This window comes from Rhinatrema bivittatum, chromosome 2, assembly GCF_901001135.1.
Source record: "Rhinatrema bivittatum chromosome 2, aRhiBiv1.1, whole genome shotgun sequence".
Classification (NCBI taxonomy): domain Eukaryota; kingdom Metazoa; phylum Chordata; class Amphibia; order Gymnophiona; family Rhinatrematidae; genus Rhinatrema; species Rhinatrema bivittatum.
The window spans coordinates 303507217-303579305 of NC_042616.1; positions in this window are offsets into that span (position 1 = coordinate 303507217).

The following is a 72089-nucleotide window of genomic DNA, read 5'->3' on the forward strand; positions in this document are numbered from 1 at the left end:
ACAATTGATCATACAATTCACATCCCTAGTCTTAATCTCTCTTGCACCTGCTTCTGCAAAAGGTCCAGACAATGCAGCACCTCTGCTGTCATTCTCTCTTCCTGTTTAAAAGCCTCCAAACCTTCATCCAGTAAATTAACTATAGGGATGATGTCAGCCAAGGTGGCACTTCTGGAACTCAGCTCCTCCATGGCATCCTTGAAGGGCTGCAGGGTTTTTACCAGCTGATTCATGACTAACCATTCATGATGCCCTAGGGGACTATGCACACCTATCTCTATTTCCAGAGAAAGGTCATGAAGGGGTATCTGCTGCTCCACTAACCTCTGCAGCATCATATAGGTGGAATTAAACCAGGTGGCAATGTCTTGAATGAGACACTTGTGAGGCATCTCCAAATCAGTCTGCTTTTGTTGGAGAACCTGCCCCACTTCACACGTCCTTGGAAGTGTGCTGCTATGTTCCTTCACTTGTGTATTAAGTCCTGCAGGTATTCATTCTCTTGGTGACTGGACTCCATCCCCAGAGCTGATTTCACTACCAGGTGTAGAGTGTGTGCAAAACATCGGATCTTCTGAAAGCCCACGTTGCATATTGCCTTTACCATGTTTGCACCATGGTCTGTGACAAAGAACCCTACCTGAAGATTCCTGTCTCGCTGGTGTAGCTGCCAGCCTGCCAGCATCTGTCTGATGCATGCTAGAATATTGGCTGAGGTATGGGCCTCGTCCATCAGGTGGGTGTGCAGTAAAGCCCACCTCCACCCTGATACTTATTCACTAATAGAGCTGCTGCCTGCCCCTGCCTCAGCCAGGTCCCACTGAATGCCGCACTGAATGTGCGGCATTCAGTGCGGTTCAGATATCGCAGGTAAAATGCACATTCTCCTCTGCCTTAGCTAGCAGCTCTTGGATGCGACTGTGACACTGGTTGTATAGGCTGGGGATTAACTTTCTGCTAAATGTGGTTCTGGTGGGGAATTTGTAATTTGGAACTAAGACCTTCAGCAAATGTTTGAAACCCGCATTCTGCATTATCTGCAAGGGCTAGTCATCAAGGGCAATCATTTCCCCAATACTCCTGGTTACAACTTTTAAGGTTGCCTGCCTCCTTCCCTGGGATAGCATTACCAAACACCACCCCATTTCCTCCATGGTGGGTTATCGCTTCTGACACATGGCAGGGGACTGCTGGCCTGCCACTGACTGCTAGAAGCTACTGAGGGCGTGGGGTGACTCTGCTCCTTTTCAACCACTTTATGCTAACTGAAAAAAGGGGTTCCCTGACTGGTACTGCCACCATCCCCAGATGGCAGTACTGTTGGGTGTTGCTTCTGCATATGATGCATCATGCCAAAATTAGTTAGATGTCCCTTTTGGTTGCCTATGCTAATAGCCCTGGCACAGCAATTACACTGAACAAACTGCAGGTCCTCCGTCACTTTAAAGTGGCTCCAGAGCACAGATTACTTTCATGATCTCTTCTCTATAGCCTTTTGGGTGGATGATGGCACTGGAGCTGAAGTAGTGGGTGCACCCTGAGAAACAATGCCAGGGGCATCAATCATACTCTGTGCCTGCTCTGACTGCTGTTCCTCTTCCTTCTCATCATCATCAGTTTCATCTCTCCCCTGCAGCCCTGAAGTTGAGGCTAAGACAGAACTAACTAATCCTCAAAAATCTTCTTCAGCTATTATTTCTTCCATTTCTGATGATGAGAATCCCACTCAAGATGATTCTTCATCGGAATCAGAAGCAAATAGTGCCTGTGCTACATTTTCAATGTTAAGTTGAATCCGCTGTCGTAGTGCTGCTTTCGGGTCTCACCCTTTTGTCAGCCTCCCCTTCCCTCATCTCCAAAACTACAGGGTCAGAAACAGGTGGTGGCGATGCATCATCTTTAAATTTTAGTTTTTTCTGGATGGAACTGCCTACCTCTCCAGAGATTTTAGATTGGAACAGGTCTCTTTTTAACTTTAATGGGGGACTGACACTGCCTTTTGAAGTGCCTCATCTGCCAGTGCCAATCACCCAACCACGTCTAGCTTTCCCTGACATCATGGATTTAATGTCACTGCCTACTAGGGATTTCAATTAAAATAATTATTTCCAAAAGAGGCCTACTGGGAATTTGGTTTCAAAGAGCACCATTGTCCCAATATATGTGAGTCTGCAAAACTGCCCACAGATGCAGTGCCTTGATGTACACTACAACTGGGACTGCTGTATGTGCACACACCAAACTTGTAACTACAAAAGAGGCCTACTGGGGATTTGGATTAAAAGAGCACTACTGCCCCAATATACATGAGTCTGGAAAACTGCTCACAGACGCACGGTGCAGTGCCTTGATGTACACTACAACTGAGACCGCTGTATGTGCACGTACCAAACTTGTAATTAGAAAAGAGGCCTACTGGGGATTTGGCTTCAAAGAGCACCGCTCTCCCAATATATTTGAGTCTGCAAAACTACCCACAGATGCAGTGCCTTGATTTACACTACAACTGGGACCGCTGTATGTGCACACAACAAACTTGTAACTACAAAAGAGGCCTACTGGGGATTTGGCTTCAAAGAACACTGCTTTCCCAATTTATGTGAGTCTGCAAAACTGCCCACAGGCGCATGATGCAGTGCCTTGATGTGCAGTATAACTGGGACCGCTGTATGTGCACACAACAAAATTGTAACTACAAAAGAGGCCTTCTGGGGATTTGGATTAAAAGAGCATTGCTGTCCCAATATATGTGAGTCTGAAAAACTGCCCACAGGTGCAGTGCAGTGCCTTGATGTACAGTAAACTACAACTGAGACTTCTCTGTGTGTACAATTCCTAGTGATGCTGTTTCTTGTTTGAAAATACCAACGCACACTATCTCCCACCCACACCCTGCCTATGCTTGCAACTACCTACACCAGGGGGGTAAGATAAGCAGCAAAATGCCACTGCTAGCAGCTTGTCTCAGTGGGAGAGACAGAGAGACCATCTGAGATCAATAAAAAAAAGTGCAGTCAAAAATAGCCTAGCTGGCTGGCACTGCAGCAAAAACAAACAAATATCTTTTTCAATGGAATATTCTATCAAATTAGCTAGCAATTGAATACAGATTTGAAACACTCACACTAGCTCTGAGTAAAGCCACCATCCCCAGACTACCCCCGCAAAGAAAGAGCGTGGCACGCCACGTGCTTAAGGTATAAATAGTTCAGCATCATCAGGAACAGCATCACAGAGCACTGAGTGAGAGCGGCGATTGGCTGCATTAGAAAAATGCTTAGCTCTGATAGGTTGCATTCTCGTCTCCTTGCCAACTTGTCTGACCCACTCTATGACAGGGCTGTGAGGTCACTTATGACTCACAGGAAAGGGCAGTTTTTTCTTATGGATACTCCCACATGGCCTTCTCCACTAAGAAATCACTGCAAACCAAAAGAATGAAACTAATATGATATGTTTTATTTGTGGGGGATCACCATGCATTTTGCGAACCCATGAATAAAACGAATAAAACATTATTCTTCAAAATGTGTTATGGCTTTGTGTTTTGGGCGGGAATTATTTAAATCAGGGGACATATCGCACCATGTGATAGCATGCATTAATGCCAGAAATAACTACACCTTTTTCCCTGGCATTAAGCTGTGCGATATGCCCGAAATGGCCATAACGCAAATTGCGATAAATTGTTGGAAATGCATTTTGCCCATTTCTGGATTTGGGGAGAGAAGAGTGGAAAGAGGAGTGGAAAGAGAGACGCTGGGGTGGGTCTTACTGTGTGTACCTATTTAAATCTCTATAGGAGGGTCTCCTAATAGGTCGAGGTGAGTTATTAGGGGTGGTTTCGGGTTTAGGGGCCAGTTTCACACGTAGTATTAGATGTATGAACAGTAGGGATGTGAATCGTTTTTTGACGATTTAAAATATCGTCCGATATATTTTAAATAGTCAAAAATCGTTAGAGCCACGATACAATAACAATTCCCCTGATTTATCGTCAAAAAATCGTAAATTGGGGGAAGGGGGAGGGGAAGGGGGAGGGCGGGAAAACCGGCACACTAAAACACCCTAAAACCCACCCCGACCCTTTAAAATAAATCCCCCCCCTCCCGAACCCCCCCAAAATGCCTTAAATTACCTGGGGGTCCAGCGGGGGTCCGGAACGATCTCCTGCAATCGAATCGTGTTGTCTTCAGCCGGCGCCATTTTGCGCCGCCATTTTGCAAAATGGCGGCGCAAAATGGCGCCGGCCGTAGACAACACGATTCGACTGCAGGAGGTCGTTCCGGATCCCCGCTGGACTTTTGGCAAGTCTTGTGGGGTCAGGAGGCCCCCCAAGCTGGCCAAAAGTCCCTGGGGTCCAGCGGGGGTCCGGGAGCGATCTCCTGCCGCGAATCGTTTTTCCGTACGGAAAATGGCGCCGGCAGGAGATCGACTGCAGAAGGTCGTTCCGGACCCCCGCTGGACTTTTGGCAAGTCTTATGGGGGTCAGGAGGCCCCCCCACCCAAGCTGGCCAAAAGTCCCTGGGGTCCGGGAGCGATCTGCTGCCGCGAATCACGGAAAAACGATTTGCGGCAGCAGATCGCTCCCGGACCCCAGGGACTTTTGGCCAGCTTGGGGGGGGCCTCCTGACCCCCATAAGACTTGCCAAAAGTCCAGCGGGGGTCCGGAACGACCTCCTGCAATCGATCTCCTGCCGGCGCCATTTTCCGTACGGAAAAACGATTCGCGGCAGGAGATCGCTCCTGGACCCCGCTGGACCCCCAGGAACTTTTGGCCAGCTTGGGGGGGCCTCCTGACCCCCACAAGACTTGCCAAAAGTCCAGCGGGGGTCCGGAACGACCTCCTGCAATCGAATCATGTTGTCTTCAGCCGGCACCATTTTGCGCCGCCATTTTGCAAAATGGCAGCGCAAAATGGCAGCGCAAAATGGCGCCGGCCGTAGACAACACGATTCGACTGCAGGAGGTCGTTCCGGACCCCCGCTGGACTTTTGGCAAGTCTTGTGGGGGTCAGGAGGCCCCCCCAAGCTGGCCAAAAGTTCCTGGGGGTCCAGCGGGGTCCAGGAGCGATCTCCTGCCGCGAATCGTTTTTCCGTACGGAAAATGGCGCCGGCAGGAGATCGATTGCAGGAGGTTGTTCCGGACCCCCGCTGGACTTTTGGCAAGTCTTATGGGGGTCAGGAGGCCCCCCCCAAGCTGGCCAAAAGTCCCTGGGGTCCGGGAGCGATCTGCTGCCGCAAATCGTTTTTCCGCGATTCGCGGCAGCAGATCGCTCCCGGACCCCAGGGACTTTTGGCCAGCTTGGGGGGGGGGCCTCCTGACCCCCATAAGACTTGCCAAAAGTCCAGCGGGGGTCCGGAACGACCTTCTGCAGTCGATCTCCTGCCGGCGCCATTTTCCGTACGGAAAAACAATTCGCGGCAGGAGATCGCTCCCGGACCCCCGCTGGACCCCCAGGGACTTTTGGCCAGCTTGGGGGGGCCTCCTGACCCCCACAAGACTTGCCAAAAGTCCAGCGGGGATCCGGAACGACCTCCTGCAGTCGAATCGTGTTGTCTACGGCCGGCGCCATTTTGCGCCGCCATTTTGCAAAATGGCGGCGCAAAATGGTGCCGGCTGAAGACAACACGATTCGATTGCAGGAGATCGTTCCGGACCCCCGCTGGACCCCCAGGTAATTTAAGGCATTTTGGGGGGGTTCGGGAGGGTGGGGGATTTATTTTAAAGGGTCGGGGTGGGTTTTAGGGTGTTTTAGTGTGCCGGTTCACGATTTTAACAATTTTAACGATATTTTAAAAACCCAAACGGCGACGATACGATTCCCTCCCCCTCCCAGCCGAAATCGATCATTAAGACGATCGAGGACACGATTCACATCTCTAATGAACAGCACAGTCCATCTTGGTGAAGATTTGACATCATTTGGAGTGAGCTAAGTCTAACAAAGCTTAGTACAAAATGTCATTTTTGTTAGACTTTCCTCACTCCAAACAATGTCAAATCTTCACCAAGGTGTACTGTGCTGTTCATACATCTCATGCTATGTGTGAAACTGGCTCCTAAACCCTGAAGCACCCCTAATACCTCACCTCGACTTATTAGGCAGCCCTCCTCTAATACTTAACTACTATGAGAGCCTTGTAGATAGTCTCAGTTTCTTAGTCTCTCTCAGTCTCTCTCTCTCTCAGTAGGGTTTATCACACTGCATGGTAAACTTACTGCACAGTGCAATAAAACTGATGCAAAGCAGTAAGTTACTGTGTGGTGTGGTAACTCCAAAATTTCCCTAAACATGCCCCTTTTTGTTACTGTGTTATTAAGACTTTTTGATTCATCTAGGGGTGAGTGATGTGCTGCAAGAGTGGTGGGGTTGTAATACAGTTGTGTAGTTCGGTGGTTTGGCTTTAAAACCTGGAAAGTGAAGATGTGTACACCCTAGGGAACCTGGACTAGAAGGGAGGAGGGAAAGGGTAGAGAACAAAAGAAATGAAATAAAAACTTGTGGGAGTACTTGTATGTTTAAATATTGAATAGTAGTTTGTATTGAATTGTATTCCTCAATAAAGATATTTTGGAAAAAAAAGAAATCTGGTCATGTCATTTTTCTGCTATATTTACTCAAAAACACATTGAGATTGAGGACTCTGTGACTGAATACAGAAAGACATCTGCATCATTTGAAGGTATGATGCCATATATTTATTACAGAGGTCAAAGATGTGTATAATTTGGTTTGAATCATATTTGACATTTTTAAGATAATTGTGTATAGTTTACAGTGAAGCACTGTTATGTTTAAATTGTAGAGGTAACATGCACTATAATCTCTGACCACTCCGAGCGAATACAAAAATCATCAGATAGCATTGGAGTATGCTGCAGTGTGAATTCACAATATGAAATCTACTAATGCCAGAAAGAAATTAGAATCATCATAGCAGAAGGAATTGCCGGGATTGCTTAAATTCATCTCAATGCAAGCAAGTCAAGTTGGACATGTTTCCTTTTAAGCATGCAAAGCTGGGTTAAGGCTTAAAAGACATAAGCATATTAGATCCGCATAAGAACTTATGATGTTGTCAGTTAATGTGCATCATATGACTGTTTGACCACAGAAAACTAGGCTTCTATAATGTTCCTCAGATTAAGCCTTTCATTAGGTGAAATTGAGGCCTACGTTGCGAATGAAAATGAGAGCATTACAATTATGACTTGAAAGAGAGTGTTAAAAATGTATTATTTGTGTTCAATTTATTGATATGGACTATTAGTACTATTATGAATTGTTAATTGTGGTGCATCAGCAGAATCAGGTTTATTGGTGTTATACTGAGGTGGGGTTGCATGTTTTAAAATGTTTGGGGAAGTATGATTGGTATGGGTGTAGTGTGAATGGTTTTTAAATAAAGGGAGTACAATATATATACATTTAAAAGTAACTAATAAAATTATTCAAGGTTTGAAAATGTGTTTGAATGTTTTTTACATGATTCAGGGTTGAGCAATATAATTACTTTTATATTATATATATATATATTAGAGATGTGAATCATGTGCCAGATCGTCTTAACAATCAGGTTCGGCTGGGGGGGGGGAATCTGATCAATAAGATATGTGAATTGGAATCGTTTCCGATTCCAATTCACATCGCTAATTTTGTTTTTAGGGAGGCCTGCGCCGCTAAAAAAAAACCCCACCCGACCCATTAAATTGACCCCCCACCCTCCCGAACCCCTCCCAAAAAAACTTTTTAAAATTACCTGGTGGTCCAGGGGGGCCTCGGGGAGCGATTTCCCATTCCCAGGCATCAGCTGCGCTAAAAAAAATTGGTAGGAGCACTGGATGGCCGGCGCCATCTTTAAAGATGGCGCCGGCCATCTTTACTCATCAGCCCCTATTATAGAGTATAGTATAATAGGGGCTGATGAGTAAAGATGGCCGGCGCCATCTTTAAAGATGGTGCCGGCCATCAGCCCCTATTATAGAGTATAGTATAATAGGGGCTGATGAGTAAAGATGGCGCCGGCCATCTTTACTCATAGGGGCTGATGGGGCTGATGAGTAAAGATGGGGCTGATGGGGCTGATGAGTAAAGATGGCCGGCGCCATCTTTAAAGAATGCGCCGGCCATCAGCCCCTATTATAGAGTATATTATAATAGGGGCTGATGAGTAAAGATGGCCGGCGCCATCTTTAAAGATGGCGCCGGCCATCCAGTGCTCCTACCATGTGACAGGGGCCGGCCAATGGCACGGATACCCTGTTACATGGTAAGGGCAAAGGGGCATCGGCACCATTTTTTTTAGTGCAGCTGATGCCTGGGAACAGGAAATCGCTCCCCGAGGCCCCCCGGACCACCAGGTTTTTTTGGAGGGGGGGTCGGGAGGGTGAGGGAGGCTAAGGGGGGTCGATTTAAAGGGTCGGGTGTTTTTTTTTTATCGGGCCATCGGCGCCATTTTAATTAGTGGCAGCCAAAATGGCGCAGATGGCCTGAAAGTGGGAGATCGCGCCGGGACCCCTCCACTGGACCACCAGGTAATTTAACATTTTGGGGGGATTTGGGAGGGTGGGGGAGGGTAAGGAATTGGTTTTAAAGGGTCGGGGTGGGTTTAGGGGTTGTTTTGGTGTGCCGGTTTTCCCGCCCTCCCCCAAATAATTCCCGTGCCCTATTTAACGATTTAGGACGATTTATGACGATAAATCGGGGGCATTTGTATTGTATCGTGCACTCTGACGATTTAGGATGATTTTAAAATTATCTGACGATAATTTTAGTCGTTCAAAAATGATTCACATCCCTAATATATATATATAGTACCAGTACAGAGGGAAATGAGTAGAACAGATGATGTAGATTATGAATAAAGTTACTTATGTTGAGGGAGCGCTCCCGGTTCCGGGGAGATGTGTGCCCTTGGACCACGACGCAACTGTAGAGAGGTGCTCCATAGAAGTGTCGCAGCAGCAAGACGTGTCCTAGCTTGGGAGGAATGGATTGGCCACCGAGCCCTAACCTCTGCCGAACCTGTACGCACCAGTAGAGACCCAGCATCGCAATACTGGTCTCTGGGGTAGCCCTCTGGCCAATCTTCGGACCTGCCACTGGGGAGCGGCAGATACGGCAGGATGGACAGAGTTCGAGGACAGGCAATGGTACTGAAGCTTGGAACACTAGGGAACTCAGGAGACAAAGACACGGAACTTGGAAGGACTCAGATGAGGACTTGGAACTTGGAAGGGCTCAGATGAGGATTTGGAACTTGGAAGGACTCAGACGAGGACTAAGGCCCAGGAACTAGGAAGAATTCAGGCAGTGCTCGAAGACAGAGCCTGCTGGAAGAGGGCTCCAGCCACCAGGAAAGCAGACACCGGATAGGACGGATTTACTCCCAGGAAACGGTCAGCTGGAGGCGAGATCCGGGGCAAGTGAGCAGAACCCATAACTCTAGGACTCAAGGAACCTCAGGATTGGAACTTGACAGAGAACATCAGAGGTGAGAAATGGAACATCAGCGTTGGAATGTGGGACATTGGATAGGAACAAACACCGGTACCTCGAGACATTAGGACATCAATGAAATCTGGAGATCAGAACATCAGGTCATCGGGGCAACATGAACGGGGGGGGGGGGGGGGCATCTGAAGAGTAGCGATGGGACATCTGAAGATGAAGAGATATCAGGACAACCAGAGATGTGGACATCAGGATATTCGGAGATGTGGATATCAGGGCAACCAGAAGATGACTGGATGGGATCCATCGAGAGACCAGGACATGGAACAAAGATCAAGACAAGGATCAGGAACCAAAGACAAGGACAATGAGGAATGGAATGCCTTGAAGAAGAGGAGGAGGACATCATCGGAGACTCCTGGACTGAAGAGCTGTAACAGGGGGATCCAGGAGCAGTCCAACTTGTGAAATGACTCCTTGCAAAGGCAAAGCTGGAATGAAGGAAGGCCCTCTTTATAGAGCTGAAGAGGAAATGCCTTGGATCATCAGCAGGAGGAGCCTGGAGGGACAGCCCACTGCTAGCCCTTTAAGTCCTGCAATTAGGGCGGCCCCATGCCTAAAGGAGAAGGAAGTGGGCAGGACCCTAGACAGCGGCGTCCCTGCTGCTGAGTGAAGCAGCAGCCGGGTCAGGCCACGACCAGGCCCGAAGCGGAGGCGGCTCCTGCCACTGAAGAAGGAAGCTGCAAGAAGAGCTGGGAGCGGCTCCCAGCCACAGGAGAACAGCGTGGTTTGGCGGCGGCCCCCTGGCCGGGAAGAGGAGTTCCAGAGCCTCCAGATAGCAAGAAGTGGATGGAGGAGTTGGCTCTAGCCGCGAAGAGGAAGGCTTCGGTGGCAGCCTCCTGGCCGCGTGGGGGCACGGCGGCAAGGAGCAGGAAGTGGGCTTTCTCCTGACTGCGGAGACCGCATCAGGGAGCTGGCTGGCGGAGGTAAGAGATTGCTCGCGGCTAGGCCCACGGGCAGCATCGAAACAACATAGCTTCCTCCATCTTGACCTCGAATTCCCACTCAAACTCCACACTTCCAACAGACCAATGAGAGAAACCTACAAAGGAGCACTACAACCCCCACCTTCTAAAGCTACACGACTCATCTCTACCAGAGACCGAGCTTTTTCCACAGCAGGTCCAGCCATCTGGAACAACCTACCTGCAGAACTCAGAATGGAACCGTGCCTACCAACATTTAAAAAAAAACTCAAAACTTGGCTCTTCTTACAAGCCTTCCCTGATCCTTCAAACTTTCACTAGACAACTACAACTACTCAGCATTGAATTTGGAACTTCGCCCCTTCAATATTCTCTTCAGTTACTAGTCTCCTAGTATTTTAATTTAATACATTCTTAAGGTTTCTCTTTTTTCCAGCTGAATTCAGCTTCCTAGTTCATGGTCCTTGTTATTATGTAACTTTCTTACTTTTCTGCTTTACCTCCACTAATTATAAAAAGTTGTTCCTTTGTTATGTTATGTTACACTGATCTACCCCTGTTCGATGTAAACCGACCTGATATGGTATTTAACCTTGAAGGTCGGTATAGAAAAAATGTTAAATAAATAATATAGTAATAGATACGGAGAAATAGCTGAAATAGATGGTGGAATAATTAGGAATGGAAGGGGAGAGATACAATAGAGTAGATAAAGCATAAGAAAGAGAAACAGCTCTTATAGTTGAGGACAAAGATAGATGGGATGGAAAGAGAGAAAATCATCAAATATACTGTCAGGTAATCATAGTAGAAAGACAAATGTAGGTAATTTTTAGAAAGAGACAAAAGAACAGGAAAAAAATAGATGGTACCAGGGACGATGGGAGGGAAAAGAAAGGAGGCAGAGATAGCATGCAGGGACATGGGTAGAAAAAGTCAATAACAAGAATAAAAGCAGAAAAAGAATAAAATAAGGAAGTGAAAGGATAAACATATGGACAGGCAATTCAGAAACAGAGTTATAAATCAGAAACTGAGAATAGAAAGGTAAAGAAATTCAGAAAAGAAATCCAGCACCAGATGAAAAGCTTGAAAAAACAAATAATTTCTAGTTAGGACTAGAGCCATAGCTACCCTATGGTAAATATGGCCACAGCTATAGATGCAAGTACATGGACACCAGCCACCAGGTCACGTTATTGGGGCCAGTAGTGCAGAATGAGTTACCCGACCTATCACAGTGCTGTAAACAACCCATGATACTCTGCTGCTTTGGAGATGATGAAGCATTCTCTCTTCAGCTTCCCCTTCTGGCTTTTCTCCCTCCCACTGTGATGCTTACAAATGTGCAGCCAGGCAGGTGCAATGCCTGATGCAAGCAGCAACCATGTGCAGACTGAAAACGCATTGGAAAAAGGTGGGAGGAGGCCAGCACAATGCTGCTAAAAGAGAAATCAGGATGCAAGAGAGCATGTGTCTGGGAGGTAGGAGAAACAGGCCTTGATGAAAAGTCCAGCAGGATCCACCTGCACATGGAAGGGGGAGGGACATGTTGCTGGTTGTTGATGACTGGGGGGTTGGACAGAGGATGTAGGTGCTGTCCTGGGGAGGAGGAAGGGCAGAGGAAGATAATGATCCTGGCTGGGGGGGAGGGGGGGAGAGTGGCTGGAATAGAGAGGGAGACACTAATAGGGGGAGGAAGAGAGATGTGGATATTGGATTTTGATTTGGAGGGGAAGGAGGGGCAGAAAAGGGGATGATGGTGCTGGCCTGAGAGGGGAATTAACAGAGAGTTGGACACTCAGAAGGGGTGGGAGGAACAGAGAGGGGAATGCTTATGATGGTCCATTGGGGACGGATGATAGTGGGATGTTGCTGGTGTTCCGGGGTTGAGGAGAGTAGAGGGACATAGGGGAATGTTGGTGGTCAGGGAGAAGGGAGAGAGAGATAGTGATGCCTGTAGCAGTCCGGGAGCAGAGAGGAGAACACTGGGAGAGGGAAGAAGAGAGAAGAGGATGTTTGTGGTGCTCTGGAGGGGAAGAGAGGACAGATAGAGTGATGCCGCTATTGGTCTGGGGGAAAGAGGGGGAGATAATGGTGCTGGTTGTGGGAGGAGGGAACAGAGAAAGGGACGCCAGAATGGACACAGAGGAAGATGCAGGCGATGGACCATTGGTATGGGGAGGAAAACAGACAAATACTGGGCAAATGAGAAATAGAGAAAGAGGGGGGGGGGGTGCTGAACAAGAAGAAGAGAAAAAGAGGGATACTTGCAGAGGGTGTCGGGGAGACCAAGAGAGAGAGATACAGCTGCTGGGATGGGGGAAGTAAAGAAAAGGCAGCCAGTCCATACTGTCGCATGTTGTGTATATGGTGAGGGCACACTTTTTCACTTGGCCATGGGTGCCCATTTGCCTGTCTACGACTCTGGTTAGGACTGTAATTATTATTATTAGTTCTGTAATTTGGATATTCATAAAATCTTTAGATTTGCAGATTTTCTGTGATCTATTTAAAACATATTTAATTTCCAAATTTATATTCTGCATTTTTCAAATAATTGTACAAAGCAGGTCACAACATTGCATAAAATGAAGCTTCAATCAAACCACATCTAGCAAAATTTCCAGAGCCTACACTAACATCTCTCATCCCAATGAAACACTGGCATCACTTAAATACATGAAACTATACTACAACTATAATAAAATCCCCAATTAAAAAGTCTCTGCCCAGTGCCCCATAATCCCACCTAATTATTCAAACTCAAAGTTCATAGCTCCTATCCAACCCACTACAGGCCCCAAGAGTAGCCCAGCAGCAGGGCCCAAAACTTTACCTGCTCTATACTATATGGCCAAAGAGCCATGTTTTTAATGCCTTGCAAAACATCCCTTACTACACAAACTCCATGTGTGAAATATGTTCATTTAACTGTAGTCATGATTGTTTGTATATAAACGCTTAATCAGGCATAAGGATTGTTTTTATTGACATTTTACATAATCCCATGACTAAAAAGTAAGGGAAGGAGGGGCATTCAGTTTCTTCCTGGCTCATATCACAGCTTGGATCCTTGATTTGTTGCCAATCCTTGGCAAAGTTAAAGAAAAATCTTTTTTTTTACCGGATTTGGCCCAACTGCAACCTTCTTTTGATGTTTAATAGGGTACAAGGTCACACTCCAATAAAAGTCACCGAGGTTTGCAAAACTTCCTGCAAATTTCTATCTGGATTTCCACATCAATACAAAGTCCCCACCTCTCTCCCCTAACTGTTGAGAGAAAAAGGACAAACCAATTCTGAGTCAGTTCACTCATCTGTAGTGATCAGATTCTTTACAAATTCTAAGTAGAAAGAAAATAACTCTTTAACATTTTGCAAGGGTCTGAAAGCCTGGAAATTATCAAGACGTTTGGAGATTGTTAGGCCTTTGAATTGCTTAAAATTGTAAAAGTTCTTAAAATATGGCAAGTAACTAGATTCAATTTCAGCTAATTTACTGTAATTTATATTACTCTATTGTTGCTATTGCTTACATTTTAAGATTGTTTATTTTTAAAATCAGATGTAGTTATGTTTTTAACATTTTTTTTAGCTTTGTTCTATACAAGTAATGGTCATTTTGGATGCAGAACTATCTATGACTCATAACCTATCCTCAGTCGTCAAATCCTCATTTTACAAGATTCATCTACTGAAATGGTTAAAGCCTCCTTATATCTTGTATAATAGCACAATCTTTCGATATTAGGATGCAAGAGATCAAGTTCATTCTAAGGTGAGGGTCCTAGATTTCAGAAAAACTAACTTTCTTAAAATGGGGGAGTATCTTAAGGAGTCATCAGCTGGATGGGAAAATTTGGGGGAAGTAGAAGGGCAGTGGGCAAAGCTAAAAGTGTTGCGCGCCCCGTCCGCATCTGGCCCATGCATAGGCCTGCTCACCTCTCTGGCATCTCTCTAGGTCCTGGGTCGGCCTCCCCAGCAGCAGCCACGATCACCTCCAGGTTTCTGTGTCCCGTGGCGGCAGTCGCGGGCCTTCCATTGTGCATCAGGCCTCACGCCGGAGTTCGGCGCCTCCTGTGGCGTTGGCCATGCCCCTATGCAAGCACGTGTGGACTGCCCGGCCTCTTGTAGGGTCAGGGGTGGGTCCTAGCTCCACTGTGCACCCTGATTGAAGGAACTACTTAAGGAAGTCCCTGCCTGCACTTCCTTGCCTTGGCATGTGGCGCAGTGCCTAAGGTGAAGAGACCTTGATCCCATTCTGGCGCTTCCAAGAATTGATTCCAAGTTTGTGGGTTCTAGCCCACAAATCCATGAATCCAAGAACACTTGCTTCCAAGCTCGTGGGTCCCAGCTCCCACTTCAAGACTTCCTAGAACCGGAACATCACTTTTGTGTTCAGCTGCTCACCCAGGACCTCGCTCCTGTTGATCGGTTCTGTGTCTGACCGTTCCGTCCGGTCCTCCTGTTCCTCCGATGGCCGGAGACATGGCCCAGTAGGATGAAGATTGAGCACTGCATTGGGTCGGCATTGTATTGTGTGCTAGATTGTCACTGTGCTTCTAAGCCTCATTCCAGTCTCGTTCCAGGATCCTAATGTTCCAGCCTTGTTCCTGCATCCTACTGTTCCAGCCTTGTTCCTGCGACTGTCCGTCTTCCCCCCAGGTAGTACCCACGGACTGTCTCTTTGGTACTGACCTTGGCCTGTTCCTCAACCTTCCTGTCTGCTGCCTGCATCCTGACCTCTGCCTGCCTCGTGACCTTGCCTGACCTATGCCTTGCCTGACTGACCCTCAGATTCTGACCTGATTGACTATGTCTCCTGATTCTGGCTCTGTCCCTTGCCTTGTTATTGCCTATGCTGTTCTGGTCTTCCTTGCTCCATTGGAACCTCAGTCTCAAGTCTGACCGTGCTCCCTTGCTGTCCGTGTGCACGCCTGTGTCTACCACATCTCCAGGAAACTCTGCGAGGCCCACCTAAGTCCAAGCGGCCCAGGTCCCTACGGGCTCCACCCGGGAGGACCGCGGGCTTCCAGTAATGAAGCTTATTACAGCCTCTGTCTCCTCCAGTGCTCCGCCCCCTAACAGGGAGCCGTTTTCCACAGCTCCAGGATAAGGGTCCACCCCCGAGTGCAACAAAAAGGAAATATCATAAGGGCAACTCATTTTTTTTAGAAAGTAAAGAGAAGATAAAAAAGAAGCTGTTATGGTTTTCTAAAGAAGTAGCTGAAAAGGTAAGGGAGAAAAGGTTAGCATTCATAAACTACAGGATATCGCAGAAACAGGAAGACAGCAAAAATTCAAAAAGAAGAAAAAATGGCACCCTCTTCCCTTGAACTTGTTTGGAAGGTGCGCTCTTATCAAAATGGTAGTGATGCCTAGGATTCTTTATGTGTTACATATGACCACTAGTTGGATGAGGGTAGGTGATCTCCATCGCTTGCATGCCATAATTCAGAGCTTTCTATGGAAGGGCAAGAGAGCGCGCCTTAATTATGTGACATTAGTAGGAGCTAGAGACAAAGGGGGACTTGGTATGCCTGATTTTCGGGCTTATAATGTGGCCTGCCAACTACGTTTCATGGGGGAATGGCTCATGGACACATATAAATACTGTGAGCCAGGCTTGTTAACAGGAATGGCAGCCCCCTGGAACCCCTTAAGTTTAATTCAAATGAGTGGGGGCACTCGATGCGCACTTGAGTTCCCTAAAGTACTGATATACCCATGCATTCACACTTGGTAGTGGGTGCACAGGCAGTGTGGCATGAAGGGGATCACCTCGCTTTTCCTACCTTTTCTTGGAAATGTGGGATTTGTACCTGGCAGCGATTGTGGCACTTTGTTCCAGACCTGGGCTCGAAAAGGTGTGGTTTACACATTTCATTTGTATGACCATGATACTTATGTGTTGCTGGACTTTAATACGTTGGCCTGAACCTATCATATACCTAACAAACATATTTTTGCATATCTCCAAGTCAGGCACTATTTGTCTTCTTTACGCAGGACATCAGAGATCTTAACAGCAGAGTCGATGTTTGGCACTAAGATCTTCGACACCGCCAACCTTGCCAACACTATATCTGGGTGGATTAAATTGTGCCAAACGGTGCAACAGGATAACCGTTTAGGTTATCTGGCGGCCAAGTGGTCTGATGTGCTAGCCATTCCCTGTTGCGACCATCACTTCACAATGGCTTCACTCCGCCTACCTTTCCTTTTTTGCGGCTCCTCCTGCTCTTCATGGATACCTGGCTGCCACGGCGTCCACCTGCCGTCCTCTCCAGCGTCCCCGGACCGGCTTGGGTGCTGCCTTCCGCCATGTTCTACAGGTACCTTAGGGTGCGCGTGCTGCGTGGCCCTCATTCGTATTTCCTCATTGGCGTGTTCCTCAGGGGCGTCCCCCTGTGATGACGCCCCTGAGGAACACGCAGTTTATTGCTAGCCATTGAATTAGCAAGGGGAATTCTTATGGATGGGATTCGCTCTCCGTACCCAGCTACTCTGCCTTTCCAACTTCCATTGGACTCTTTCTGCTAACGGGGTACCTGCTCCTCGGAGGCCTCTTTTGCTTCTTTCAGGTCGCTATCAGGTAACCGGTACTCGCTCCTCGAGGGCCCATGTTCCCTGACCCGCTGCCTGCATCTATAAGAAAATAAGAACATAAGAAAATGCCATACTGGGTCAGACCAAGGGTCCATCAAGCCCAGCATCCTGTTTCCAACAGTGGCCAATCCAGATCATAAGAACCTGGCAAGTATCCAAAAACTAAGTCTATTCCATGTTTCCATTGCTAATGGCAGTGGCTATTCTCTAAGTGAACTTAATAGCAGGTAATGGACTTCTCCAAGAACTTCTCCAATCCTTTTTTAAACACAGCTATACTAACTGCACTAACCACATCCTCTGGCAACAAATTCCAGAGTTTAATTGTGCGTTGAGTAAAAAAGAACTTTCTCCGATTAGTTTTAAATGTGCCCCATGCTAACTCCTCTTCTACCTGGAAGAATTCGCTACAGACACCATCAGTGAGAACTACTATCATCCACTCCTCAGAGCTGTCTCCCTGGAACCAGGTACTCGCTCCTCGAGGGCCTGCCTCCATTCCAACGCCAGTGCCATCTCCTACGTGGAACTGCTGTGTGAGTACTTTGAACAACGAGTCTCTCTGCTTCCAGGGATCTGGTACTCGCTCCTTGAGGGCCAGCTCTCCCTATCTCGGGGCTTCTCCATATTTGGGACTCTGTGAATGTTCTATTGTACTCATTTTCTCAGTTTTCTCCACTACAGCACTGCTAGGAACCGCTGTTCCAGCACCCTGGGGAATACTAGCCCAGCCGGACTACATCTTCTACTCACTACTGCCACCTCTGGTGGCTTCTCAAACTGTCTAAATAAAGAAATATCTGTGTTTGTGTGTCCAGAGCTGAGCCTGACCTGTGGCCCTCAAGGGACTTCTCCCCGTGGGTGTGGTCAGCTGCTACAGTGTCCAAGGGTCCACCCAACCCTCACTAATTATAATATTCCCATAACCCCTCAGTACATGGCACAATGCTTTGCAGCAATATATAAGCAAATCCAGGATATTGGATTGCGGGAAATCCAATTTAAGATTCTGCATTGTATATATTACGACGATGTTCATCGGTTCAAGATGGGACTCACGGACTCCCCTTTATGAGGCTGGAAGTTGCAGACTTTCCCTGGATGCCAACCATGCATGGCTTGTCATCCCTTTGATGCTTGTGCTTGGCTTCTGCCCCTCTGTGTGAGATTTGGGGGATGGGAGGTAAGGAGAAGTGTTAGATAGGGAATCCCGTACGGGTAAGACTTGAAGTGGGAGGGAGAAGTTATTTTAGTCCAAAGAACAGAATAGGCCTGAGAAGGATAGGAAATAGAAATAGGATTGCAATGCCACAACTGCTAACCTCAATGCTTGCATGTAGCATTAATAGAACAGCCAGTAGCCTAGCCTAGTAGCCAGCCACTGCCAGGAGGCTAATGTAATGAGTGAGTTGCTTCTAACATTAATAGAACACATATTGAGCATAATATTGTTGAGGTAGGACAATTCACATGTCAAGGCTGCTCTATATGTGAACATGCATTGGTTGGACAGAAATTCTTTCACCCAAATAAAAAAATTACATATTTTTTGAAGGGATGTTTTACCTGTTTGTCTAAACATGTTGCGTACGCTATCATTTGCCCCTGTCATCTTATATATATTGGTTATACGACACGTACCATTTGTCAACGAATTATAAAGCACAAAAGTAATATTTGGATCCAAAAGGAAGGGGCACCTCTAGTTAAGCATTGGAGGGATTCCAAACACGAACTCATGGATTTGAAATTTTGTGTATTGACACAGTGTCCAGAGGGTTATTGGGGGGGTACACCATGAAATGGTTGTGGCGAATTGAGCAAAAATTTATTTTTCAGTGGGCTACAGTGGTCCCTTGGGGTCTCAATTTAGAAATTGAGTGGGCAGCTTTTTACACCTAATAACAACATAGTGAAGCTTGCTTTTGACATGCTCAATAATTTTTGGAATGCTTAAGAGTTGTATTTTATGTAATATAAGTGGTAGGTGTTACATAAAATATCCATTATAAAAAGATATAATGGATTAGTTGTTTTACATTGTGTACTATAGCATTCTGATTGTTTGAATGGTGTTATCTCTAAATGAGAGGATTTTTGTATGTAGACGTAAGGGGCATGTCTCCAAGTAGTGAGGTGATTGGTTGAGGGTGTGGTGTTGTCTGAGTGACGGCCCCACTTTTGTAGCGAGGATTTAAAAAGCGGAAGTTGCGAGTTGGATTCCGGTGTGAGGAGACGTTGAGTCGTGGCGACATGGGGAAAAATGCTGTGTTGCGGTGGTATGAAGAGACGCTGAGTTACCACGCTTTGAGAATTGCTCGTATTTCATGTAAGTAGAATTTGTTGGTTGGAATGTATTTGGAAGTGTATATGTAGACAATTAGAGGGTATATATCTGTTGGTATGAGTCGTGGTGACAGTGAGAAACGCTGTGTTGTAGTAGTATGAAGAGATACTGAGCTGTTGTGCTTTGGGAATTGGCGTGTATTTTAAGTAAACAGGATTAGTTAGTTGGAATGTATTTGGTTGGTGCTGTATTATTTTGCTTTATTGTTTCTAGGATAAGATACGTCAGAAATAAAATGTTTTTGAAGTATAGAATTGGAGTTTATGCATTTAACCCGTTGGAGAAGTTTGTTGATCTACGCGGTTGAGAAGCATATGTAAAAATGCCCAATATATCGTGAGTATGACGTTTGATGTATTTTAAGGTGATATATACAATGGTGTTAAACTTTGGTTGGTTGGGACTGTGAACATTATTATTATTTTCTTTAGTGTTAATTTCTGACATTGGTTGAAGATATAAACTGACTACACGGGATGAGTGGATGAAAATAAGAGCCGTTATACTGTAAGTATTTTGATGAACTGGTTAGCAGTTTGTGTTAACTTACTGTATACTCATAATAACATCTTTATTATAGGTAAGTGTGGATACTGCGCAATTTTTGAAAGATTCAGGATTCGGGGAATTGAGGCTCCCTTGTGAGGGGATGAATATACTTTAGAGCATCAGGAAGGACTCCCCTGAAGAAGCAAATTGCGAAACAAGGTCCTTGTCGGGGATTGTTTACTATATGAGTTAATGAATATATGGAAAATATTTTTTTAAACAATTTTGTGTAATACAGGGAGATGCTTCAGACATCGTGTTGGTGAAAACAATTTAATATACCCGTATTCTGAATCCTTGTATTTTGTTGGGATAGATGCAATATTGTGGGGAGGTTTTTAAGTAATTGATTGTATGAATGTGGATGAGTGAATGCGCTATATATATAGTTTTAACACATGGGGTATTTAATGTTGTATTTATATGTGGAAAATTGAGGGTAGGTTGGGTATCCACACTATGATAAAGGATATATAAAAAATCTTTTTAAATATTGACTGATACATATTCATTTATGTTATACGTTAATTTTGTTGAAAAATACATGTTCAATGTTGTAATAAAATACGTTTGTTAAAATTACATAAATTATTATAATAAAAAAGTGTTGAAATGTGTTGAACTATGCACTTATGTATTTGATTGTATATTCATGTCCTTTAAATAGTATGATGTGTCATTAAGTTAAGGACTATTATATTGCCCTTGTGTCATTTACTGTATTTGGTCATCTATTCAATGGTCAGTTAAGAGATTAAAAAGGTCTGGTAAACTTTTTAATCTCATTCAAGGTTTCCTGGGCTAGCAGCTCATGTTACATAGCTGCATTGCCTTCTTGTTTTTCTCTGCAGCAGTTCACTTAAGTGCATTGCCCTCTTGCTTTGCTCTGCTGCAATTCACTTAAGTAGTAGCTTGTTCTTTACCCTCTCTGCTTTGGGAGGGATGATTTCAATATCTTACTGTAAAGTTGACTAACTTCCATCACTTTTAGCAAATCAGTATTCTCCCAGAGACTGACTGCATCCTCCAACTAATAACAGCAGCACAGATTAGCATAAGAACATAAGAAATGCCATACTGGGTCAGTCCAAGGGTCCATCAAGCCCAGTGTCCTGTTTCCAACAGTGGCCAATCCAAGTCACATGTACCTGGCAAGTACCCAAACATTAGATAGATCACAAGCTACTATTGCTTATTAATTACCATAATAGCAGTTTATGGATTTAACCTCTAGGAACTTATCCAAACCTTTTTTAAACCCAGTAACACTAACTGCTGCTGAAACCACATCCCCTGGCAATGAATTCTAGAGTTTAACTATGCGCTGAGTGAAAAAGAATAGAATGCCCTGTCTGACTAAAGCATTGGTTCTCCCATGATGGCTCACATCGCCCTCTAAAAATAGAAGACCAATCCTCCAGTTCCTCCTGACTCCTCCCACTATACATCATAATATTAGGTGCTCAGAATTAAAACACTTTTCCAGCTTTTGGGAAAGTGCAATAGAGAACTTCCTACATATGACTGCACTTTTCAGAAACATCATGCACAAAATGTAGACAAGATAAAAAGGTAGTCCTAAGAAACTCTCATCTTCTAATGAGTGGAAGGTTATAGTGTACAGCACAGTAAAAAAAAGAAAAAAAAATAGTCTTAGGAGGAATGAAACATGTCTATTTCATACAGAACATACTGGTTTCAGATTCAGCTGGGCCAGTCAATAAGAGTTTCACATAAAGCTGCTTCATCCTGTCTGATAGTTTGATGTATGTTTCTCTACCTAAAGAAGGAATAGTCTTTCTGTGTCTTTACTAACATTTTACTACTTGGATTGGAGCCCACGTCTCTGTTGCATCCTTCCTGCATTGTTTTTTCCATAAAGGAGAGTCAGATGGTTTCTCAAGGTTTATTATGCAGCTTACACATCCGGAGGCACTTTGAGGGCCTGCCAGCTAATTTTCAAAGGGGAACACCTCCTCCCCCACCCACAATTATTTCCCTTTGAACATTGAACCTACAGTGTAAAGGGGTTACTTAGTACCCACATACATGTTCACCTGCTGTAAGGTGGCAAATGTAAATGCAAATATTATGCACAGGGGTATCAAAATGAAAATGCCATGTGTAATTTCCCTCCCCCAACCAAGCTTCCCCACTCTTTGCTCAGTTTTGTCCATGTGCAAAGGCCCCCAAACCGTGAGCAGCAATGCATACTTTTAGTCACCATGAGGAGAGGGACACTTTCCAGTATCACGCTCCACGAGGGTAAATGGATGTCTTCCCATGGATAAAGGTTTGAAAATTGCCCTGCCCATGAGAGAATAGGTGCAGAAAAGCTTTCTAAAAATGTTCTAATATGCTTTTTATCTGAATTGGAAAAGGATCAGATAAGGGTGAATTTTGAACAGATTTATTCATGTAAAATTGGAAGCTACACGTGCAAACATCATGTACTTATAAAAGTGACATTTTGCAAAATCTTGAAATGCACTCTATATTAGCAGTATTGTGTGTTATGGAGTCTCAATTTAGTGGACCCTTGGGCCGACCTGCAAGAGACTGGGAAAGGTATTCAATGTCTCTGGTGCACCGCAGGCCAGGAGGCAGATGTTCAGGCAGGACGTAGAGGTGCTCGTCACCCTGGAAGCTGGTGCTCCCCCGGGAGGAGCCCGTAGGAGCCCGGCCGCTGGGACTTAGGCGAGTTGATGATCTTGAGACTGGAGCGGGCAGGCTGATGAGCAGGACTGAGAACTGGAACCAGACTAGAAAAGTAGACAGGAACTGTAGCAAGACTCGGATATTGGAACCAGGCAGGAACTATAGCAAGACTCGGGTACTGGAACCAGGCAGGAACTGTGGCAGGCAAGCAGGAACCAAGCAGGTACTGTAGCAGGCAAGCAGGAACCAAGCAAGTACTGTAGCAGGCAAGCAGGAAGGCAGTGAGTTCCAAAGGTAGCTCACTCCGGGGCACGGAGCAACAGGGAACCGGTTGGTAGCCCGTTGCAAGGCGAAGACCGAGTGTCCGCGGCCGGCTTATCAAGGCTGCGGCATCTAACGTCAGGAACTGGGCGGAGTCACCACTGGCGGGAAACGGCCTAGAAAAGCGCCCAAGTGGCGCGCGCGCCTAGAGGCAGGGCATCCATGGGAGGCTTCCCGGCGGCGCGGCCCTCGTGGGGACGCCACCGAACAGGCCGCGAACTAGGCCAACAGAAGCGGGAACAGGTCCAGGAACACGTAGGTAAGGGTCTGGTTGCAGCGCTCGCAGCCAGAACCGTAACAGTACCTCCCCTCTTACGCCCCCTCTTAGCAGGTCCAGGTTTACTTGGGTGATCCAGATGGAACTGCCGTAATAAGTCCTTGTCGAGGATGTTATGGGCAGGTTCCCACAAATTATCCTCAGGTCCGCAACCCTCCCAAGCAAGTACTCCCAGCGTCGTTGATGGAACCGTACATCCAAGATCTCACGTACCTGATACGTAATATTGTCCAGTACTGAAGCATCCGATGGTTCAGGAGCCCGGGAGTGGTATCTAGACAAAACAAGAGGCTTCAGCAATGATCCATGGAACATGTCATGAATGCACATGGAGGAGTGTAGGCGTAGTCGGTATGAGACTGCTCCCACTCGTTCGGCGACTCGGAAAGGCCCACAGAATCTCGGGGCTAGTCTTCGAGATGGGATTCATAGCTGTAGATGTTTAGTACTAAGCCAGACGTGGTCTCCTGGAAGGAAGATAGGCGCTGGCTGACGATGCCTATCTGCCCATTTCTTGGCGGACTGGGCGGCTTTACGGAGCTTTCCCTGGATAGAGGTCCATAAGGAAAGAAGCTGGCGGGCTGAAAGTTGCACTACCGGGAGTGCACTAGGTTCAGGTGAAGGCACGGGCGGTCAAAGTTGCTTCCCATAGACAATGAGGAAAGGTGATCTTCCAGTAGCGGCTTGCGTATGATTATTATACGAGAACTCCGCCCACGGGAGTAACTTGGCCCAATTACCTTGTCGTTCATTCACAAACGAACGGAGAAAAGTCTTTAATGTTCGGTTAGTCCATTCCGTTTGCCCATTACTCTGGGGATGGAACGCAGACGAAAGACTAAGTTGTACACTGAAGCGTTTGTAAAGAACTTTCCAATATCAAGCAGTAAACTGTGGTCCTCCAAGGGTGAAGCCTCACCTAAGACTGAGACTATACCCTATGGAAGTCCATGAAGTCTAAAGATATGTTGAGCGAAGAGATTGGCTAAGTCAGGTGTAGAAGGCAACTTTGGCAAGGGGACAAAGTGCGCCATCTTGGAATAATCAGTCTACGGTCACCCAAATGACCGAATTACCTCCTGAGACAGGAAGGTCAATGACAAAGTCAGTGGAGATGTGTGTCCAAGGCTCCACTGGGATGGGTAATGGTTGTAACAGGCCCCTGGGCCTCCCGATGAGCAGCTTCTGTATGGCGCAGGTAGGGCAAGAACCCACAAAGGCTTGGATGTCCTGTCTCACCATCGGCCACCAGTAGAACCGGTTCAACAGGTCTAAGGTCCCTTTACAGCCAGCATGACCCCCGGTGAGGGAGTCATGTGCCAAGTGAGGATTGCTCTCCGGGAGCGACGTGGAACGACGGTCTTTCCTTGGGAGGACACCAAGGTCGCTGCGAGGCTCACCTTCACGGGATCCAAGGTGTACTGGGGAGTGTCAGAAGTTTCTTCAACCTCAGAGGAGCGTGAGAGCGTGTCGGCTCGAACGTTCTTAGAGCCGGGTTGGTAGCGTAGGGTATAGTTAAAGCGATCAAAAAACAGTGACCACCGGGCTTGCCTTGGGTTCAGGCGCTGGGCTTGCTTCAAGAATGCTAAGTTTTTATGGTCGGTGTAAATCGTAACTGGATGGTTGGCCCCCTCCAACCACTGTCTCCATTCCTCCAGGGCAAGTTTCATGGCTAGCAACTCTTTATCGCCAATACAGTAGTTGCTTTCTGCCGGTGAGTATTTCTTCAAGAAATATGAACAAGGTAGCAATTGTCCAGAATCAGAGTACTGGCTCAGCACAGCCCCCACGGCCACATTGGAGGCATCAACTTCCACCACAAAGGGCCGGCTAGGGTCAGGATGACGAAGGCAGGTGTCCAACAAGAACGCTTCCTTGAGGATCTCAAAGGCTTGGCAAGCAGAAACAGGCCAATCCACCATGTTGGCTCCCTTTTGGGTGAGGGCAGTCAACGGGGCCACAATACGGGAGTAGTTGGGAATAAAGTGACGTAGAAATTGGAAAAGCCGAGGAAGCGTTGCAATGCTTTGAGACCCCTCAGCCGAGGCCAATTCTTAATTGCCGCCACTTTCTCAGGATCCATTTGGAAGCCTGTTGCAGAGATTATGTAGCCGAGGAACGGCAGGGACGTCTTCTCGAAACTACATTTTTCAAGTTTCACGTTCAGATTAGGCTCCCTAAGTATTTGGAGCACTTGAAGGGCATGCTGATGCTGTGAAGGGAGGTCCTGGGAGTAGACTAGCACATTGTCGAGGTAGACAATTACACAGGTGTTCAGAAGGTCCTGTAACACCTCATTCATAAGGTGCTGAAACACCGCCGGAGCATTACATAATCCGAAAGGCATCACAAGATATTCGTAATGCCCCTCTCTGGTATTAAAAGTGGTTTTCCACTCGTCTCCGGGACGAATTCTGACCAAGTTGTAAGCACCTCGTAGGTCCAACTTTGTAAAAATCTTCGCTCCCTGGAGCCTATCGAGGAGGTCCAGGATTAGCGGGAGTGGGTAACAATCCCGCTTGGTAATAGAATTTAGGCCTCGATAGGCCTCGGTCTCAGGGAGCCGTCCTTCTTGCTGACAAAGAAGAAGCCTGCCCCTGCAGGCGACTTGGACGGGCGGATAAACCCCTTGGCCATATTCTCTGAAATATACTCAGACATGGCCCGGGTTTCAGGTAATGACAAGGGGTATACCCTTCCTCGGGGGGGGGGCATAGTTCCAGGTAGCAGGTCTATAGCACAGTCATATGGGTGATGCTGCAGAAGGATCTCCGCCTTGGTCTTGGAAAAAACATTTGTGAAGTCCTTATAAGGTGCCAGAGGACCTAGGGCAGAGTGCATCAACGGAAGTCCGGGAGCCATAGGCACCTTCATACAGTTGGCTCGGCAGAAAGGGTTCCACTTGACAATCTGTAGAGTATCCCACTGAATCGTGGGCGAGTGCTTCTGTAACCACGACAACCCTAGCACCACAGGGTGGACAGCCTTATCCAACACTAGGAAGGCTATCTCCTCCGAATGGATTGCTCCGGTGCGGACAGTAATGGGTGCCGTGGACATCACGATAGGTCCTGGAAGGAGCGTCCCCTGGATGGAGGTAATTCGTAACGGGACCTCCCGTCTATGCGTACGAATTTGCAACTGGGAGACTAAATCCTGCAGGATGAAATTACCCCAAGCTCCAGGAATGTGATCGTCTTGATGCATCCTCCAGAGTATTCCAGGGTAACAGGCATGGCACATTGAGGAGCTGTAGCACAGCCTAAGAGGAGCTCCTCCCGACCTCCTAGGCTTTGGCGTTTTCCGCACGCTCCTGGCAGCGTGCCAAGAAATGGCCCTTCTGGCCACAATACAAGCACAATTTCAACAAACTGCAACGTAGCCTCTCTTCAGCAGAGAGCGGGGCCCGTCCCAGCTGCATGGGTTCGCAGGTGGGAGCGTCTGGACGAGAAGTCTTAGGAGAAGAAGCGGATCTCGCCAACACAGAAGCAGGACTGTGGCGGGAGGAGTGCTGCTCCTTGGCCCGTTGTTGTAGGCGGCTGTCAATGCGGGCAGCCATCTCTATCAAAGCGTTGAGGTCCTCCGGCAGATCTCGGGCATCCATCTCATCCTTTATGCACCCGGAGAGACCCTCCAAGAAGATGGCCTTAAGACTACCATCCTGCCAACCTATTTCTTGGGCTAAAGTCCGGAATTCCATAGCATAATCTGCCAAGGAGCGAGCCCCCTGACGGAGCTGTAGCAGTTAAGATGTAGCTGTAGCTACTCGGGCTGGCTCATCAAAAGCCTGTTGGAAGTTCGAGATGAACTGTTGTAAGTCCATTAGCGAGGGATCATTGTATTCCCAAAGGGAGAAGCCCATATTAAGGCTTTCCCGTCAAGCAGGGACAGGATATAATCTACTTTCACCGCATCCGAGGGGAACTGCCGAGGCAACAGGGAGAACCGTATGAAACATTGGTTCAGAAAGCCGCGGCAGGTCCTTAAATCTCCAGCGTAGCGAGAGGGTGCTGGTAGCTGAGTCACAGAAGAGCTGTGTCCCTCGGGGACCACACCAGCAGGGGGCAAGGACTCCAGGCAAGAGGAAAGCCGTTCCACCGTAGCTGCCAGGGTATCGATGCAGCTCTGGTGCTGTAGCATCTGCTGGGCCATCCCAGGCAGGTCCAAGGGAGCAGGCGCATCCGCCGAGTCCATGGCCTTGCAATCTGTTATGGAGTCTCAATTTAGTGGACCCTTGGGTCGACCTGCAAGAGACTGGTATTCAATGTCTCTGGTGCACTGCAGGCCAGGAGGCAGATGTTCAGGCAGGACGTAGGGGTGCTCTTCTCCCTGGAAGCTGGTGCTCCCCCGGGAGGAGCCCGTAGGAGCCCGGCCACTGGGACTTAGGCGAGTTGATGATCTTGAGACTGGAGCGGGCAGGCTGATGAGCAGGACTGAGAACTAGAACCAGACTAGAACAGTAGACAGGAACTGTTGCAAGACTCGGATACTGGAACCAGGCAGGAACTGTAGCAAGACTTGGGTACTGGAACCAGGCAGGAACTGTAGCAAGACTCGGGTACTGGAACCAGGCAGGAACTGTGGCAGACAAGCAGGAACCAAGCAGGTACTGTAGCAGGCAAGCAGGAACGAAGCGAGTTCCAAAGGCAGCTCACTCCGGGGCACGAAGCAACAGGGAACCGGTTGGTAGCCCATTGCAAGGCGAAGACTGAGTGTCCGCGGCCGCTTATCAAGGCCGTGGCATCTGACGTCAGGAACTGGGCAGAGTCACCACTGGCGGGAAACGGCCTAGAAAAGCGCCCAAGTGGCGCGCGCGCCTAGATGCAGGGCGTCCATGGGAGGCTTCCCGGCGGCACGGCCCTCGTGGGGTTGCCGCCGAACAGGCCGCGAACTAGGCCAATAGAAGCGGGAACGGGTCCAGGAACACAGAGGTAAGGATCTGGTCGTGGCGCTCGCGGCCAGAACCGTAACATTGTGTATAAATATTAAAAGAAAACAAAGGAGCAGTTCAAAGGCGTTCCAAGGCAACGTTCAGAAATTCACGTAGAAGTTGCTATTTTGTAAGTGACAGAAACATTTACATTACTGAACTTCTCACACAACACAAACTTCTCTTGATTTCCGCCTGTAGTTTTTGAGCGGGAGATCTGGGTGTACTGATGGCGGAGTTCAGGTTAAAGTGCTGAAGGGTCTGGGTGAACTGGTGGAGATATTGGCAAAATGATGATTCTGAGTACATGCACAAGTGTTTTCAGAAGCGGAGATATAAGATAAAGATACTCTGCTTTCACATTTCCCTCTGGGTTATCACATGAGAAAATATATGTGTGTTTAATTTTCTAAAATAGCTGGAGAAAGTGTGCATTACAAACATATGCAAGCGCACAATATTTTATAACTTGTGCAGCTCTTGCCAGACAATTAATAAAATACTAGCACAAATCTCCACTGGCCCACTTACACACGCAAATGATGTACAATGCTCAATTTTGAAAGCTGGGCACATAATATTTATTTACTTAACTTCTGTGTTGAAAGAACAGACCGGGTCACCATATTTTTTCAATAGAATTCAAATCATGGTCATTGCTTTTGTCTTACGTAGGCGCAATCCTTTGTGTTTGATGTTTTGCTAACATGCATTTTGGTAGAATTCCCCAGGCCACATTAGAGAAAAGGAGATGCTAACTAAAAACAGAGCTAGTTCAGCTTTTTCAATATTCTATTTAAAATAAGATCACTTAAGATGCTCTCATTCAACACACTGAAGAAAGATTTATGAGAAAATGTCCAAGCTTTTTGCTTTCATTTCAGCAGAAAATAATGATAATGCTGATTTTAAATGTACTGTTGCTGAGATGGTCTCAACAAGGAACACAGGCAGGTTTGGTTTTCAGGATAGACACCAGTGCTCCTCTACTTTGTTCCAGGCTGTGCAGGTATGCACTACTGTAGTGCAAATAAATTTGCAAATATGCTGACTGGGGACGGACTGGGGGAGGATGTCTGACCCTCCTTCCCTCCCCCAATCATGTACTCTTTTTACTAGAGTGCCACATTCTACCGATGCCAGGGACACAAGGTCTTCTAGCCTTTCCTCCATGCCCGCTTGTTCTCTGTCATCCCACTTCTCTTATTTCTTCGTTTATTGCTGCCTCTTCCGTTTTCAGTCACCTGTAGCTTCAAATAAGAAATTACTACTTACCTGATAATTTCTTTTTTTTCTAATGAAGACAGGTTAATCCACAACCAGTGAGTTATGCGCCTCTATCAGCAGATTAACCTGTCTGAATGCGGAGAAACACATTTTTCAACTTCTTCTACCAATCTATCTCTTCTGCCCATCCATCAAGTTCCGCAGCATCTGCACTCTGCCTCCCCCACCCCCCACTCCCCGTCACAAGCTTCTGTCGCCTGCATCTGTTCTCCCTCCCATAGCATTTGTGCATCTGCCCCCTACTTAATGCAAATAACCTAACTAAGCTGTAAAGATTCGTTCGTTTAATGCCCACCGCTCTGCACTGTCTGTCTCAGCGTTGTGAACATTTTCAAGACTTGTAGCCTGGCACTTACTAATCTGCTGGGAGGCCACAACTTTTGAAATTGCTCCTGATGCTGACAAAGATATTACAGACTTGTTGGAACCAAAGGAATGAGATCCTGCTGCTCTTTTTCTTAAGGCCTAGTGACTGTGCAGCCTGGTGACCTGGTTTGTGCCATAAAAGATTATTCATGAGATGTATTTGCATAATAAGATCTAAGGGCAAGGCATGTTCATGATGAAATCCAGACCTGTTTGTGGACAAGTAGGATTGAAGCTCCATTTTCTAAGTCCAGGAACAGAGAATGATTAAACTATAATTTTATTTATTAAATAATACACAGTATTGTTCCTTACAGTACTATTCCATACAGTATAGGGGTATTATTATAGAAGCCCACCTAAATTAGGCAGCAAAAACATTCATAAGTTATACCAGTTTTCAAAATTGATATTTGAATATTAAAAAGCGAATTTTAAAAGGCCAGTGCACACCAAAACCAAGAGATATACACACAAGTCGGGCCAGCGTGCACTGAGCAGATTTTTAAAGCTGCCCAGGTACTTGCATACTTGCTGCTATGCTCTCAAATGAAAAATTCCAAAAAAGGGGCAGGGTGTGGGCATGGTCTGTGCGGGGGATGGGCATTCCTGGATTTCAAATTCAAATTAGCGTGGAAATACTTTCGCGCACAGGTGCATGCCATAGTCCCTGCCGCGTAACTTTACTGCTGCTATGGATGGCGTGTGAGTAGTAAAACAAAAAGATATAGGCAGATCAGCAGGGTTTTAAGTGTTGGAGTAACAGGGGAGAAGGGAGTCTATTAAACTAGAGGGGTTTGGAAATCCTATCCCTTACTTGGGTGAAATGGGAATGAACTGGGAAAACTGGTAATAGAATCAGCATATGCATGGGTAGGCATGCCTCCACTTAAAATTGTGTATTCAGGCTATTTTATAACATGCTTAAATATACATGTGTATATTATAAAATTTCTGCATCCCTGGACTGACAAATGTGCACACATGTGCTTATTTACAACTTACCATCTAAGGCCTGGATTCATCAAAATGCACTAAATATTGCATGTGACAGGAAAAGGGGTGTGTTTTATGGTAATAGGCAGTTTATGCTAATACCTATGTGAAGCAGTATCTTAGTGCAAATTGTGATAACTTTTTTGCATTAAGTGCCAGAATTGATGTATTTCCTACATACAACCACTGGGAGGGACTATGTTTAAGCTCCTGGAAAGCCAGCCTAGCTGGAGGAAGAGAGAGAGCGAGAGAACCTAGCCATGGTGCCTGCACGCTAGATAGGTATTTATATCTCTATGGGAGGCCCCCCTACTAACTCGAGGTGAGGTTTAGGTATTAGTGTAGTGTCTAGGGGCCACTTTGACATTCAAAGTGAGATGTATGAACAGAACAGTGCTCTCTTGTGAAGATTTGATGACCTTCGGATTGAGGAAACTCACCCAAAGATGAGATTTGTGCAATGTTCTCTCAACCATTCAACCATCAGTAGCATGGGATCTTCTTCGTGCTTGGGTAATTGCCAGGTTCTTGTGGCCTGCTTTGGCCTCTGTTGGAAACAGGATACTGGGCTTGATGGAACCTTGGTCTGACCCAGCATGGCAATTTCTTATGTTCTTATGTAATCTAGCTTGATGTTACCCAGGTAGAGAGTCCATCAAGCTAGGTTGAGAGAACAATGCACAAATCTCATCTTTGGGTGAGTTTTCTCACTCCGAAGGTCATCAAAAGAGCACTGTACTGTTCTAATGTCGCAAGCCTTGCTACCAAAGCAATTGCAAAATATGTCAGTATTGTGTACCTTCATTCCCCAGTTAGCCCAAATCTTCAAAGGAAACTTATATGTCTTAGATTCCAGCAATAAAATTAGATTTTCTAGATGTCTTGTCCAAATTAACTAATAATATGCCAATTCTGATACCATATTTGATTAACTTAAACTATTAATTCTTTTACATGTGTGACTTGAGCATGTAATGCTAATTTCAGTACTGCTTTTGCTGTCATATGCATGTTTTCAAGCAACAAGGTTTGGGTAAGTTATCTTAGAGTAATTAATAGCCATTTTGTTTTTTTGTTTTTTTTCCTTTTCTCTGATAGTGTTATTCAGTTCTTTCTGTTTGTGAGCCAGACAAGCTATTATGTTTCTATGCATGACATCTGTAGATACTTCCAAGTATAATATCAGATTGTTTCTAGGAGCAATATTTTCCATTTAGTAATCCTCCCACATATCTACAAAATACTTTTGAAATATCCTATCATGGGTAAGATAAGATTTGAATCTCCAGCTGTAACCTTGAAATTCGGCTTATTCCAATAATAGTTTCACAGTTTCTGGCATGTGATCTAAGAGAGTTGTAGCTATCATTTTGGCCCTATTTACCTTTTTCAGAACGTATGGAGAGATGAATATACTGTATATATATATTATAAAGCAAGCCTGGAAAAGAAAACATGCAGTTAAGACTGAAGGAATGTAATATGTGAGATGGGGGATGTGATACAGACATTTAAATACTTGAAAGGCATTAATGCACAAGAAGCCAAGCTTTTTCAATGGAAAGGAAGTTGTAGAAAAAAAGGGATCAGTTTGAAACTCTAATTGGGCAGATTCAGGAGCAATGAAAAGAGGTATTTTACCACGGAGAGGGTGGTAGAAACCTGGAATGCCTTCCTGGAGAAGGTAGTGATGACAAGGACAGTGGCAGACTTCAAGAAAGTATGGGATTAATACAGAAAGTCCCTGGGGGTCAGAGAATGGTAATGAGGGAACTGCTCAGCCTTCACTGAGCAATAGTTGGAGCCTGGAGCAGCAATGATGAAAAGGCTACAGAGGTTAGGGCTGTTCAGCTTGGAATAGAGATGGCAGAGGGGGGCTATGATAGAGGTCTATAAAATCATGAACAGGTAAACGTGAATCAGTTATTTATTCTTTCAGATAATAGACGGACAAGGGGGCATTCCATGAAGTTAGCATTTAAAACAAATTGGAGAAAATTATTTTTTACTCAACATACAATTAAACTCTGAAATTCATTGCCGGAGGATGTGGTTAGGGAAGATAGTGTAACTAGGTTTAAAAAAAGTTTTGTATAAGTTCCTGGAGAAGTCCATAAACTGCTATAAATCAAGTTGACTTAGGAAATAGCCACTGGAATTAGTAGCATGGTATCTATTTAATGTTTGGGTACTTGCCAGGTGATTATAACCTGGCTTGGCCACTGTTGAAAACAGGATGCTGGGCTTGATGGACCTTTGGTCTGACCCAGTATGGCAACTTCTTAAGTTCTTATGATAGGGCTGCTTTGGGCTTCCTGGATGGCATGAAGTGGCAATTAAAAATCTAAAGGGAACCCAATGGCACTAGGAGTCGGGTTCCATGTGGGAATTTGATCTATGTTGGGTAAATGCAGATAAAATTGCTGCTGGGCAGACTAAATGAGCCTTTTGATCTTTATTTGCCATTATTTATAATGTCACTATGTTACTAATTATTCTCTAGATACCCCTTAAATTTAGGTTTGAAATCAATTGATTGATTACTTGGCCTACAGTCATAACTGTATGATTCCTTGGAAGAGACTTGTTCAGACTTGGATTCATAGTCAAGTTAAAATTATTTGTAAGAATGAGTTTATAATCCAGATATTGAGTTAGTTGTGTATATAAACTTGCATAAAACTTAATGTTGCCTTAGGTAGGAGCATAATTACTATCAGAGAGGATTTTGTCTTCTGAAAGTTGCCCTGTGAACAACACAATTCTATTCTCTTCATCTTGACGGTTTCTCTACTTTGAACAAGGTCTTTTAAAAATTTTAAATTTGTAATATTTTATAATAATATCTCAAGAACCACTTAATACAGAAAATGAAGATTTACTGAGAAAAGTGGAGAAAAAGTTGTCAAATAATAAGAAAAATAATGTCTTTCTATATAGCTCCATAACAATAAGAGGGTCCCATACAAAAAAAAAAAAGGGGGAAAGGATATCTTACATTTCAACCAAGTATCAATAAAAAGAAAAAGAATATCCAAAGTACTAGCAAAACATTAACCATCGATTAACCATTAATCATAGTAATCACATAGATTAATTGCCTCTTATATAGAATAAGTTGTTATTTCAAGAGACAGAAATGTTCTCCTCCATCCCACCCAGGTCATTTTTAGAATTTAGAAATGTTCTAAATTGCACTGCACCTTTACATGGAAAATACTGGATGCCAAGCCAGGAGAAGGTAAGCCTGTGCTCTACTCCCAGCTAGGCTTCATGAATGCTTGGAGAGTTTCTGAAGGGAAGGGAAGGTCATAAGGGATGTCAGTCCCACAGATTATTTAGGATTCAAGCAAGAAGGAGGGGGTGTATGGGCAGCTGCTGGTCTCACATTTTAGGTTTGAATCTGGCAGGTGGAAAGGGGATATGGGAGGCTATCAGCCCCTTGTTTGTTTTTTTTTTTTTTTAATTCAGGTATGTGGGAGGAAGGGATGGGGGAGCTGCCAACCGTTTGTCTTTTATTTTTTTAATTGGATGAGTGGGAATGAGAGATGTTGGCACCAGAGTTAAATTTTCATTTCAATAGGTGGGAGGAGCATGCGGTCTGCTCACCAGCTGTTGCGCCCGTCGCTGCTCGACGCCCTCACTCTGCCCTCTTTACCTCTGTGGCGACTCCCTCCGGGTCTGATGGATGGTTAGCTGCCGCGGCGTCTTCTTGCCGTCTCTCTCCAGCGTCCCCAGACCGGCACGACCATGCGCATGCTCAAGTCTTCAAGCCAGGAGACAAGGTCTGGCTGTCAACCAAGCACCTCAGACTCAAACTACCCTACTCTTGGTTTGCTCCTCGCTACGTGGGACCATTTCCAGTACTTCAACATAATGGCAATGTCACCTATCGTCTGAAGTTACCACCTGGATTCAACATTCATAATGTCTTTCACGTTTCATACTCAGCGAATTTTCTTTCAAATCTCAAGAACCTACCGTCATCAATGCAGAAGATGACTTAGAATACAAGGTTGAAGAGGTTTTGGATGTTCGTAAAAGAGGCAACACTTTTGAATAACTTCTGAAATGGGAAGGTTTTGGCCCCAAAGAAAATTCTTGGGAGCCTCAGACCAATATCTTGGATAAAGAGATGCTTCATCAGTTTCACCTCGCACATCCTTTGAAACTTAAGCCTAGTACCCGAAGAGAAGATCACCCTTTGAAGGGGGGTACTGTTGCGTCCGTCACTGCTCGATGCCCTCACTCCGCCCTCTTTACCTCTGTGGCGACTCCCTCTGGGTCTGATGGACGCTTAGCTGCCACTGCATCTTCTTGCCGTCTCTCTCAGGTGTCCCCAGACCGGCTCGACGCTGTGGATCCGCCATGTTGCCTGATGAAGTAGGGCGCGCGCGCGTGCGCTCCGATTGATGTACCAGCAAGGGTGCGAACCTTGGGGGCGTCCCCTAAGATGATGTCATCAGCTTCCAATATAAAACATCTCAGTATTCACTAACGAATTGAGTTAGCAAGGATTTGTCCAAGCTACTCTGCCTCATCGGACTTACCAGGGGTACCCACTCCTCGGGGGCCTCGCTCTCTTTTCTTTATTTCAGATTGCAGATAGGAACCGGTACTCACTCCTCGAGGGCCCATGTTCCTGAACACTCTGAAGATTCTTTACTGCCTGGAAGCTATCGCAGATACAGACAATTGTGAGTTACCATCGCTCTCTCAGAGCTTTCCCTGGAACTAGGTACTCGCTCCTCAAGGGCCTAAACCTTTCCAGCTACTGAGCTTCCTTAAGACCTTATGTGAGTTGTCATCCAGTTCTGGCTATGAACACAGCATACCCTGTCTACTCACTATCTATAGTTTCTCTACAGCTCAGCCACCCTGGGATCGCTGTTACAGTACCTGAGGGACTTCAGCTCTGCTGGGAATATCAGCTCACTACTGCCACCTCTGGTGGTTCTACTAACCTGTCTAATAAAAGAACTATCTGTGTCTGTCTCCATACCCAAGCCTAGCTGGTGGTCCCTCTCAGGATATCCTCCTGGGGGCGCAGTCATCTGCTATCGGCCCAAGGATTCACTTATCTACATTCCTCTACAGCCGAGTGTCCTCTCCAAGCACTCCGCCCAGTAACAGATGGCTACTCCTTCCCCATCAGGAGTCTTCAGCTACAGATTCATAACAGATTGCTACTCCGCAGTCTATACCTTAACAGTTTGTTAACTACTTCCTCTACAGGAGCTGAGTATATCAGATTGCTAACTCTTCCTTCCACAGGTGCTAGTTCATAACAGATTGCTAACTCCTCTCGGAGAACAATAACAGATTGCTAACTCCTCCCTCTACAGGATCAAACTCGAAACAGATTGCTAACTACTCCCTTCTTGAGCAGTAGAGCATAACAGATCGCTAACTCCTTCCCACTACGGGAATCGAACCATAACACCAACAGTTAATCTTTGATTTGGTAAGTGGAAGGGAGATGGTTGACGAGCACTGGCTGAACAGATCTAGACATGGTAATTCATCACCTAGATCTGGCCAGCCAATTTAAGAGCCTACCACTGAAAATAAGCACTAGGCCCTTAACTTTCTTAGCCTGTTCTGAGACATGCCTATATTTTAGGCCCCTACAGATCCATACTCAGTATGCTAGCATGCAGAAAGGTTATCCATCTAAAGTTAGACAGATAACTTCTCAAGGATATTCAAAGGCACAAGTATCCTGCTGAATATCCTCACCTAAAGTTTTCCTGGCTAACTTTAGCCAGATCCCTTTAAACTTAAATTAGTATAGCTGGGTATCTAAAAAAAAGCACTAAAATAAGAACAAAGATCCAGGACATAGTGATCCAAAGTCAATATGCCCCCCCCCCCCCCGCTTCATGATATTACATATTAATCCATTGAACCTCCTCCTGACTTCCACCCTGCCCTCTCTACCTAACCACAACTTCAACTTCACCCTCCCAACCCCAGCTGGAAGCATGGTACTGCCACTTTCAGTATGGCTCTCATAGGGGCAGTCCTAGAGTTATCTGACTAGCAGGGTCATTCATCAAATCCCATTAGGGCCTCAACGTGTGATAAAAGGGGTCTAACACACACAGTACTCACGCGGACTTTATCGCGTTAGGCATTTGCATGCAAATTTTATGAGTATGCAAAAGCTAGCTTTTTATGCAAATAAGGGACTCCTATTGCCTGTCGTGAAAATTTATTGCACTCTAACATGGGATTTAACGTTGGAAATAACACTTTTTTGGTGCAATAGAGGAGAACATTTTTTATCACTAGATAGCCGCCATTATCGTGGGTCGTGGCTATTATGATGGCTTCTCTCACACACCTACATAGCTCTGCTGGACCAAATAATTTTTTTCCCCTGCCCTGTCTTTGTAAATCTTCTGTGTTAGGGGGAAGTGTGTACTAGTATTGGGATATTGGCCGGCTTACTGACCCACTTATAGGATGGAAGCGGGTTTTGTGCACTGGTATGCTCCATCAGCCTATGTTATACCATGCGTGCATGTATGCACCTACATTATACTGTAACATAGGCATGTACAAATGCATGGTATGACAGTCTGAAAGCGCATACATGTGCGCCTTATTTGTAAGGTGCGTGCATATATTTTTAAATAATGAAACCTACACGTGGCAATTAGGAAGATGGTTTCTAGGTGGGATTCTCCACCCATTCATCATGACACACCTAGGGCCAAGTATTGATATCCACAGTGATATGCCTGAAGATCATTAATCTGTCAAGGGTAGGCTCTTACAGCTTAGGCATAATTATTGTGGATAACATCAACACCTGACTGCCTTGGAGAAGGAAGGAATGGGTGAATTATCACAGGTGCATGCTTGGGATGATATCCTCTGTGACCCTGAAATCCTGATCCAGGGTTCTCTGTAATGGCTCCCAATATGGCCAATACCTGGATAGGCCCAGCACAAGGTAGTTCATGGAACTGAGGATACAATACAGTAACTTAAGAGGTCTGGAAGATTAAGCATAGGGTACTTCTCTATTCTCTCCCTCTGCTCATGGGCATTAATATAGGAAGTCTGTAACTCTGTGTCCTGTATCTCTAAAAGTATCCAGGCCAGATTTTATATTTCACCCATGTCTTTTCTTCTTCTTCCCTCCCATCCCTTTGTGATATCATTCAGTATCAGTGTGAACTATCTGGAGAAAATCCCACATGGCCTGGACCACCTGCCAGCTGCTCTGCTGGCTCTGTTAAATCCCTTCAGCCACGTCACTGTTCTAGCCATTGCATGTTCAACACATGGAAGCAGTTGAGTGGGCCAGCATTGTATATTAGCAGGAGCAAGAGTGCTGGATTTCTGCTGGGAGCTGCCCGAAGCCATCTGAAGGGTAGGATGTAAGAGAGCTTGTCTTTTGTTTGATCTTTGAAGGGATTTTCAATGGCTACAGATGAGCAGCATGGAGATGTGTTGGATGGCTGATAGGGGTGTGTAAGAGCCTTTTCTCAGATAGGTAACAGTGGCGTAGGCAAAAATGATATTTCTGGGAGGAACCCGAGGTTAACATGGGTGGGCAGTAGGCAGGCATACAGGTCTGAGCCCTACTAGTTATACTCTTGTCCATAAGTAATAATGCCTTAAAGAGCACCTGACAAGGAATTCCTTGTAGTCAGCAACAGCTGATATGCATCATGAATGAAACTTTATAATTATTTCAAGCGCAAACCAACATCAAAAATGCTTTATTAATCTGTATTCATTTTATCTTATTATAGTTTACAAATACACAAGAATATCATGTAAAAAACAAAGAACACAAACATCAAATCCAATCAATCTTGTAATAAAATAAATATAAATGTATTCTTTCATGAATCCTCTTTCTAGAAAGGCAGAGATCATCATAACTAATAATAATTAATAATAATCATAAGAATGAATGCAGAGCAGAATTAGGACAGTTCACATTAGAACCCAACATGCAAAAATAAAAATATTCAAATTCAGGTATCACCTCAGCAAAACAAAATCCTTCCATTGCTAAACACTTTGTGATGTAATACAAACCCCTGAAAAAAAACAAAAGACACATAGAACCTTGCCATTCTATAGAATCATAGCACTAACCCTCACAAATCAAATAGCACCATTATTTATGAAATGGCAGCAATACAAATACCACACCAGGCAAACAGAACAAACCAGACTCCTACAAATCCCTACAGAGAAATTACATGCTAGCCAAAATTCTGCATTTCTGTCACACACGTGCAACACAGATAAGACCCTTACCCAATATGGATATAAGGGAATACAAATTAGAAATAGAAATATGTAGACAAAACCGAAATAGATAGCCTGAGAAACCAGAAGCTGAACACTGGAAATCTAAAGAGCAAAATATAAGAAAGGTACATTCCCAAAGATGGCAGATTCCAATTACTAAAAACTCTACTTTTTTTTTTTTTTTACACACACACAGGTTTTCGCTTACATGCTCTCCCTTCTCTCTCTCACACACACACATAGGCTCTCGCTCTCACAGGCTCCCAAACATACACACACAATCTCTCATTCTCTCAAGCCCAGAATCCTTTTTCCAGCAGTGACTTAATTCAGGTCATACACTACCTGGCAAGATTGCAAACAGTAAATAGATCCCATGCTGCTAACTTGCAATGATAAGTACTGGCTGTTTCTTGTCTTCTTGATTAATAACAATTTATGGACTTCACCTCCAGGAATTTGTCCAAATCTTTTTTTAAAATCAGCTATGGTAACTGCCTTAACCACATCCTCTAGTAATGAATTCCAGAGCTTAAATTATGCATAGAATGAAAAATAATTTTCTCCTATTTGTTTTAAGTGTGCTACTTACTAACTTCATGGCATGCCCCTAGTCTTGGTATTTGAAAGAGTAAATAACCAGTTTACATTTGCCTGTTGTATTCCACTTATAATTTTATAGACCTCTATCATATCTCTCCTCAGATGTCTCTTTTCCAAACTAAACAGACCCAACCTCTTTAACTTCTAGGAAAAGAAAAAAGTCATGGGATAGGTGGCGATGTCCTTTCGTGGATCATAAACTGGCTAAAAGACAGGAAACAAAGAGTAGGATTAAATGGACAATTTTCTCAGTGGAAGGGAGTGGGCAGTGGAGTGCCTCAGGGATCTGTATTGGGATCCTTACTTTTCAATATATTTATAAATGATCTGGAAAGAAATACGACAAGTGAGGTAATCAAATTTGCAGATGATACAAAATTGTTCAGAGTAGTTAAATCACAAGCAGATTGTGATAAATTTCAGGAAGACCTTCTGAGACTGGAAAATTGGGCATTCAAATGGCTGATGAAATTTAATGTGGATAAGTGCAAGGTGATGCATATAGGGAAAAATAACCCATGTTATAGTTCATAATAGGTTCCATATTAGGAGCTACCACCCAAGAAAGAGATCTAGGCGTCATAGTGGATAAGACAATGAAATCATCGGTTCAGTGTGCTGCGACAGTCAAAAAAGCAAACAGAATGTTGGGAATTATTAGAAAGGGAATGGTGAATAAAACAGAAAATGTCATAATGCCTCTGTATCGCTCCATGGTGAGACTACACCTTGAATACTGTGAACAATTCTGGTCGCCGCATCTCAAAAAAGATATAGTTGCGATGGAGAAGGTACAGAGAAGGGCGACCAAAATGTTAAAGCAAATGGAACAGCTCCCCTATGAGGAAAGACTAAAGAGGTTAGGACTTTTCAGCTTGGAGAAGAGATGGCTGAGGGGGGATATGATAGAGGTGTTTAAAATCTGAGAGGCCTAGAACGGGTTAATGATAATCAGTTATTTACTCTTTCAGATAATAGAAAGACTAGGGGGCACTCCTTGAAGTTAGCATGTTGTACATTTAAAACTAGTCGGAGAAAGTTATTTTTCACTCAACGCACAATTACTCTGGAATTTGTTGCCATGAGATATGGTTAGTGCAGTTAGTGTAGCTGTGTTTAAAAAAGGATTGGATAAGTTCTTGGAGGAGAAGTCCATTACCTACTATTAATTAAGTTGACTTAGAAAATAGCCACTGCTATTACTAGCAACAGTAGCATGGTGGAATATACTTAGGGGCGGATTTTCAGAGCCCTGCTCGCCTAAATCCGCCCAAAACCGGGCGGATTTAGGAGAGCAGGGCCCTGCACGCCGGTGAGTCTATTTTACATAGGCCTACCGGCGCGCGCAGAGCCCCGGGACTCGCGTAAGTCCCGAGGTTCTCCGAGGGGGGCGTGTCGGGGGCGTGTCAGGGGCGGGCCCAGTCGTCGCGGCATTTAGGGGGCGTGTCGGCAGCGTTTTGGGGGCAGGTACGGGGGCGTGGCTACGGCCCGTGGCGGTCCGGGGGCATGGCCGCGCCCTTCGTACCCGCCCCCAGGTCGCGTCCCGGCGCGCAACAGGCCCGCTGGCGCGCGGGGATTTACTTCTCCCTCCGGGAGGCATAAATCCCCGGAGAAAGGTAAGGGGGGGGTGTAGACAGGGCCGGGCGGGTGGGTTAGGTAGAGGAAGGGAGGGGAAGGTGAGGGGAGGGCGTTAGAGGATTCCCTCCAAGGCCGCTCCGATTTCGGAGCGGCCTTGGAGGGAACGGGGGTAGGCTGTGCAGCTCGGCGCGCGCCGGCTATACAGAATTCATAGCCTTGCGAGCGCCGATCCAGGATTTTAGTGGATACGCACGGCTCCGCGCGTATCTACTAAAATCCAGTGTACTTTTGCTGGCGCCTGATGCGCCAGCAAAAGTACACCTATTCGCGTTTTTTGAAAATCTACCCCTTAGTTTTTAGGTACTTATCAGGTTCTTATGGCCTGGATTGGCCACTGTTAGAAACAGGATGCTGGGCTTGATGGACCCTTGGTCTGACCCAGTATGGCATGTTCTTATGTTCTTTCCTCATAGGGGAGCCATACCATTCTCTTTATCATTTTGATCACCCTTCTCTGCACCTTTTCCAATGCAACATTTTTTGAGATGTGGCAAACCAGAAATGTACACAGTGCTCTAACAGGGTAATTTTTAAAATTCTTTATACACTTAAAACTGGGTTTTGCAAGTGTAAAGACACTTTACACAAGTAAATGACTTTTGAAAATTGCTATGATAGTATGTTACATTTATTAGTGTAACTTTTTTGAAAATTGCCTCCTTAGTGTAGCCTCATCATGGCATGATAAAGAGGCATTATGACATTCGCTGTTTTATTCTCCATTCCTTTCCTAATAATTCCTAATATTTTGTTTGCTTTTGTAATGATGCCGCATACTAAAGAAAGGATTTCAAAATATTTCCCAGTGATGCCCAGGACTGTTTCCTGGGTGGCATCTCCAAATATAAAACCTAACATCTCCTTCTCTCTCTCATAAACACACACAAGCACTCACTCTCACATACTTTCCCTCACACACACAGGTTCTCACTCTCAGACTCCCATACACACTCACCCTTCCATGTTCTCTCTCACACACTCACATACACACCCATCTATACTCTCATATACTTATTTATTTATTTATTTATTTATTTATTTATTTATTTAAAATTTTTATATACCAACATTCATCCAGGATATCATATCGGTTCACATTGTAACATAAACAGGCGCCAGGCATGGCACTTTACATTGAACGATTAAAACATGTAAACAAGGTATTAAAAGAGGGTGGGCGATAACATGGGAAAGTTTGCGTTAAATTATAAATAACGTTTGCAATTATATACATATGTACAATGGAAAAAAAAAAACTAAGAAGTGTGAGTTTTAGGCAGGCTAGTGAGAGAGAAAGGGGAAGAGGAGAGAGGAGAGCGGAGAAGGAGGGAGGAGCGGGGGGAAAGAAGTAAGAGAGGGAAAAAGGGGAGGGGAGAGAGGGACAGTGAAGGGGAAAGTGGAGGGGAGAGTGGAAGGTGGAAATAATGGATAGGCAGAGTGAAAAATTAGGTGTATGCTTTAGCAAAGAGACAGGTCTTAAGCTTCCGCTTGAAAGATTTGAGGCATTCCTCTTGCCGTAATTCAACTGGCATTATATTCCAGAGGGTCGGCCCGGCTATTGATAGTGCACGGGCTCTCGTGGAAGTAAGTTTGTAGAGTTTAGGAGAAGGGATAGGCATGGTTGCAAGGTGTGCATGTCTGGTAGGCTTATTAGACTGGTATAAACGGAAGGAATCATTAAACCAGTTCATTTCAGGGTTGTATAAGGCCTTATGGATGAGAGAGATAGCCTTATATTGTATGCGGGAGGCTATTGGAAGCTATAGGGAGGCTATAGGGAGTAGAGATGTGCATCGTTTTTTGTGTTCATGTCGTTCTTCGTTTTTCGGCCGCCATGGAAAATGTTGTTTTTTTTCGGTTCGGGTCTTCTTTTTTGCGAAAAATCAAATTTTAGTTAGTGCGCGCTAACTCCCCGTTAGCGCGCGCTAACTCCCCGTTAGTGCGCGCTAACAAAAACCGTTAGATTTTGTTACTTTTTGTTTCTTTTTGTTAGTTTTTGTTAGTGCGCACTAACGGGAGATAGCGCGCACTAACGGGGAGTTAGCGTGCACTGACTCCCGTTAGTGCGCACTAATAGGAAAAACGAATTTTTGCGAAAAAACAGGAAAATCCTGATTTTTTTCGGGCTCCCTAAAACATGCCGAATTGGACAATTTCGTTGCAATTTTCCAATTCGGCAAAAACTAATGCACATCTCTAATAGGCAGTGAGGGGTGAGTCTCACACTCACCCCTCACTGCCTCCCTTCCCTAGCAGTCTCACAGTAATTCTCTCATTACCAACCTTGTTCCTGCTCCTTCCCTTTCAATACTTCCCCTTCCCCCTTTCTTCTCACTCACCCCTTTCTTCTCACTCATTCCCCTTTTCCCATCCCTGTTACTCCCCTTCCTCCTTCCCTCTCACTCATGCACCCCTTTATCTTCCCTCTCACTAATCCTTCCTTTCCTTCCCTCTCACCACTTTCCCACTCACTCACTCCTCCTACCTTTTAATTCCTTTCCTCCCCTCTCACTCCTTCTCTCTCACTGCTCCATTTCCTTTACTTCCCTTTCTTCTTACTAATCTCCTTCCTTTCTTCCCTCTCACTAACTCACCACTTTCCCTTCCCCCTAACTCATTCACCACCTTTTCTTCCCTCTCAATACTCCTCATTTCTTTCCCTCTTCCTGCTTTCCTTCCTACTCATCCTCCTTCCCTTTAATTCTTTCCCTACCTCTCAGTCACTTCTCTTCCATTTCCTTCCCTCCTACGCACACCTCCCCTCACTCACAACCCCTCCCTTCCCTTCCACTTATTTAGCTCAGTTTCCTTTCCCTCCCCTCTCTTCTCAGTAAGAAGGAAGGGGAGGGAAGGGAAGGAAAGCCAAGTGAATGAGACAGATGGAAAGGAAATCAATAGGGAGAGGAGGCTAGAGAGTGAGACATTTACTCCTTCTCCCTTCCCTTTCACAGCCTGCCTCCTTCACCATCTGTGGCCAGACTTCACCAGGTCATTGTGATCCTCTTTAGCCTTCCAGGGGTGGGATCCCTGCAGGCACATCATCACCACGCCACCATTGTTGCACTTGTGTGCTCATGGGGGGGTGGGATCTCCACAGATACATCATTATCACACCCTTACTGTTAAACTCTTGTGTCCGCAAGTAGTGGAACGCTTGCAGGTAGATCTTCAACACGCGCTGCAGTTCTGCTTATGTGCAGGTGGGGGGTGGGATCACCGTGAACAGATAATCACTGTACTGATGTGGAGTTGGGCAGCTCTGTTGTATGGGCCTAAGCCCAAAGTAGATGAGCCACGACCCACTCAGGCATACCCGTGGCTACACCACTGCAGATAGCTATTGCATAACAGTGATTTGTGTCATCTTGCCATGTATGTTCTGTGACATTTGAAATAAATGGGAGTACAAGAAATTTTTATTCTTAAACTTGTACCCTAACAATTTTTTCACACTGGGCTGGATTTTAAAAGCCCTGCGCGCGTAAATCCGGCCGGATTTACGCGCGCATATTTTGATTAGGCCGCTGGCGCATGCATAGCCCCGGGACGCGCGTAAGTCCCGGGGCTTCGTAAAAGGGGCGGGAGGGGGCATGTCCGGGGGCGTGTCCGGGGTCAGGGGGCAGTTTGGGGTGGGACCGGGGGCGTGGCACCGGCCCAGGGGCATGGTCGAGGCCTCTGGACCAGCCCCCGAGTCGGGTGATGGCTCGCCAGTGGCCCACTGTCGCGCGCAGATTTACGCCTGCTTCCGGCAGGCGTAAATCTGCCAACAAAAGTAGGGGGGGTTTAGATAGGGCCGGGGGGGTGGGTTAGGTAGGGGAAGGGAGAGGAAGGTGAGGGGAGGCGGAAGGAAAGTTCCCTCCGAGGCCACTCCGAAATCGGAGCGGCCTCGGAGGGAACAGGCAAATGTGCACCCCCTTGCACTCGCCGACCCCCTGGACGGCCGGCGCCATCTTTAAAAATGGTGCTGGCCATCCAGTGCTCCTACCATGTGACAGGGGCCGGTCAATGGCACGGTTACCCTGTCACATGGTAAGGGCAAAAGGCCATCGGTGCCATTTTTATTAGTGGCAGCCAATGGCCCGAGAGTGGGAGATCGCTCCCGGGGCCCACTGGACCACCGGGTAATTTTAAAACATTTTGGGGGGGGTTGGGAGTGTGGTGGAGGTTAAGGGAGTGGTTTTAAGGGGTCGTGGTGGGTTTTTAGGTTGTGTCCTAACTCCCATTAGTGTGCACTAACCCGATTAATGATTTTTTCACGATAAATCGGTGGAATTTCTATTGTATCGCACTCTTTAATGATTAATGATGATTTAAAAAATATCGGACGATATTTTAAATCGTCAAAATACGATTCACATCCCTATTATATATACTGTTTCTTAAGAATGCCTCACTCGGCTCGTAAACATAGGGCCCGAGAAAAGTTAGCAGTGGAAGGAATTGTAGCTAGTCCGGTGTTGAGCCCAATAGATGCCCACATCAGAAGAGGGATCGCAATACTGGGTGAAACATCACCTGAAGGGATCCAGGAAGGCATGGTATCCTTCGCGACCTTGAAATCTCATTGACCCCGGATAATAGAGCTCCCCCTGAGAACCCTGCGACTAATAGATCAGAATCATATGGGGACACCATGCCGCCACTCAGGAAGAATGGTGCAATTGAAGGTGATCCAGGAAAATCTTTGAATCCTGTTGCAGGAGGAGCCAATTTCCTTGGCATCTCAGAGGGAAATGTTATAGAGGGTCAAGTGCTACTTTAGGACACTGTTTATAGTTTGGATAAGTCAATTGGTGATATTGGTGGGTTACTTCCAATAGTAAACCCATCTGTAATTTCATTAGAAGCTATTTGGGAAACTTTAGTAGTTTTAGATAAGAATGTTACCCTGCAATTGAAACCTGTGTTAAAAAATATGAAAAATGTAGACTCTTAAGTTAAAAAATGTAATTTTGGAGGATAAGAGAGATCAGGCTATAACTAATGTCTCTACTGAATTAAAAAGATTAAGTGATCAAAATATTATGATAACAGAAGAAAATCAATATTTATCTAGGAAGTTAGAAAATCTTAAAAATCAAGCGTGAAGTAAGAATTTAAGGCTGGCAAACTTTCTGAAGTTGCCAGCCTTCTCAGCTTAACAAATGTGGAATAAATTTGCCCTAGAATTTCTAAAAATTCCCCAACAAGCCATGCCTCCTCTTACTCAGATTTATTATATTCCCTCTTGGAAAAACACCTCTGAGAAAGGACAAGATTTTCAGTCAATAACACCTTTAAATGTTTCAGAAATTCTGGAATCCACAAATGTGGAAATGGCTCAGCCTTCCACTTTGATCATTTCCTTCTTATTAAATTCTGATAAAGAGTGGGTCCAAAAATTAATTTTTTAGAAACATTAATGAAAAATTTTGTCAACTCAATGTAAGAGTATTTCCAGATGTTACGAAAGAGACGCAAAAGAGAAGGAAATAATTTCTCATTTTGAGACCTAAACTTTTGCAAATGGGTGCTCAGTATAAGTTAAAGTTCCCATGTAAGTGTTGCATCACTTATAAGTCTGTTAAGTATTGTTTCTTTCAATCCTCACACTTGATTAAGTTCATTGCAGATAAAAATACAGGGGTAAATTTTATAAATTTATGCAAGCTCGTACTTTTGTTCGCACACCAGGCGCGAACAAAAGTACGCTGGATTTTATAAGATACGCGCATAGCTGCGTATCTTATAAAACTTTGTGTATCAGTTTCAACATTTGTGAAACTTTGTGTATCAGTTTCAACATTAATTTTGGGGAAACAACCAAGAGTGGCTTTCTTGCAGGATTTTTCTGGGGCCCAAGGAAGTGGTGTAGAGCCAGCTGTATACACTAGTTCTGCCTTTCCCCTAGAAATTGAGCTGAGCTGAGAGTGGCAACCTGTTCCTTCTTTCTTGCATAAACAGAGCAGAGCACTGATCATTTCTGCCCTCCCAGGGAAGGCACAGGAGAGCTGAGTGTGTTGGAGTAGTTTTCCCAGAAACAGGATAGCCACATTACCCAGATATATGTTATGTGTTATCATTAGGGATGTGAATCGTTTATCTGACAATTGAAAATATCGGCCCTGAATAAATGTCGTATGTTGTATATTAAAGTATGCTTTTTTATATTTATAACATCATACAGGCAAACATATTTACTCAGATACTATATTTTGGACAATTCTGGCACCCTAGTGCCTCCCATGCATTACATATGCTCCCCTACTCCCCCCTCCCCCCCTCCATGCACCAATTACCCCACATGGGTGAGAGGCTACATGGTTGAAATTGTCTCCCAGGCCTTCATGCTTCATCGAAGATTGCACCAGCGCATGGAAAGAGGTTATCCTCATTGGCTGACACCAGGGACACCAAGCGGGCGACATCACTAGTGCTAAAATTGGGCTGGTGCACTGGTAGAGGCATCATGACACAGCAGGCCCGGGAATGACAGGAAGTTCCACCCTCATGGAAGTGTGCGAGTGTGAGTGAGCACGCACAACCGGCAGCATTTATGTATGCACATTTTACAAAGTGAGCGCACACGTTGCGAAATGCCCTCTTTTGCACATACGCACCCATTACTGGCTATTCCTAATGGACATGCACATGTGTGCGGAAATCCTGCTTTCAGCACATAGGTGGTGGAATTTTAAAAGAGAAGGGTGACAATGCGATCACCAGTTTCACCAATATGTTTCCCGTTCACACAGGCAAGGGATAGGACTTCCTATCCCCCCTAGTTTATATATGTTCCTTTCCCCCCGTTAGCCCCAACCTATAATAGCCCGCTTACTAGCCTATTTACTTTGATTTTAGGACTTACTCTCCATCCATACCAGTAGTAAAGTAATGAGGTACAGGACCCCAGCATGTGCCTGTGTGCTTAAGTTTATACGCGCACAACTATTGGACACCTCCCTCACACCAGAGCGCCACCTCTTTTTTGCTACTTTTCACAAGTACGCACAACGGGAGATACACACATACTCGTGCGGCATAAAAAAAAGCGTTCCGTGCGCATCGGTCCAACTTGTGCATTTATCTCCTGGTTTGGGAGCGCATCACACTAATGCGTCGCACACCATGATAAGCCATTTCGAGATTAAAAAAAATATCGTGCGGTATGATTTTTTTGTTATGCAATGTGCTACCTCTATTATTTACATAACCACGTCCATTTCTTTAACGCGACCACTAATACGCGATATTCCCACAATAAAAATGGCTTTTTTGTTGAATCTAGGCCTAATTTAGCTGGCTAACTCTGAATATCAGCTAAGTTAGCTGGATATCTTTGCTTCACCCCTTTTTTAATCTAGTTAAAACTGGCCAGTCAGATATGGGAAATATTTAAACCCCTGGTTTGTCCAGCAAAATTTGGAACTTAGTCAAATTCTTTTGAATAATGAACTCCTAAACTCTTTGAAAATTGGTCTTTTATCTTTCACGCTATCCAGAGTATAAAACACATAGAAGTATCACAATGGAAATGAACCCCAACATGATCTGTGTTTTACTCAACTGAGGTACACTGGCAGAATTTACTGCACACATGCAAGATAGACAAAACAAATCACAAAATATAAATTACAAAAATGCATACAAGAGTTCTGACCTGAGGAAGGGAGCGCTAGCTCCCAAAAGCTAGTCAAGAAATATATTAATGTAAGTTAGTGGAAAATAGTATACTTACCAGAGTCCATTTGGACTGGAGATGCCCATGAGGGCCTCTGGGGGAACTTGCAGGTAGCTGAGGTTTTTGCTGCTGGTTTTGAATGCACCTAAAGATTCAATACTGTTGTGGATCATATATTCAATTATATGATCATCTTACACATTTTTTGTGTGAATAAAAAACTGGGAACTCAAGATGATATATGTAAGCCCCTGAGGCAGCCGTTTTGAAACGGCGAAACTCGGCCAGAGTCGGGCTACCTTGTGTCTCCTCTTCAATAAAGGATTTGTATAAGACTACAGGCATCTATCTCTTTTTGTTCATCCTGACGGCTTTTATAGATCGCCTTCCTTTCTGTTTTTTGGGTCCTACCACTGTATCCGAGCCAGCACGAGACAGGAGGAGGCAGAGTAAGGCGGTAAAGGCAGCAGGGAGCAAAGAAAAAGACAAACTCACTCACTGACACAGCTTGAGCATGATACAGACAATTAAAAAATTCAGTTGGGGAGCAACTGTTGAAGGATTGCTATGTAGAGGATGGAGGCAGGAAAGAAACTGCTCCATTTGAGGGTTACATGTTAAAAATTGTAGAAGCTTTGAGAAAATCATTTTTTAAGGGCCTCACTTACTTAGTCACGTTAGGTTTCTTTCAGGGAAAATACCATTGGACCCACTAAAACATGCTAACTGATGCCGCAGTTCAGTGAATCATCCTGAATCCTGTGGTATTTTTCTTATGGGAAAATACTACGGCCTATCGGATTTTCCTGTGGGGAAAAATACTGCAGCCGAGAAAGACCCAAAACAATGAGCAAATGCCGCCCCGGGACTGTGGGGCCACAATCACTTAAAAGGAGTCATTTGGCCCTGTAAAAGACCCCCCCCCCAATGAAAAAGTAAAAGCCTGCAGAGGATAGGATAGTAGGGGTGTGCATTCGTTTTGAACTTAAATGTAAAACGCAACTTATTTTTTTTTTTAACTTAAAAAAGTGATGAGGCGAAAACGATCGGATTTCCAACTTATTCAACATAGCTATGTTGAATACGTTGGAAATCGCGATTGTTGATCCTAAATAAAAATTTAAACCCCTCACCCTCCTTAATCCCCCCCCCCAAGACTTACCAAAACTCCCTGGTGGTCCAGCAGGCAGTCAGGACGCCATTTCTGAACTCCTTTGCGAGGAGCACGTGACGTCGGCGTCACGTCAGAGTGGCCAGCTTGGGGGGGCCTCCTGACCACCCCAAGCTGGCCAAAAGTTCCTTTTGGGTGCAACGAGGGTCCCGGAGCGAACGCGCGGGGAATCACGTGACGCCGCGTCACTCCGACGTGACACCGACGTCACGTGCTCCTCGCAAAGGAGTTCAGAAATGGCGTCCTGACTCCCCGCTGGACCACCAGGGAGTTTTGGTAAGTCTTGGGGGGGGATTAAGGAGGGTGAGGGGTTTAAATTTTTATTTGCACGTATGGACATAGACTCAACTTATGGAATTCTCCATATGTCCATATTGACCGAAATTGATAGACACCCTTATCCTATACCCTGGCTTCCCTTGGAGGAGGCAGTAGTGGCCATATTGTAAAAAAAAAAATAGAAGTGTGCAAGAAAGGAAGAAGCCCAAGCCCCTGGAGGCAGGTAGGCCAGGACCCCCTCACTCACTCTAATTCATGCCCCAAGGTTCCCCACCTTTGAAAAAAAAGATATCTGGTGGCCCAGTGGGCCACCTCTCCCCCCCCACATAAACCCTCTGCTTTCCCCGAAAAATCTACCCAGTGGTCTTAGTGGACCAATCCAAAAAGGTGAGATACAATGTGTGATGCAATTCAAGAAACAATCAAGATACCCACTTAAATATTTTAATGCTTACATGTAACACTACTAGTGGCAATCATCTCTTTAAAAATTGGAGGAAAAGACCCGAATGAAGACATTTGCATATCAGCCATTGCATTGAAATCACCAGTAAAACAAATGAAGTAAAAGCAGTGAGCAGCTAACAAACTGTTGCATCCTGCAGCATGCCAATCAATAAAGGCACCTTATGTCATATACTATCTACTACCCAACCAAATTCAAAAACTGGCATGTACCAATGGCAGCTATCCATGGTTGAAATGGGCAGAGGCACTCATTTACAAATAAAGCCAGTTCCCCGTTTGTGCGGTTATCATCAACCTGAAGGGCTACAGGTCTGGGTTCAAGTCTGGTGAGGATGAAAGAAAAACTTTCTGAGCCCCTGGAGGGGTCGGTCACTAGCAAATGCAAAAGGGTTCACACACCAGCTGAATGAGGTTCCAAAAGTGCAGCAAAACCCAAAATAGAAACAAGGCTGAAAGAATCAACCTGACTAAAAAAATAACCAAACGGAGTCCTTGATGGTGTCCAAATTAAAATATTTACTTCAACTTAACTATTAATATCCAGGACAACATTGAGAAAATAAAAAAATAGCATAAAATATACCAAAATAAAAAATGCAATGGTTTCTTTATTCATTCTGGATCTTCTCACTAATCTCCCTTCTCCTGCACCTCCATCCATGTCACATACATTCACCCCATTGAGGGCAGGATTCTGGAGTGAAGTTCCGGCATACACGAGTCTGAAATGGAAAAAATCATAAGACCCCCACAAGACTTGCCAAAAGTCCAGCAAGGCTACGGGAGCGACCTCCTGCACTCGGACCGTCGACTGCCAGTAAACAAAATTTCTCCAATAGCCTTTGCCCTTACTATGTCACAAGGGCTACCAGTGCCATTGGTCCGCCCCTGTCACATGGTAGGAGCACAATATGGCGCCGATGGCCATGTGACAGGGGCTGACCAATGGCACCGGTAGCCCCTGTGACATAGTAGATCAAAGGCTATCGGCGCCATTTTGATGCGAGGCAGGCCCGAAAGTCAGACAGCACGGAGGGAGAAATCCCTCGCGGGACCCCACTGGACCACCAGGGACCCCACTGGACCACCAGGGATGTTAGTAAGTCTTGGGGAGGGATCAGGATGAAATTGCCTAATTTGTGATAAACGAACCACTATTTTCTATTGATTAATAGCAGTTTATGGACTTCTCCTCCAGGAACTTATCAAACCTTTTTAAACCCAACTATACCATTTGCCTTAACCACATACTCTGGCAACTAATTCCAGAGCTTAATTTTCTCTGGGGTTTTTTTTTAAATGTGCTACTTGCTAACTTCATGGCATGCCCCCTAGTTCTTGTATTATCCAAGAGAATAAATAACTGTTTCACATTTACCCATTAAAGTCCTTTCATGATTTTGTAGACCCTTTTCATATGCTCCCTCAGCCGACTATTCTCCAAGCTGAACAGCCCTAACCTCTTTAGCCTTTTCTCATAAGGGAAGCATTCCATGCCCTTTATCATTTTGGTTGCCCTTCTCTCTACTTTCTCCAGTGCCAACTCTTTCTCGGTCCATTCCCTTCCTAATAATCCCTAACATTTTGTTTGCCTTTTGATCACCACAGTACACTGAGTTGGCAATTTCAATGTAATATCAATTATGATGCCCAGATCTTTTTCCAGGGTGGTAACTTCTGAAAAGGAACCTAACACATGTAGCTACAACATGGGTTATTTTTCCCTATATGCATCACCTTGCACTTGTCAACATTATATTTCAGTTGCCATTTGGATGCCCAGTCTTCCAATCTTGCAAAGTCCTCCTGCAATTTATCACAATCTGCTTGTGATTTAACCACTCTGAATAATTGTGTGTCTTCTGCAAATTTGAGATCACATCACTAGGGGCCTCATTTTCTAAAGTATCGCAGGCCTGCAATACTTTAGGGAATGAGGGGCGGGGGGGCGAAACGTAGTGTGATCGCTGCCGGTTTCGCACCCAATAGCGCCACCATAGAAGGTGTAGCTATTGGGCGTGAACTCGGACGCGAAAAGGGCCTTACCTTTTCGTCGTCCATGGCGTCTTTGCGGAGTCGGCCCCGGTGACGCCCCGACTCCTCCTCTTCCGGGGCCAGCTCCGCCCCCATTTTGGTATCGTACGCGATAAGGGACATTTCACGTGCGAAACGTCCCTTATCGCGTGCGATCCGGGTGGAAAATGAGGCCCTAGGTGTTCCTCTTTTCAGATCATTTATAAATATATTAAAAAGCATTGGTCCAATTCAGATCCCTGAGGCACTTCACAGTTTTACCTTTTTCTACTGTGAAAACAGACCATTTAATCCTACTCTCTGTTTTCTGTCTTTTAACCAGTTTGCAATCCACAAAAGGGCATCACCTCCTATACTATGACATTTTAGTTTCTTAGAAGCCTCTTATGAAGGACTTTGTCAAACGTCTTCTGAAAATACAAATATACCACATCTACCAGTTCGCCTTTATCCACATGTTTATTCATCCCCTTCAAAAAAAATGTAGCAGATGTGTGAGACAAGGTCTACAACTCTTAACTGTAATTCAACTCTCCAACAAGTCTCTTGATGTCTTTTAGTACAAGAGTCCCAAGACACTTCTTTTCACCCTTGCTTCTTCTTGTGCTCAGGCAAAAAGATCTATCTGAATTAAGTACTTCAGGATCCTGGGGAGACACCCTTCCTTCTAGGCTGAACCAGTATGTATTCAAAATTCTTCTCTATACTTTGAAAAAAATCCAAAAGCCCCAACTGTGGATCCAAATCTCCAAGGATGAGGAAGTAAAGGATCCTACAGTTTAGCCCCAAACTCCTCTCAAAAGCTAAAAATCTAACTTGACATCCCGGGGGAATCTCTAGCTTCTGATTTCATCAGCTCCTAACCCTCTGAAAACTGAGCATGCTCATGGGGATATTATATCCCACACAAGCTTCCCCCCAAAAGGTTGCATTATAGTAATGGGAAGAATTCTAGACATCAAAAACCCCTCCTACTGCCCCTTGCAAGAAAAATACTTGGGAGCAATATTAGTGACTCGAAAAGCCACTTTTCTCTCTCTCTCACACACACACACACAAACCAAAGAATAATATAATCAATTCATCAAGCTGATGTCATTTATTCAACACCCACCCACTAAAAGCCAGTTCGAGCAAGAATGTTATTCACTAAAAGATTATAGACAGTTGTGGCAATACATAGCAATAGGAAAATATTCATCATGGCTTGAATACAGATTTTTGGAGGCTGTATCACCACAGATTTTCCATTAGCACTCTCCATTGCACACAATGACCTATTCCCCAAATACATATGTGTCTTTTATTTGCCTCCAGGAGCCCTCAGAAACAAATACAGTTATTCCTGCCAAAGGCTGACATAAATCTGGGCCCAAGCAGTGTTGTATTTGCATAGCTTTCATTACTTATATTGAAAGCATTTTTGACACATTTAAATTGTTAGCCTTGAGAAAAATTAGGAAACTTAATTGGAACATAGTTGCTTCTTTTACTCTTTCAAATAACATGTCTAAAACAGGATACTTATGGCCCCTGATTTTTAGAAAATGGCGTGTTTTGCTTTCAAAACTCACTTTTAAAAAATATTGCCTTCCCTAATAGGGGATCATAATTGTTTGCTGTTTAAAAATCACTTTAACCTACCCTAACTCCTAAAGTAGTCTGTACAATATGAATATCATCTCTTTTATCCAATTCCAAAGTCATCTTTTCTTGCAATTACAGTTTTAAACACATATAGCTCTTATACTAACTCTGTCACACTTTTGACTCTGCATCCGGTGCGTGAATCCTAATCCTATGCACATATATCAAAGTCCCTTTTTAAGCACACAGGGCCAGATTTTAAAAGGGTTACATGCTTAAGTTAAGCGCGTAACCATTAAAAAAACACCCTGCGTGCGCCAAGCCTATTTTGCATAGGCTCGGCGGCACGCGCAAGCCCCAGGAGGCACGTAGGTCCCGGGCTTTGCTAGGGGAGCGTGCCGGGGGATGTGTCGGGGGCGGCGCGACGTTCGGGGCGTTCCGGGGGGCATTCCGGGGGGCATGGTGCTGGCCCGGGGGCGTTTCGGGGGCGTGACCAAGGCCTCCGGACCAGCCACCGGGTCAGTTGATGGTGCAGCAGCGGGCCACCGGCGCGCGCGAGTTACACCTGCTTCGAGCAGGCGTAACTTGTGCGATAAAGGTAGGGGGGGTTAGATAGGGCTGGGGGGGTGGGTTAGGTAGGGGAAGAGAGAGGAAGGTGCGGGGGGGGTGGAAGGAAAGTTCCCTCTGAGGCCGCTCCGATTTCGGAGTGGCCTCGGAGGGAACGGCAGCGCGCGCAGGGCTCGTCGCGCGCAAGTTGCACAAATGTGCACCCCCTTGCGCGCGCTGACCCCAGATTTTATAAGATACTCGCGGCTACGTGCGTATCTTATAAAATCCGGCGTACTTTTGTTTGCGCCTGGTGTGCGAACAAAAGTACACGCGCGCGCTGTTTTTTAAAATGTACCCCACAATATACATCCAAAGATCCTCAGAACTATAGGGAGACCTGGACACAGAGGTGTATATGTACTAAATCGCAATAAAATAGATCAAGTATCAGCAGACAGTGGCAAAACACATTGGTGAGGGATATAATTTCTACCAATATAATTTCTTCCAAAGAGTGTCTCTTTGGTAGAAATTAAGGGCAGAAAAAAAGCATTCATTAAGGTCCTAAGCATCAGTGTGACTTAACATTAAACTTTATTTTGTTTATTTTTAATAAAAATGTCTAGACACATGGCACTTTTCCAATGGTATGGATGAACTCAGAGCAGAAATAGTCTGTGATACTTCGACCTGAGAAACGTACTGAAAGCCACCCTATTTTGTTTCAAAATGATTTAGGTCTTCCAAAGCCCAACACTTACTAATAGGAAGGGTAGAACAGATGTTTTCAACCTTTTGTGAAAAATGGTCAATAAACCTATCAGAAGGAAATGGCTCAGTATCACCCAAAGGCATCGCATCTGATAAATAGTTAAACTTTTAACAAGATGGAAGTGCTCCTTTGGGCTATTTCCAGCTTTATGTAATTGAGCCACATAACAAAAGTTTTTTTTGCACCCTCGCATTGTTTTCTATAATCATCCCAATAAAACCTATAAACATTTGAAAATTGCCTCCTAAAAGTACCCAATTTTCATATTTGAAAATTGCCTCCTAAAAGTACCCAATTTTCATATTTGAAAATTGCCTCATAAGACTGTTCCCCTTCACTTACTATTGTTTATTAAGGTGCTTGGGGACAAGGGTGCAAGTTAAGAAGATTACCAGAAAGCAAACTTTTAAGCCAGAATACAGTGGGCCAAAGCCCTGAGCAGCCCACTTCAATTCTGTTGTGCCATGGCAGCTGTGACTTCAATAAAACTTGTCTGTTTGAATGCTGGGATTTTGACATTGCTCTAAAATATGGTTCATTGAGATTCTAATAATTTGCCAAGCCTTGAAAATCAAAGAAGTGACAAGAATTAACTCACAACCACAGTTGAAAAGGACTTTTTTTCCATGTAAGCCATACTTTACAAGTTAATTCTTTCTAAAACCAAAACCTTTTCTTAATTTGTTTCAGCATAGATGTCAATGGAAATACTATTTAAAGGGTAAATGCCTTTTCAAAGGATGTCACACATAAATTGTAATGGATGTGGAACCTGTGCAGTATTTAATCTGAAACATGTGTATGCTTTGTATATGTTTCCTAATAAAGCAATCTAATGTTATATATCAAAATGTAGACTTAATTCACCCCAATTATTTTTGGTGTCTGTTGAGAGAACACCAGATGAAAAAATAGTCCTGCCATAAAATCAGTTATTCGGGAAATATTAAAAAAAAAAAAATGTTGCCCATTAAAAAAATATTTGGAGAACAGAGAAGGCATATAACCATCACAAATGCATTATTAATGCCCTCCTCTCTGCTCATAGAACAAAATATTAACTGTAATACATCTGTTAATGCATGCAAATATTTTATTCACCACTGCACATCTTCAGATCTAAATATATTTAATCTGACCTGATAATAGCATAAGTTCAGATCACAGTGTGTTACAGTCATGTGTTGCTCATCATTTCCTATGGGATTGATTTTAATACTTAAAACAAAAATTACAGTTTGGGAAAAGTAGGCTAACTAGAAGGGATGTTCCCTTTTCATAAAGTCTAGAGAAAAAGGTCAAAACTGTATTTTCACAATCATCTCAAATTTTCCATATAGAAATTGCTTTTAAAAGATCAGTTCCAAATTTTCCAGCAAAGATCATCCTGCTTGACTTTGAAATGCTCCTTTGGCCTAGCCCAAAGCATACATTATCCCGAACATCATACTCACCATCTCTTCCCTGTTCTAAGCCTTATAACTACAAATTTAATCCCCCCTCTAAACACTGTCAACATAAGAAGAGCAAGTGGTGAGTTATTTTTTTCCTAATTAGCTTTTTGTACACAAATTAAGATTTCCAATATAGAGATTTAGAAGTGTTCCCATAAATCAGCCATAGATTTTAACTGGAGCTTTATGGTTGTGCCAGGGCTCAAGCAGGAGTAAATATGTTTGTGTCTTGGGGCCACAGATGTTTTGGGGTGAATAGGTGTTTCTGGGCATGACCTGTGTGTGAGCAGACTGAAGGACATTAAGAGTCTATAGAGGCTCCTCTTTCTCTTTTCTCATTATTTCTCAGAAGTATTCTACTATTTGCCTTCCATATACTAAAAAATATTGGGTGAATCTCTGAGCCCTAAATGTTTACTGTGTCAAGGACAAGGATGGTACAATGTGGAAGACTTCATGTGCTGAAACTACGTTCTCACTTATGCTAGCCACATCACTTTTCTAAGTAAAGCTTCAAATCCACAGTTCTCTGTATAGTCTTGAGATCTCACAAACATATTCAAATGCTCACTTTCCCACAACTCCAAGAAAATGTTTCATCTACTTTGCTGTGATCATCTTACCCATATGAATGCAGTTTTCTGAAAGCAGTTGATATTTCCACTCATCTTCATTAAGTTGTTACATTTTTCTTTAATCATTTTTGTTTGATGCCTTATGATTGTTGTACTTTTGATTTTGTTGTTTATTCTTGCTATATGAGTACCATTAAAAGTAAGAATTTGTTAATGCTATTAATATTATTTTAAAAAAAAGGTGCATAATGCATTGCTAAACTATTTTGGCCGCATTTCACTATCAAAAAATATATTAAAACAAGAATAAAATCATTTGAAATTAATTTAATTTTATATTATTTGATGACTGCTATCTCTAATTCAAAACTAGCATATGTTAAGGGCTGAGCAAAAAATAAATACATTTCCAGTCCTTCAAAATATTTTTGGAGATTTTGGCATTTTTTTTTAATGATAGCAGAGCACTGTTGATCTAGAATGGTCTGGGCTGAGGTCATTCTAAATTGATTTTTCTGATAGAGAACCCCTACTTAAATAAAAAAAAATGAAACAGAGAAACATTGAATATACAAAGTGAAACTGTTTATTAAATACTGAACAACAAGGGATCAACTGGTACATATTATCAATGGTAACAGTGTCCTACATTTTTAAGCATATCATCTTGGGTGGAAATTAGGGAATGTGATAGATAGGATTTTAAAGCTGGTACCTAAAGGATGGGTTGATCACTAGCAACTGAAGAGGTCAGTATAATGGTACTTTTTGGAATAGCTCCATCAGCATCATTTGCTTCATGCAATTAGGCTTCCTAGGGTACATATTCAAAAGCCATTTAGATTTATAATGGGAAAGTTATCGATCAAAATGGTTACCCACATATTTAAAAGGCTTATCTGGCTAAATTCTAGCCGGATAACAAATTATACGGCTAGAATTTAGCCAGGTAAGTCGACGGCATTCCTGGGGTGGGAGGCAGACATTCTGGGGAGGAGCAGAGTTAGCTGGTTAACTTAACCGGTTAACTCTAGACGCGCCATAGGGCAGGTCAAAAGTTAGCCAGATACCACATATCTGGCTAACTATAACTTATCTGGGTATATTCAGCAGCTCATCCGCACCACTGAATATCTTGGTTAAGTTAGCCGGATATGGTTATCTGGCTACCCTAACTAGCCGCTTAGCAGCTGAATATTTATCCCCCCCCCCCCCCCATTTAGAAACATTTTTATGTATCCTATACATCTGCATGATTTTCTGCTGGGTAATATAAACTTTCTTTTCCAGGAAGAGTGTCCATAACCTGATAATTGATATCTGGTTGTTGTTACTGTCTGCTTCCATGGGGTTTAAAATAATATCTCTCACTTTAAAGTCTGTGAAATTTTGGGAAACTGGAGAATTATCAAGGTCTGAAATTATGTTACTTATTTCTTGGGCATATCACAATAGTACACTGTCAACCCTGCCCTACATAGATATGGATTTATCATAAACAACATCTTCATTCTCTTCAAGGAGGATGATAAAAGGCTACAGGTTCGTGCCATGCATTTTTCAGAGTTTGAGTCATGAGAGCATCTGAGACATAGTTGGTGCACCAAACAGCATCCTTAAAGGTGAAGTAGTTTAGAAACATAGAAATGTGATGGCAGAAAAAGGCCATACAGCATTCATATGAAGTGGAGGATTAGCATAGTGGGTAGAGCAGTGGGCTACAAACCAGGGAAGCCAGGATTCAAATCCCATTGCGCACGTGTGTTCCTGGGGGGGGGGGGAGAGAGAGGAGACGCACGTGTGTTCCTGGGGGGGGGGGGGAGAGAGAGAGAGAGAGAGGAGACGCGCGTGTTCCTGGGGGGGGGGGGGGAGAGAGGCGACGCTGCCCCTTGTAACCCTGAGCAAGTCAATTCACTCTATTGCCTCAGATACAAACTTAAAGGTGAATTTTCAAAGGTTGTATGTGTAAAAAATAGCTTATATGCTACTTTAGAAACCTCAACATACACATGTAAATCAGGATCAGTGAGTAAATTTGCACATGTAAAAAAAATGGGGGTCAGGGGCATTCTGGGAAAGGGCCAACATTCACCAAGTAAAGAGCTATTTTATAATCAATTTACACGTGTAAATGTGGCACCTTCCTCACATATATTTAATCCTGCTCAATATCAGTAGTGAGCAATTATAAACATCTTAAAATTGAAAAATGACTGGGTGAAATGGTGGGGTCTTCATGAACTGCAGATGGACTAGTTAAACTAATAAACTAATTAGTAAAACTGGTTGTTTCATTGCCGTGTGCATGTTAGAAAATCCCACAACCTATGCATGTAAAAGCCAACTTACAGAGGTAAATGCATCTAAATAATGCGTGTAAGATCTACTCGCTGGAAGTAAAGAAACTAGAAGTAAAGAAACAGATAAGTTTGGACTTAGGATAAGTTGTAGCACTAATCTGGACAAGTTCTGACATCTGGCTAAGTAGCATCTTGCTACTACTTAGCCAGATAAGCTGAAAAGTGCCACTTGTACACGTAAATAGCACATTTTCAGACTCACCCAGCTAAGATAGCCTCAATAAGTCTGAAAAAGTGCTACTTAGAAGGAAAGGTCTTAATGCCACTTATCCAGCTAATAGCTAGATTTACTAAACCACAATAAGGCTACTGCTACTGGCTAAGTAGTACTTTTAGACTTATCTGGCTACTTAGGGCCTCATTTTCTAATTGGATTGCACATGATAAGGGACGATTCGCACGTGAAATGTCCCTTATTGCGTGCGATACCAAAATGGGGGCGGAGTCGGCCACAGAAGATGAGGAGTCGGGGCGTCACCGGGGCTGACTCCGCGAAGACACCGCGGACGACAAAAGGGTAAGGCCCTAATCGCATCCGAGTTCGCGCCCAATAGCTACACCTGCTATGGTGGCGCTATTGGGTGCGAAACTGGTAGCAATCGCACCGTGACGGTGCGATCGCTGCCGGCTAGCGCAGACCCGCTCCCCGTTTCGGCCCCCCGCCCCTCATTCCCTAAAGTATCGCAGGCCTGTGATACTTTAGAAAATGAGGCCCTTAGCTGGATAAGTAGTGTTTTAAGGATTGTAGTGCTTTTCCAGACTTATATGACTATCTTGCTTAGCTGGATAAGCCTGAAAAGCATTATATAGATGGACAATTAACACTTTTCAGTCTTATCCGGCTAAGTCTTATCCAGATACATCTGAACATGTCTGTCGTGTATTTTTTATATACACATGCATGTTTGAGTGCATATTTGAAGACATTTATAACCTGTGCATATCATATACACACAGGGGCGGATTTTCAGAGCCCTGCTCGCGTAAATCCGCCCAAAACCGGGCGGATTTACGCGAGCAGGGCCCTGCGCGCCGGGAAGCCTATTTTACATAGGCCTCCCGGCGTGCGCAGAGCCCCGGGACTCGCGTAAGTCCCGGGGTTCTCGGAGGGGGGCGTGTCGGGGGGCGGGCCCGGTCGTCGCGGCGTTCCGGGGGCGTGTCGGCAGCGTTTTGGGGGCGGGTACGGGGGCGTGGCTACGGCCCGGGGGCGTGGCCGCGCCCTCCGTACCCGCCCCCAGGTCGCGGCCCGGCGCGCAGCAGGCCCGCTGGCGCGCGGGGATTTACGTCTCCCTCCGGGAGGCGTAAATCCCCCGACAAAGGTAAGGGGGGGGTGTAGACAGGGCCGGGTGGGTGGGTTAGGTAGGGGAAGGGAGGGTAAGGTGAGGGGAGGGCAAAGGAAAGTTCCCTCCGAGGCCGCTCCGATTTCGGAGCGGCCTTGGAGGGAACGGGGGGAGGCAGCGCGGCTCGGCGCGCGCAGGCTATACAAAATCGATAGCCTTGCGCGCGCCGATCCAGGATTTTAGTGGATACGCGCGGCTCCGCGCGTATCTACTAAAATCCAGCATACTTTTGCTTGAGTCTGATGCGCAAGCAAAAGTAGGCTGATCGCGCTTCTTTTAAAATCTACCCCACAGGTTATAAAATACAGTAGTAAATTTGCATGTGCCCATATACAGTATATGCAAAACTGGGCACTCGAACACAAGTTTTAAAGTTATCCTCCCTGATTGTAAACTCTCTGGCAATAGTGAAATACCTACCTACAGTACTTGAATGTAATCCAGTTTAAAGCTCCAAAGGTAGAATATACATCAAATAAATAAAAATCTACAACCTGTCTAGTCTTACAATCCCCACCATCATCACAGCTCTAGAATCATATATTCCCTGTGTTGTTTTGAATTCAGATACTGTTCTTGTCCCCACCACCTCCATTGGAAGGTTATGCCATGCATCTACCACTTTCTCTGTAAAGAAACATTTCCTTGGATTACTTCTGAGATTATCCCCTTTCACCCACATCTGATGTCCCTCATTCCAGAGCTCCCTTCCATTGATAGAAACCCATCTCCTGTTCATTAATACCTTGGAGTTATCCCACCGTTCCTCTAAGGTATACATATTTAGATCTTTAAGTCTGTCAACATATGCTTTAAAATGAAGACCACTGATGATTTTAGTAGCCAGCCTCTGGTTTATATCCTATTGAATGTGCAGTCTCCCAATGTTTACACAGTATTCCAAATAAAATCTCAACAGTGAGTTATACAGGGGCACTATCACCTCCTTTTTGGCTTTTCTTGTTGCTTTATCTTCCTGTTTGGCTGCCTTAAGATCATCATATATGATCACCCACAAAGCCTGCTCTGGTTTCATGCTTAGAACACCCTCTATACTTTACCATTTCCTTGGGGTTTTGCAACCTAAATGCATGATTCTGAATTTTTTTAACATTACAATTAAGCTGCCAGGCTCTTGGCTAATGCTAAAGCTTCATAAGAACATAAGAAATTGCCATGCTGGGTCAGACCAAGGGTCCATCAAGCCCAGCATCCTGTTTCCAACAGAGGCCAAACCAGGCCACAAGAGCCAGGCAATTACCCAAACACTAAGAAGATCCCATGCAATTAATAGCAATGACTATTCCCGAAGTCAACTTGATTAATAACAGTTAATGGACTTCTCCTCCAAGAACTTATCCAAACCTTTTTTGAACACAGCTACACTAATTGCACTAACCACATCCTCTGGCAACACATTCCAGAGCTTTATTGTGCGTTGAGTGAAAAATAATTTTCTCCAATTAGTCTTAAATGTGCTACTTGCTAACTTCATGGAATGCCCCCTAGTCCTTCTATTATTCGAAACTGTAAATAACCGAGTCACATCTACTCGTTCAAGACCTCTCATGATCTTAAAGACCTCTATCATATCCCCCCTCAGCCGTCTCTTCTCCAAGCTGATCAGCCCTAACCTCTTCAGCCTTTCCTCATACGGGAGCTGTTCTATCCTCTTTATCCTACTAGATCTCTTCTCTTGATTTCCATACCTTTCTGGATGTCTTCATTGCAGATTTTGGTATCATCCACAAAAGACAAATTTTTCCTGATAGTCCTTCCACAATATCTCTTTCAGAAATGTTGAAAATGACCAGTTCAAATATGAAGCCCTGCAGCACATCACCAGTAACACCCTTCTCCTTGGAGTGAACTCCAATTCCACTATCCTTTTTCGCCTCTCACTCAACCAGTTTCTAATTGAATCAGTGACTTTAGGGTCCATACAATGGGTGCACAGTTTATTTATAAGTTGCTATGTGGAACTGTGTCAAAGGCCATACTGAAATCCAAGGTTTCACAGCTATCAAGTCCTTCAGAAATTATCTATAGTATTTGGATTTCTTATTCCAGCTGAATTTGGGAGGTGCAGTTAGATGGCAATTAATTAGTTATATATTTGTATGCTTATATTTGTTACCTGCCTTTCGAACAATGTTCAAGGTGTTTTACAAAGTAAAAGTTGGTGGTAAACACTCTACATGCATCAACAATTTTGCAGTCAGATGAGCAAAACAGTTTTCCAGTTACAGAACAATCTTGTTATTTTCTGGTAGTGTAATTTGCCTGGAATACCCCCCTGGCCCCTGCACAAAATGGATATCAAACCAGCCACTAGTGATTGCCTATATGATCCATTCATATTTGCTGAACAGGTAAACATGGAACACTTGTGTGGCAGCTAAATTGCAGCACATCAAAATAGTCAGCCTATCCTTGCTTTCCTTCACCTTTCATGCAGATATCTCATTGCTGCAAATAAGGGTGTTACATGGCAAATATCTCTAGAACAATCCTGTTTGATCTTTGCTAGGAACTTTTTCTGAAGTTATGTGATTCTCATGCACAAGCTGAGCAAAATCTCCTACATACTTCTCTGAAGTCTCTTGATCTGCAGCTTTTTACCAACTGTTCTGAGGCAACAAATACTAGGGATGTGCAGAGGGCATGGATTTGTCCAATTCGGTATTCATATTCGTCGGCGGCCAAATACGTTGCATTCGTTCAGTGGTGCCCCCGATACGTTGATACATGCATTTGCAGCCTATTTTGGGCTGCAGAATTCGGGTTTTATTATCAATTTTGATGAAACTTCTGGGGAGCAATCATCAAAACAACAAAACAGCTCCAAGGTACTTAGACTGTGGCAAAGTGGCACCAAAGTGGCATGAATAGCCTAAGGTACTTTAAAGGGGGAAAGGGGTACCAGGAGTGGCAAGAAGAGTGCTTTAATAGAGGTGCAAAGCAGCAGCGAGAGTGTCAAAAACACACCACAGCTTCAAAAGAGAGCACCGATAACAGATGCATGAACCTTAGAAGGCAGCATGACAGGCATAGCGGCATGACAAGTGGCATCAACATCCTACATCACAATGAAGGGGGAACATAGCAATCAGAAAGACTAGCACCAACACACTGAGCAACTATGATAATGGCCAGAACACAAGGACTTGAGTGAGTCATCTGGTGTATGGCAGCAAGGCACAGAGGCAGACAGTAGATACAGGCTGCCTACACCCAGGGAGAGTTCCCTTTCCTTTGTGCAGGAAAGGGCTCCCTAGAATGGGTTTGACCCTAGAGTGGGGTGTTTCCATTGGCATCTAGTGAGCTTTCGCTGGTCTTTTAAAGTCTGGTGGAGTTAGCAGATATACAAACGAGAATTTTCAAGGCCGAGGGGGAGGAGGTTACCATGTAAAAGCGGTTCAACATGGGTCAGAGGGTAGATTCAGGCTGGCTACACCCGGGGAGAGTTCCCTTTCCTTTGCGAGGAAAGGGCTCCCTAGAATGGGTTCGACCCCAGAGTGGGGTGTTTCCGTTGGCATCTAGTGAGCTTTCGCTGGTCTTTTAAAATCTGGTGGACGTAGCAGATATACAAACGAGAATTTTCAAGGCCGAGGCGGAGGAGGGTGCATGTGAACAGTGGTTCAACATGGGTTAGAGGGTAGATTCAGGCTGGCTACACCCGGGAAGAGTTCCCTTTCCTTTGAGACGGGAAGGGCTCCCCGGAATCATTTGGCCCCTAGAATGGAGCTCGAGCCTTCAAAGCGTGGCGACCTGGAGCAGGGTGCCATGTGAACAGCGGTTCAACATGGGTCAACAGGTACTAAGAGATAGGCTGCAACACCAGGGAGAGTTCCCTTTCTTTGAGCAGGAAAGGGCTCCGTGGAATGGGTTGGCCCCTAGAGTGGAGCACGAGCCTTCAAAGTTTGGCGACATGGAGCAGGGTCTCACTGTGAGCATGGTCTCACTGTGTTTGCCACAGTCTAATTACTTTGGAGATCTTTTCTTGTTCTGAACATGGATCAACAGGTGCTAAGAGATAGGCTGCAACACCGGGGAGAGTTCCCTTTCCTTTGAGCAGGAAAGGTCTCCCTGGAATGGGTTGGCCCCTAGAGTGTATAATTGTACAAATTGTTAGGATTTAAGCATTTGCAAACAGCTCATGACTTCATAAGCAAGACGAAGGAATTTCGCTTCTCTGCCCTGAAACTAAAGAAAACTGTTTGTTTTATTTCAGGATCCATGCTGAGAAAGATTACTAGTTTTAATTGCCAGAGCCTGAGATTTCCCTTTACTACGAGGGTTCAGCCATTAGGACTGGACATAAGGCCTGGACGAACAGGCACAGCATTCGAGGACAGAGGTCAAACCCTTGTAGGGACATAAGACCTGGACGAACAGGCACAGCAGTCGAGGACAGAGGTCAATCCTACCTAGGTACATAAGGCCTGGATGGATAGGCACAGCAATCAAGGTCAATCCTTTGTAGGGACATAAGGCATGGATGAACAGGCACAGGAATCGAGGTCAAACCCTTGTACGGACATAAGGCCTGGATGAACAGGCATAGAAGTCGAGGACAGAGGTCAATCCCACCTAGGGACATAAGGCCTGGACGAACAGGCACAGCAGTCGAGGATAGAGGTCAAACCCACCTAGGGACATAAGGCCTGGACGGACAGGCACAGTAGTCGAGGACAGAGGTCAATCCCACCTAGGGACATAAGGCCTGGATGGACAGGCACAGCATTCGAGGACAGAGGTCAGTCGAACCTATGGACATAAGGCCTGGATGAACAGGCACAGCATTCGAGGACATAGCAGTCGAGGACAGAGGTCCATCCCACCTAGGGACATAAGGCCTGGACGGGCAGGCACAACATTTGAGGATTTCCTTTGTGCAGGTATGTTGTGGTTTGACCTATCACTTCTTCCTCAACTGGTTCACTGCCAGAAAAAAATGGCATCTTTTTCATTTCTGAAAGATAATTCAACAGAGGATGCTTTTAGAGCAATATAGACTGCCATTTGTGAAGCAAGAACTGAGCTGGAGATTATTTTTGAATACCAGAAGCTATTAACTGTACTTATGCACTTCAGCTGATGACAAAGGAACATGAAGAGCTCTCAGAAATAAGGAAACCGCTACTCAAGTCAGAATCTACAATATCAACCTATGTTGACTTTGTGGTTTACACAGTGCCTCTGTAAACAATGGGAACTCAGAGGATGAACTAGAGTGCAAATACCACAAGTTTTGAATAGTACTAGAAACATTACTGTTGGCAAGATCATGAAAAATATTGAGCATATGAAATATGAAAGCTCCAAACACCTTAAGTCAGCTTTTTATGTTCTTACATTCCAAATGTGGATGGACAGGCACAGCGTTAGAGGTCAGGCGCTTGTAGGTACGTACAGCCTGGACAGTGGACGGACAGGCACAGCGTTTCAGGTCAGACCCTTGTAGGGATGTACGGCCTGAACAGTGGACGGACAGGCACAGCGTTTCAGGTCAGGCCCTTGTAGGGACGTATGGCCTGGACAGTGGACGGACAGGTACAGTGCTTCAAGTCAGACCCTTGTAGGGACGTACAGCCTGGACAGTGGACAGACAGGCACAGAGTTTCAGGTCAGGCCCTTGTAGGTACGTACGGCCTGGACAGTGAACGGACAGGCAAAGCGTTTCAGGTCAGGTACACGTGCTGCAGTGCTTATATTATCTGGAGCATAGGAGGCAGATGGAGCTGCTGCAAGGATTTCAATTGCTTTTATTCATCTTGTCATTCACAGGGAAAATTTGGAAACCCAAGCAAAGGCAGGTTTACTTTAAAAAACATTAGCATTTCTATCAACTCTGTGCCAGCCTTGAGCAGTGAGGGCTCATGATATCCCCTGTCATTGAAAAGACACGTTCACTGGGCACACTGGTTGGTGGTCATGAAAGATATCGCTGACCCACTTTGGCTAGGTGTGGCCAGACAGTGGACTTGTGTGCCCAATATGCCAGCGGATCTGTCTGCATGTTCTCTGTCGGCTCTGAGAGATACTGTGTCACTGACAGCTGTGCTGGTGTGTCCTTTGCTTGGGTGGGCTGAGAGTCACTCATGCTAGCTGCTTTCTCTCTAGCCTGTAGCACAACAGATGAATCTTTATGGGCAACATGACTTTGGCATTCTGAAGTGTAGGAGGAGGAGGTACTAGCTGTCACTGACAGAGTGCTGCTCCAGCTTGGGCTACAACAACTCTCTGAAGTGCCCGCTTTTTCCACCTCTGCTTCACGCCTAATCTGTCTCTGCGTATGGCGCTCCTGTTCACGGACTTTTGATAACAGCATGTCCTTCACCAATAAGAGATAATCATACTGTAGCACGAGTTTCCCTTTCACATGGGGATCACAGATTGTGGCGAGCCTGTATGTGTTCTGTTCTGTTCTGTTAAAGGCCTTAATCTCTCTTCCACCTGCTGCTGCAAAATGTCCAGACAATGCAGCACCTCAACTGTCATTCTCTCTTCCTGTTTAAAAGCCTCCAAACCTTCATCCAGTAAATTAACTATAGGGATGATGTCAGCCAAGGTGGCACTTCTGGAACTCAGCTCCTCCATGTCATCCTTGAAGAGCTGCAGGATTTTTACCAGCTGACTCATGACTAACCAATCATGATGCCGTAGGGGATTCTGCACACCTATGTCCATTGTACCAGAAAGTTCATGAAGGGGTGTCTGCAGCTCCATTAACCACTCCAGCATCAGAAAGGTTGAATTCTACCGGGTGGTAATGTCTTGAATGAGACGCTTGTGAGGCATCTCCAAATCAGTTTGCTTTTGTCGGAGAACCTGCCCCACCTTCACACTTCTGTGGAAGTGTGCTGCTATGTTCCTGCACTTCTGTATTAACCTATGCAGGTATTCATTCTCTTTGTCATTGGAATCCAACCCCAGAGCTGACTTCACTACCAGGTGCAGAGTGTGTGCAAAACATCGGATGTTCTTAAAGCGCCCGTCGTTTATTGACTTAAACATGTTTGCACCATTGTCTGTGACAAAGAACCCTGCGTGAGGATTCCTGTCTTGCTGGTGTAGTTGCCAGCCCTCCAGCATCTGTCTGATGCATGCTAGAATATTGGCTGCGGTATGGGCCTGGTCCGTCAGGTGGGTGTGCAGTAAAGTCCACCTCCACCCTGATACTTGTTCAGTAATAGAGCTGCTGCCTGCCCCTGCCTCAGCCAGGTCCCACCAGTGTGCTGTCAGGGAGAGGTAAGAGTGTGCAGCATTCATGGCGGTCCAGATATCGCATGTGAAATGCACAATCCCCTGTGCCTTAGCTAGCACTGCTTGGATGCGACAGTGATACTGCTTGTACAGGCTGGGGAGGACATTTCTGCTAAATGTGGTTCTGGAGGGGACTTTGTAATTTGGAACTATGACCTTCAGAAAACGCTTGAAACCCACATTTTCCACTAACTGCAAGGGCGGTCATCAAGGTCAATCATTTCTCCAATGCTCCTGGTTACAACTTTTAAGGCTGCCTGCCTACTACACCGGGATAGCATGACCACACTCCACCCCATTTCCTCCATGGTGGGTTGTCTTTTCTGCCACATGTCAGGGGGTTGCTGGCCTGCCTCCTGACTGCTAGAAGGGGATGAGGGCGTGGGCTGACACTGCTGCTTTTCAACCTCTTTAGTCTGCTTGGAAGGGGCCCCCTGACTGGTACTGCCACCATCCCCATGTGGCAGTACTCTTGTTGGGTGTTGCCTCTTCATATGATGCGTCATGCCAAAATTAGATAGATGTCCCATTTGCTTGCCTGTGCTAATAGCCCTGCCACAGTAATTATACCAAGCAAAACACGGGTCATGCGTCACTTTAAAGTGGCTCCAGATCGCAGATGTCTTTCGTGATCCTCCCTTCTCTATAGCCTTGGGGGTGGATGCTGTCACTGGAGCTAAAGTAGTGGGTGCTATGGGTGTGCATTCGGTCCCTTCGTATTGGCCATCTGCAACGGATGTGGCCATATTCATTGTATTCGTGGGGAAGCGAAATGTATCGCGCTTCCCCACGAATACACAAATCTTCTCTGAATTATTCGGCAGCCTAAAGAAACCAATTTAAACAAACCCCCCACCCTCCTGACCCCCCCCCCCCCCAAGACTTACCAAAACTCCCTGGTGGTCCAGCGGGGGGTCTGGGAGCCATCCCCTGCAATCACACCCTCGGTCCTGGTTTCAAAATGGCACCGATCGCCTTTGACTTACTATGTCACAGGGGCTACCAGTGCCATTGGTCAGCCCCTGTCACATGGCCATCAGCACCATCTTGTGCCCCTACCATGTGACAGGGGCTGACCAATGGCACCGGTCAGCCCCTGGGATATAGTGAGGGCAAAGGTGATCGGCGGCATTTTGAGTACTGGCATCCGTCGGCTGGAGTGCAGGAGGTCTCTCCCAGACCCCCGCTGGACTTTTGGCAAGTTTTGTGGGGGGTCAGAAGGGTCCCCCAAGACTTGCCAAAAGTCCCTGGAGGTCCAGCGGGGGTCCAGGAGCAACCTCCTGCACTTGGACCGTTGGCTGCCAGTAATCAAAATGGCACTGATAGCCTTTGCCCATACTATGTCACAGGGAGTTTTGGTAAGTCTTGGGGGGGGGGGGGTCAGGAGGATGGGGGGTTGTAGTTAATTTAATTTTAGCGGGGGAACGCATAGAAATCGACGTATTAACGTATTGGGGCGCCATACGGCCGAATGCAACACATCTGCCCCCCAACGAATTTGAATCCTGAATGCAACTTATGGCTTCCCTCTGCACATCCCTAGTGGGTGCACCTGAGAAGCAATGCCAGGGGCCTCAGTCACCCTCTGTGGCGGTGCTGACTGCTCTTCCTCCTCATCAGTTTCATCTCTCTCCTGCTGCACTGAAGTGGAGGCTAAGACAAGACTAACTGATCCTCCTAAAACTTCGTCAGCTATTACTTCTTCCGTTTCTGATGAGAATCCCACACAAGATGATTCTTCATCTGAATCAGAAGCAAACAGTGCCTACACTACATTGTCAATGCTTAGTAGAAACATCTGTCCCACTGCTGCTTTTGGGTGTCCACATTTTGTCTAGCATGACTCAGGCTCCCCTTCCCTCACCTCCAAAACTACAGGGTCAGAAACAGATGGTGGCGATTCATCATGTTTAGATTTCATTTTTTTAAGGTTGGAACTGCCTGCCCCTCCAAAGAGTTTAGATTGTACCAGGTCCCTTTTTAACTTTAATGGGGTCTGACACTAGTGCCTTTTGAAGTGCCTCCTCTGCCAGTCCCAATCACTCGACCACATCTAGCTTTCCCTGACATTATGGATTTAATGTCACTGCCTAGTGCCTACTAGCTGCCCACTGTCACAGTGCCTTGCTATGCACTAATGTACCGTGTGTGGTGTGCACACACACAGCTTGCTTGTAAGCACAAAAGAGGCAGACTGGGGATATCACTGCACAGACTGTCCCAATAATAATGTTCAGTCTGCTAAACTACCCAGTGCCCACTGTCATAGTGCCTTGATATGCACTAATGTACTGTATGTGGTGTGCACACACACAGCTTGCTTGTAAGCACAAAAGAAGCATTCTGGGGATTTCACTGCACAGACTGTCCCAATAATAAAGTTCAGTCTGCTAAACTACCCAGTGCCCACTGTCACAGTGCCTTGCTATGCACTAATGTAATGTGTGTGGTGCGCACACACACAGCTTGCTTGTAAGCACAAAAGAGGCAGACTGGGGATTTCACTGCACAGACTGTCCCAATAATAAAGTTCAGTCTGCTAAACTACCCCAGTGCCCACTGCCACAGTGCCTTGCCTACCCCAGAGGGTGAATTAAACAAAATGGCACTGCTAGCAGCTTCTCTCCCTGGCACAGAGAGACCGTCTCAGATCACCTAAATAAACTGCTTAAAAAACAAACAGGGCTAGCTGGCACTGCAGAAAAATAAAGAAATATATTTTTCTCTTAACTAGCCTAGCTATATATTCAATACAGATTTCTGAACTCAGACTAGCTCTGAGTGCAGCCACCTTCTGCAGAGACCACCTCCCGAGACCAGCCCTGCAAAAAAAGTGCATGGCATGCCATGTGCTTAACTATATATAGTGCTGGGTCATCAGGAAAATCATCACCGAGCACTGAATGACAGAGCGATTGGCTGCATTCAGTAAGAACATAAGAACATAAGAAAATGCCATACTGGGTCAGACCAAGGGTCCATCAAGCCCAGCATCCTGTTTCCAACAGTGGCCAATCCAGGCCATAAGAACCTGGCAAGTACCCAAAAACTAAGTCTATTCCATGTTACCATTGCTAATGGCAGTGGCTATTCTCTAAGTGAACTTAATAGCAGGTAATAGACTTCTCCTCCAAGAACTTATCCAATCCTTTTTTAAACACAGCTATACTAACTGCACTAACCACATCCTCTGGCAACAAATTCTAGAGTTTAATTGTGCGTTGAGTAAAAAAGAACTTTCTCCGATTAGTTTTAAATGTGCCC